General features: G+C 41.3%; 1 protein-coding gene and 1 pseudogene across 1 annotated transcript; both read left to right on the top strand.

Moving 5' to 3' along the window:
- Positions 1–23,921: 23,921 nt before the first annotated feature.
- On the top strand, positions 23,922–25,133 carry LOC147904514 (peroxidase A2-like). The gene is made up of 2 exons (XM_087394545.1): positions 23,922–24,408; positions 24,525–25,133. Exons 1-2 carry the CDS (start codon positions 23,950–23,952, stop codon positions 25,095–25,097), a joined length of 1,032 nt encoding a protein of 343 aa, XP_087250671.1. The 5' UTR covers positions 23,922–23,949; the 3' UTR covers positions 25,098–25,133.
- Positions 25,134–27,168: 2,035 nt separating this feature from the next.
- LOC147904513 (transmembrane emp24 domain-containing protein p24beta2-like) lies at positions 27,169–33,874 on the top strand (annotated as a pseudogene).
- The last annotated feature ends 38,215 nt before the right edge of the window (positions 33,875–72,089 follow it).

Below are 72,089 nucleotides of genomic sequence, written 5' to 3'. Positions count from 1 at the left end.
TTGAGGAGGTTTGACTAGATTGAACTTGGAGACAACAAGCTCTACTATTCAAATGAAGGGCTCAAACATCGAACTTGAAGATCGCAAGCCCTGATTATGCATCATCACTATGTTAAACAAGTTGAGATTTCCAAGAAGATTTTCTATTTTTCACACATACTTTTCACTGTATCATGCACCAAACATAGTGCCTATACTTTGCACTGTACTATGGACAAGTGCTTGTCTTATGCCCTTGTACTATCCACATGCAATTTGCATTGTGTCATCTAGCATTACACTGTATCATTCAAAATAGCATATGGCCATCCTTTGTATATATATTTTCACATAGATATATATAGTGGCTTGGGTCTTTTTCCTTGTACTCCCCAAGGGTTTTTCCATCCGTAGCTAGAGGGCCTAGTTTGAGTGGGGGTGTTAGAGGTATATATAGCTTGCCCTAACTCAACCTAGTCCTCAACTATATATATGCCTATGATCTATGAATAGAATCACTTTCTTGGGAGCAACTCTTGTGTCGGTCTCTCTCCTCTTTCTCTTCCTCTCAACACTCCCTCCCTCAAAGCACATCCACTTATTATGTAAATGATGAATTCTGCCAAATATGCTCATGTGGTCTTGTAGACTAGCCTAATTTCAAGAAGTTTAGGACCCAACATGATGGTATTCTATTGTGACGTGTACAAGTTATGGCTCGCTCTCTAATTTTTTCTTTAGCAAAAGGAGGCTACGTCCTCCTTCAAAGCATTTCCACTTCTATATGTATCATGATGTTTGCCAAATAAGGTCAGGTTGGCTTGCAAAATAGGTCTATTTTCACATATGTAGGTTGTGACATGTGAGTCTCTCTTGATGAGATACATAACAAACTTCACAATCTCATTCAAAACACTCTCGACAGACATATCATGACTTATAGGTTTGCAGCTCCTTATGAAGTTCTCAAGAACTATTAGCGAAAGCACGAACTTGAGCTCAACTTGAGCGTTACCATCTTTCACAGTGATGTGGTTGAAGCAAAGAAGCTATCAAACAATTCATACAATTCAAGAAAGCAATACAAACAATTTCACAAGTCTTATATGCCTATAAGCATTGAAACAAGAAAAATATCAAGTAAGTTTTCAAACAATATGATAAAGGATATAATAAAGAAAACATTGAAGGAAGCTATCGAGTCAGTCATAAAAAAATGTTCTACTAATAAGGAAGCGTTGAAGTAAGAAGCTCATATATTCGTAGATATTACCATCAATTCATACAATTCAAGGAAGTTATAAAAAATTTCAATAAATCTCATATGGCCATAAGTGTTTTAACTGCAACCCTTCAAAATGATTTGCTTCAAATAATCCATGAAATGATTTGCAAGAATGCTCAAGTCTCAAGGGTCCAAGCAATTCAAAAAATCTATCAATTACTTCACAAATGTAACCAAGAATTGAGAAACACATGAAATATCCATGAAACAATCAAACATTGATATCAAGAAGTGATGTTACAAGGAGTTTGTAAAGCATTGAAGCTACAAATCCAAGATAGTGATGAAAAGCATGGAAGCCAAAATTATTGAAGCATATAAATTTGATGTATTACTTGTTTATGCAATTGCTCACTAACTTAACCGATCTACTGAGGTTCATACAATAAAAAACAATGGTACGACAATAATGGAAAAAACAATGAAAAATAAACTATAAGATAAAAAGTAGGTGACGTGCCACAAAGCTGAGGATGGAAAAATCACGATCCTTGCAACCAAATAGCATTTGTCATGAACAAAGACCATTCTTAAACATAGTCCATACTGCTGCAACTGTTAGATATCAATGCTCCACTATCATGTAACTACGCATGTAACTACGCAGGAACCAGCTAACTCTACTTGTAAGCGCCCCATATGAGGAGAAGGCATTTGAGTAGCTCGGTTATCCAGTAGGTCCTGGTTTGGACACCAGATGGGGGCCATGTGTGGCCTGATGGCTGGACGGAGTTGGCACACTGCCAACTAGGCTACATGCAAGTGTGGGAAGGCATCCCATGATTGACCGCACTGAGGGTAGATGGAGCATTTCCCGAGGTAGCCCACTCTCGGGTTGTGGGGCCCGTTTGGAGCCCCAGATGATCCCGAATGGCTCTGGGCCGAACGAAGTCCATAGGTCAGTTGCTCTATTTTGCACACTAATTCTATCGTGTGGTCAGTGCCCTATTTCCGACCCCCAGTCGGTCGTTTTGGGCAGACTGGGTCGGTCACCCAAATGGGTCCAACCGACTACGAGTGGTGGCTATATAAGAGCAAGCTCGTGAAGCCCATATCATCACTGGCTACAGTAACCCTGATTCCTTAGCATCTAGCCTCCGTCCTCTACTATTTCCAGCACTCCATCGAAGCGTCTTTCACAGGAGCGCATCTATTGTATCAACTCTACAGTAATAAATTTTTTTGATTCTCCATACTATCTGCTTTTCTCTCTTGCGTATGAGATCCTGTTATTTGTTGAGCACAGACGTTGTATTATTTTCTTACATGCTATCAGAGCCTGGACTCTAGCAAGAAGATTTGGTTGTGTGTGTCTGTTTGCGAGTAGATTGTGAGAGATGGCCCAACCCGCAAGACTGCGAATCCCACCGTTTGGCGAAAGCGAAAAGTTGGATGGCACTAACTATCCACTCTGGAAGTTCAAGATGAAGACCATCCTAAGTGCATACGAGCTTTGGGATACTGCTACTGTGGTGGACATGAAGCCGGTCTCGAGATCCGGCCAATGCAGCACAACAGATAGTACCAACTGTGGATGAGATTCTCGCATGGACAAGAAGAAATGCAGATGTGCTGTGTTCTATTGTCTGCAGTGTAAGTGATTTTGTCATGGTGTTAATTCAACATGTCACCACAGCGGAGGAGGCATGGAAGGTCTTGAAAAATCAGTATGAGACCATGAATCAGACGCGGATTCAAAATCTAGAGACTCAACTCGTGAACGAGAAACTGTCTGAGTCTGAAGCGACAGAGAAGTTCATCACCAGGGTGAGGAATCTGCTCGATCAGATGACTGCGATTGGCATCACCATCACCAGTGAGAATCTAGCACGGAGGTGCATACGGATTCTCCCACCAAAGTACGACGGTCTTGTTACGGCACTGAATATGCAGAACAAAAATTCGCCCCTCAACTTTGAGGATTTCTGCGCAATGCTTCTGGAGGAGGAGATGCATGGAAAGAAAAGGACTGGAGAAGATTCATCTTTCTACACTGGATCAAAGAAAGGTAAGGGTAAGGACTCTGGTAACCCATCTTCTTCTGATGATAAAAAGAGAAAGAAGAAGATCAAGTGCTTCTATTGCAACAAGGCAAGGCACAAGCAGAATGAGTGTCGGAAGAAGATTGCAGATGAGAAGAACGGAGTAAAGAAAGAGTCCAACAACAGCGCACAGGCAGCACCAGTACAGCTGTTTGTAGCAATTGAGGAGATTTGCACGGAAGCAGTTCATGTACCTGCGGATGAACCTTGGATTATTGACAGTGGTGCATCACGCCACATGACCAGTTGGAAGGATTGGTATACCTCTCTATAGCCGGTAGGGAATGACATCCTAGTAGCAGTCGGCAATGAGGCAAAATGTCTAGCAAAAGGAAAAGGTACGATTGCTCTCAAGTCAAATGGAGTTGTAAAACAGTTGTCCGATGTTCTTTATGTATCAGATATCAAGAGGAACTTGTTGTCCATTTCTCCGATCTTGGATCGCTCGAGACGTCAAAGTTCAATTCGATAAGAATGGTGCACAGATTCAGGATCTCCAAGGGAAGGTCATTGGTAGAGGTACACGGTGCAACAACATCTACGAACTCTCAGCTTTCAGTGCTCGAGCCGATGTGAAGAACACTAAGTTGTGGCATGAGAGGTTTGGTCATCTAAACCTTAGTTCTTTAAAGGAGATGCATAAAAGTCGAATGATTACAGACCTACCAGAAATTACAGACCTACTCGATGTATGTGAAGCTTGCATGATGGGCAAGTAGCATCGGCATCCCTTTCCTAAAGAGGCCAGCAAGGCAAAGGCTCCTCTAGAGCTTGTTCCCACAGACCTCTGTAGAAAGATGGAGATGGAAACTTTGGGTGGTCCCTACTATTCGATATCAATGCTCCACTCTCATGTAACTATGAGGGAACTAGCTAACTCTACTTGTAAGACCCCCATATGAGGAGAAGGCATTTGAGTAGCTCGGTTATCCGGTAGGTCGTGGTTATCCGGTTATCCGGTTGAGGACAAATGTTGTATTGTTTTCTAACGTGGTATCAGAGCCTGGACTCTAGCAAGAAGATTTGGTAGTGTGTTTCTGTTTGCGAGTAGATTGTGAGAGATGGCCCAGCCCGCAAGACTGCGAATCCCACCGTTCGGCAAAAGCGGAAAGTTGGATGGCTCTAACTATCCACTCTGGAGGTTCAAAATGAAGACCACCATCCTAAGCGCATATGAGCTTTGGGATACTACTATTGGGGTGGACGTGAGGCCGGGGTTGCGAGACCGAATCCAGCCAATGCAGGACAACAGATAGTACCAACTGCGGATGAGATTCTCGCATGGACAAGAAGAAATGCAGATGCACTGTGTTCTATTGTCAGCACTGTAAGTGATTCCGTCATGGCATTAATTCAACATGTCACCATAGCGGAGGAGGCATGGACGGTCTTGAAAAATCAATACGAGACCACGAATCAGACGTGGATTCAAAATTTGGAGACTCAACTCGCGAACGAAAAATTGTCTGAGTCTGAAGCGGCAGAGAAGTTCATCACCAGGGTGAAGAATCTGTGCGATCAGATGACTGCGATTGGCATCACCATCACCAGCGAGAATCTAGCATGAAGATGCATACATATTCTCCCACCAAAGTACGACGGTCTTGTTATGGCGCTAAATACATAGAAGAGAAATCCACCCCTCAACTTTGAGGATTTTAGCGCGATGCTTCTGGAGGAGGAGATGCGTCAAAAGACGAGGACTAGAGAAGATTCGGCTTTCTGGACTGGATCAAAGAAAGGTAAGGGTAAGGACTCTGGTTATCCGTTTCTGCGATCACGAATCGGGACCTCAAAGTTAAATTCGATAAGAATGGTGCACAGATTTTGGATCTTCAAGGGAAGGTCATTGGTAAAGGTACACAGCACAATAACATCTACGAACTCTCAGCTTTTAGTGCTTGAGCCCATGTGAAGAACACTAAGCTATGGCATGAGAGGTTTGGTCATCTAAACCTTAGTTCTTTGAAGGAGATGCAAAAAGTAAAATGATTACAGACCTACCAGAAATTTCAGATCTGCTCGATGTATGTGAAGCTTGCATGATGGGCAAGGAGCATCGGTAGCCCTTTCCTAAATAGGCCAGCAGGGCAAAGGCTCCTCTAGAGCTCGTTCACACAGACCTCTGCGGAAAGATGGAGACAGATCAACAACTACAGTAGAAGGATATGGATATACTTCATGAAGACTAAAGACGAGGCTTTTAGTAAGTTCAAGGAATGGCATGTAATGGTCGAGAAAGAATCGGGGAGGAAGGTGAAGAAATTGAGAGCAGACAGAGGTGGAGAGTTCACATCAACTGAATCTGAAAGTTACTGCAAAAGTCACGGGATCAAGAGGTAGAAACCCCCGCCGCATACATCATAGCAAAATGGAGTAGCAGAGTGCAAGATGCGCGTCATCTGCGAAATGGGCAGGAGTATGATGAAAGGGAAAGATTGGCCAAAGACTTTCTGGGCTGAAGCATGTAACACGGCAGTTTACATTCTGAATCGTAGCTACACGAAGGTTGTGAACGGGATGACTCCACTGCAGACCTTTTCTGGTAAGAAACCTTCAGCTGCACATTTCAGAGTTTTTGGATGTGACTGTTTTGTGCATGTCCCTAATGCTAACAGAGCCAAATGGGAACCGAAGAGCCGAAAGTGTATTTTCTTGGGCTACAGTGAAGAGGCGAAGGGTTACCGTCTCTATAACCCTGTAACCAAGAAGGTAATAGTAAGTCGCGATGTGGTCTTCTCAGAATAGCCGCATCAATTGGAGGAGGATGCTTCCTTCCCAGACAACCAGGACTAGGATATCCATCCAGTACAACCACCAACAGTAGACCGAACTCCCCCAACGGTGCTTGGGAGGATTCAAGATAAAGAAGAGGAAGAAGAGCCTACAGAACCACAATGGCAACAACCATTCCCGAAGTGGATAAAGCAGCTTTTGGATGATAGAGAACCTCCAGCCATTGAGGAGGAACCATCTGAACACCGCCGGTCTAAGAGATTAGAGGAGCAAAGAAGGGTGCAGGAACACTTGGTCAACTATGCTTTGATGACAGAGGTGATCCGTGCTGATGAACCCAAGTGTCTTGAAGAGGCACAGGGTGATGATAGGTGGATGGAGGCTATGCAGTCGGAGTATGGCTCCATAATGAAGAACAACACTTGGGACCTTGTGGATGACCACCAAAACGCAAGGTAATCCGCACCAAGTGGGTGTACATGACCAAGTACAAGTCCGACGGCACGTTGGATAACTACAAGGCTCGGCTCATGGCAAAAGGATTCGCACAGGTACATGGTTTTGATTATCAGGATACTTTTGTTCCCACAGCTCGACTAACCACAATTCGCAATGTTTTGGCTTTAGTTGCTCAGGGAAGCTGGCCCATGTTTCAGATGGATGTAAAATCCGCCTTTCTGAATGGAGATCTCAAGGAGGAGGTATACATGGAACAACCACCAGGTTTTGTGATCCCCGGTTTAGAAGGTAAAGTCTGTAAACTGAAGAAGGCACTTTACGGGCTGAAACAGGCCCCACGAGCATGGTACCAATAAATTGATGCCTACTTTCTGCAAAACGGGTTCAGGAGGAGCCCATCTGATGCGAATTTGTATATCTCTAGAGAAGGAGACACGTGTATGATCGTGGTCCTTTATGTGGATGACCTTGTCATAACAGGGAACCATGAAGAGAACATCTCGCAGACAAAGTATTTGCTAGGAAGAGAGTTTGAAATGACAGACCTCGGACTGATGCATTTCTGTTTGGGGATTGAAGTTTGGCAAGAGCCGAAACAGATCTTCATTTCACAGCTGAAGTATGCTGGAGAGATACTGAAGGCATTTGGCATGGCTGAGTACAAGACAGTTGGTACCCCTATGGAGGTTGACGTGAAGCTCTCAAACGAGGATTCATCACCACTGGTGGACGAAGCGAAGTATAGAAGACTTGTCGGTAGCTTGATTTACTTATGCAACACGCGGCCGGACATCAGCTTTGTGACTGGTGTACTAAGCAGGTTTTTCAATAAGCCCCGGGAGAACCATTGGAGGACAGGGATGCGGGTGCTAGAATACATCAAAGGCACACTTGATGTTGGCATCACCTATACCAAGGGCAACATCTTGACCGGATTCTGTGACATTGGTGGGCAGGAGATGTGGATAGCAGGAGATCAGTGACAGGTTACTGTTTTTCACTTGGATCTAGAGTTGTGTCATGGGTCAGCAAGAAGCAACCCACAGTTGCTCTTTCTTCTACCGAGGCTAAGTACAAATCTGCATGCTTTGCTTCTTGCGAGGCAGTGTGGTTGAGGAGGATTTTAGGGGATATGGGTGCAGTGCAGAAAAAGCCTATGCAATTATCATGTGACAATCAGAGTTGCATGGCGATTGCAAAGAACCCTGTGTTCCATGCTCGCACAAAACACATTGAGATTCAATATCACTTTGTACGTGAGCTCATCATGGATGGAGAGGTCGACTTGGTGTACTGTCCGACTACAGAGAATGCTGCGGACATCTTCACGAAGGCTCTTGGAAGAGACTTGCTGGAGAGGCATCTTCATCGACTTGGCATTGGACCGAAAAAGTAAGTTCACTTGCAGGTGGACATTGAGGGGGGGTGTTAGATATCAATGCTCCACTCTCGTCTAACTATGCGGGAGCTAGCTAACTCTACTTGTAAGCCCCCCATATGAGGAGAAGGCATTTGAGTAGCTCGATTATCCGGTAGGTCCTGGTTTGGACACAAATGGGGGCCATGTGTGGCCTGATGGTTGGACGAAGTTGGCACACTGCCAACTAGGCTACATGCAAGTGCAGGAAGGCATCCCATGACTGATCGCACTGAGCGTGGATGGAGCATTTCTCGGGGTAGCCCACTCTCGGGTTCCGGGGCCTGTTTGGAGCCCCAGATGATCCCGGATGGCTCTGGGCTGAACGGAGTCCGTAGGTCATTTGCTCTATTTTGCGCACCAATTCTATCGTGTGGTCGGTGGCCTATTTCGAGACTGACTCCCAGTCGGCCGTTTTGGGCGGACTCGATCAGTCACCCAATTGGGTCTAACCGACTACGAGTGGTGGCTATATAAGAGCAAGCCCGTGAAGCCCATTTCATCACTGGCTACAGCAACCCTGATTCCTTAGCCTCCAGCATCCGTCCTCTACTGTTTCGAGCACGCCATCGAAGTGTCTTTCACAGGAGCGCACGGCTAGGAGGCAGCGCCATCTATTGTATCAGTTCTACAGTAATCAAATTTTTTGATTCTCCATACTATCTGCTTTTCTCTCTTGCGTACGAGATCCTGTTATCTGTTGAGCACAGACATTGTATTATTTTCTTACAGCAACCTCTAGGAAAACAAGCTAATTTTGAAAGAGACGAGACGGTAACGAGCCAAATCAACTTGCTATCTCCCTCAAAACACATCGACTCCTATATATGATGCTTTTTGCTAAATCAACCCCCATAGACTTGCAGAAAAGGGGGAGAAAAGGTCTTTTACAAGAATTTAAAGATCCAACATAATGGTACTTTGTTGCAATATGCAAAAGTTATGGCCAGCTCACTCTATGAATTTCGCTCCTCTTTTGCTATCCCAAGAGGAGATTGTCTCTGTCGTAGCACCTTGACTTTTGTATATGATGGATTTTGCCAAATCGACCCATTCGGTTTTCTAGAATAGGACTATTTTAAGAATTTTGAGATCCAACATGATGATACTTTGGTACTCTGTTGTGAGATGCAATAGTGATGGATCGCTCTCTAATTTTTCCTATACTAGAAGGAGACTAACTCCCCTCAATGCACAACAACTTTTATATATGATGCTTTTTCCCAAATCAGTATGAGTTGTTATACAAACTAGTTCTATTCTAACATATTCAAGCTATGGTGTAGCAACTTGATTCAACAAAAGGTCCATCTCTTTGGGGTTATTTTGGGGTTCTCTTCGTGGTGGCTACCCAATCTGTTGTGTTCCAAAATGGTCTTTGTTCGCAATGGATCCTATTTCGTTGCATAGATCATGTATCTCCATTGGCATCTACACACACACACACACACACACAATTACACACCACGTTTCTAACAATTATGCCTACAGGCACTGTGACTCAAGAGATTCCTCCTCAATCTTGATGTATTCAATGATGTACTTTGCAAGTGAGCTTGTGATCACATAATCAACTAAGTCGATCCGTGAGTTTTCTTGCATGTGGATTCTCCCATGTTTTGAAAATACATTGTGCCATTGCATAATTGTTGAAACCAACATGGTGATTGAAATAATCACCAGAAAGCTAGTTTTAGTCACCCCTGTGGTTGTGTCTATTCCTATCTTATTTATGATGCTTAATAACTATCAATTGTACATAGTGTGCAATTCAAGGGGGAGCGAGAGATATCGGATGGGTAAAATATTAATGGGCTAGGTTTATAAAGAGGTAGAAGTCCCAAACACGTGGCTATATTCATGGACTCCATGCATAGAGCACCGAAGAGAAGAGAGGAGTCCTTATTTTGCATCATTTATGGATGGTTTCCTTTCGCTATGCCTAAGTTTAGTTGGCTATGATCTCACTAGGATTGATGGTGCTTGACTCAGGGGGTCACTCATCATATGTAACCCTATCACGTGAGTTCAATAGAAGGATATTTTTTATTTCTAAAATTTACATAAATAAATATTCATAAGGGACTATTTAAAATAGTTTTGGAAATAAATTACATATTTGTATAGAAAAGGGGCACATTTTATTAATGAAAAATTTACAGATAAGGGATTTTTATAATAGGCCTTGAACACACGTGATATAGAGGGTTTAAACGTAGTGACCCCCCCGAGGTGCATGATAACTAGCTATTGCTTCATTCTCTTTGAATGATACCATGTCTTGTTGCCAAGGTAGGTGTGGAGTCTATAAGTAGTATCTCACTCATGATATCTCATCTTACATAGCTCATCATCGGCTACATTATAAGATTATCCTTGACTGTGCACACTGCGAAGATTTTGATCATGGTGCAGGGGCGCCAATTAGCTAGATTTAGTCCAACTAAATGAACTTGGAGAATGGCTTGATAACATTGAACAATTGGATCTCTTTCACATGCGAAAGGTGGTGTAAATCTCAATGTTTTTTTTGAAAACACCCTCACTCAACCAGAAGATATTAAAAAACAATGGCATTAAAAAATATGCTTGTTTAAGCATGTGAACGGTATATCCTCTAGGAATCATATCCATGGATGCTAGCCTAGCTTATGTGACAACAATGACAGTGTGCTACGAAGAAGTTCAACTTATGTGTGACTAAAATGAGTGTAATTACTAAGGCTAGTTATTGGTCTTGGTGTAGTCTTTGGCATAATTTCCAACATATAGTTAAAATAGGAAAAGGTAGCTTGGAAAGAGGCCATAAGCTTGGATCTTTCTCTTTGCTTGGTGTAGCTCAAAACCTTCTTGTAGAAGTAGGAGCCTCTATTTCTCATGGAGCGCAAGGAATGCCTTGCTCTCCAAGATTTTATGAAGCTCCTCAACCTCCTTTTTCTAGACTCATATTCCTATCGAAGTGGAAGAGGTCCTCTTCTTAAAGTGCAATTGTGGTACGGTGTCCCTCCTTTCCTCCATAAGAGGAAACCGATGCATGCTTGTAGTGATCAATGACAAAAACATGTGGCTCCAGCAATTGATGGGTTTTATTAGAGCTGGAATGCTCGTTTGGGTTCTCGTGCCACTAGGCAAAATGCTCAAGGGAAGTGCTTGAAATGTTACAACAGTGAGCTGCACAGAAATACCTCAAGAGGCCGCCCTTTGACAGTCGACTTGGAGCACCAAGAACCTGGCAAAGGGGGCTCGATTTTAATATGTTTTGAGAGAGACGGGACCGAGTCACAACGATGCATGCATGGATTTGTGAAGTCAAATGTCCAGGCTGGCAACCCGCGATGTTTGACGTTTGATTACTATAAAGCATTGGCTTGCCTTTCTCGCGCTTCATCTTCAGTTCTGCACAGTGCCATCTATTGTATCAGTTCTACAATAATTAAATTTTTTGATTCTCCATACTATCTGCTTTTCTCTCTTGCGTACGAGATCCTGTTAGCTGTTGAGCACAGACGTTGTATTATTTTCTTACAGCAACCTCTAGGAAAACAAGCTAATTTTGAAAGAGACGAGACGGTAACGAGCCAAATCAACTTGCTATCTCCCTCAAAACACATTGACTCCTATATATGATGCTTTTTGCTAAATCAACCCGCATAGACTTGCAGAAAAGGGGGAGAAAAGGTCTTTTACAAGAATTTAAAGACCCAACATAATGGTACTTTGTTGCAATATGCAAAAGTTATGGCCAACTCACTCTATGACTTTCGCTCCCACAACAACACAAAGCAACTATAGACGCACTTGGTAGACGCGCAAAATAGCGGGCGCATCTATAGGCGTTGCTTTAGTAGAGAAATTACGGGTGGGTCTACATGCACATCTAAAAGCTCGTCTATTTGCGCGTGAATCACTGCATCTATTTGCGCGTCTGACCTGAGAAAATACGGGCCCATCTAACATCCCGTTTATTAGCGCGTCTATTTGCACGTGTATTTGCGCGTTTACACTGAGAATCAGATGCGCATTTAGACGCGTCAATAGACGCGCTCCAGAGAATACAGAAAGTGAGATTTTGGTGTACATCATTGCTTTCCAAACATTGCCCATGATTACCAAAGCACATAATTTTTTGCAAGCCCACATATACAAGAATTAAGTGAGATGAGGAGAATGAGACAATATGTAAAATAGTTTTGCCAATATCAATTGTGGGGCTACGGTTCAATCTCATCCTCAATGAGATCAACCCTTGCCAAACTATCTACTTCAAAATCCAAACAAGTGTTTAGATCTACAAATACATTCAACCCACTACTACTTGTGCCACTCATGTGCTCATCGAAATCAGCATCTCCAATGGTAGGCTCGTCCTCACGGGTAATGGCCTCAATATCTATATCTCCTATCTCATGATCATCCTCCTCTCTTGTATCACGGTCATCATCACGTCCATGGCCATGATCATCCTCCATACGCTCCATATTAGTAAATGTACTATACATCACTTTGGAACGTGGCATAATAGGTATGACATGCCACCATATATTATTATCCACCATTGGTTGATAGACAACCTAATTCAAACACAAATACAATCATGTTACTTTTCTTGCATCAAATATTTAAAAGCGAGTATTTTTATGTGTGTGCACAGTACCTGTTCACATTGTTGCGGTAGTACTAGTGTGTCCTTCCTACTTTGCCAAAACTTTGTGGAGTCAATAGTTACAAAGCCACTTGCATGGCATTTGATTGTTGCATTAGGGCCTCTTTCCACCACGTCCTTAAACCACTTTACATCCAAAACATACACAAAGAAGCGTCGAAAGTCAAGCATAATGATATCTTGTTATGCCACAATAATCATCCATGGCTCCATTGGCTCCCTCAAAGCTAGCAATGACGCCGCAATCTTGTGTGTTTCTCTTATCATCAATCCGTTGTGTTCGAAAATGCTTGCCCTCACACTCGGGGGGGTCACTCATCATATGTAACCCTACCACGTGAGTTCAACAGAAGGATACTTTTTATTTCTAAAATTTACAGAAATAAATATACATAAGGGACTATTTAAAATAGTTTTGGAAAAAATTTACAGATTTGTATAGAAAAGGGGTACATTTTATTAGTGAAAAATTTACAGATAAGGGATTTTAGAAATAGGCCTTGAACGCACGTGGTATAGAGGGTTTCTATATAGTGACCCCCCCGAGCCCTCACACCATATAGCATTGAACATAGTGCACTACACCAAGAAAAAATCAATTAAATAAGCAATCTAAATTATAAAAAGCTCCTAACTTATGCATAACATTCTATATACCGACCTTGCTCATGCATCCCCTAGCATACTCCCATTCTTCCATTGTGATATGCATCCCCTCGTCTTTCTCTGCTTTCTCCATTTCATCAAGTAGCCAATCCACATGAATATCCTTTGGAAGTGCTCTTAGATGCTGAGGGTATTGCACACAAGATCCGTGGTGTGTACGAAAGAGGGCCCTTTCTTCTTGTCTTCTTGCCTTTGCATCCTCGTATCTTGTCACCCATCTTTTCATCACATCACTATTAAGCACACAAAAGAGGTTGATACTATTATGCAACTCCGTGTCTATTACTTTGTTGCGTCCTTTTCCTTGAGGCACAATAGAGGTCATCCTTAGTTCTTCATCATCTCTCCATAGTTGTGGGAGAGAGCTATCCACATCAACAAGAAACTCAGAAATATATACAAGTGACTCTTGTACCAACCAACCCTCGGCCATGCTACCTTCGGGTCTTGCATTTTGTCTCACGAAGCCCTTCAAGGTCTTCATGAAGCGCTCGAGGAAGAACAACCATCGTGCATGTATAGTACCGCATATAGCAATCTCATCCACCAAATGTAGTATGAGATGTAGTTGGCTTGTGAGAATAGAACGTGGAAATGTCTCCTCCACTAAACAAACCGCCTCCACTGACATAACTCGAGCATTCTCAAGCGTGGTGGGATCTATTTCCTTTGAGCTCACATCAAGACTGCTTTGTAGTTGAAGTCTCGTGACGAGGGAGGCTTGCTCACATCATGCACCTCGATAGCTCTCCAAAGTATCTCTAGCTCATCAATCAAAGGCTCCAAATAAACATCAGGGTTTTTGACTTTATGTTTCCCTGGAATTAGAAGGGACAGCATGACATGTCCTTTCTTAATAGCCATAGAGGGTGGAAGATTGTAATTCACCAATACCACTGGCCATACACTGTAAGACGTGCTTTTGAGACCAAATGGGTTCACACCGTCCATACCCAATCCAAGTCTCAAGCTCCTAGGTTCTTCCTTGAAGCTTGGCCATGTGTCTTCAATATGCTTCCACGCAGGAGAGTCCGCGGGAGTTCTCCACTTGCCATCGGTTGATCGATGGGAGGAATGCCATGACATGAGCTCTCCATGAGCTTTGTAATAGATTTGCACTTGAACATATGTTGGATGCGAGGGATTATGGGAAAATGTCGCAATACCTTACGAGGCACGTCCAAGGTTTTGAGATCTGCTCTATATCTTGCCTCTCCACAAGTAGGACACTCTCTTGCATCCTTATGTAGTCCACGAAACAAAACGCAATCGTTGACACATGCATGGATGCGCTTGTAATCTAATCCTCCAAGAGAGGTCGCATGTTGCCTTGCCATATCTCTTGAGGTGGTAACTTATTCTCCCTTGGAAGCATTTTACACAATAGCCTGCACGTGAAGACCATAAATGAGGAAAAGCATTCGAGTAATTGACCCACTAGCATAATTCACCATGTTTGCAAAATCGACTTTAAAGCTTACTTGAGTAATGCATTCAAACTTGCATTGCTCCATCCATAGATGGTTTGCAAGTTTAGTAACTCAAGGGAGGCACGTAGAACAGAGAATGTGCACCCCTCAAACAGTGGAGTCGATGCTGCGGTAAAAAGATCATCCTGCTCCATGCTATTATCCCTCCCTTGATGGACATATAAATCCCGCACCATATCATCAAACACCTCCTCCTCCACGGCTTCATGAGGTAATGGCGGAGGGCTACTATCACCATCACTCCATGCATCCGTAACGGTCCCTCCTGAAGATCCCACCTCATATCACCGACGCTTCGCCTCCTCACGATGGGCATAGGGTAACATGTGCGGGTGTGGCACTGCATCCTGTATTAAATTAAAACGGGATCATAATTCAAACATATGAACACCCATAGGTATCTCAATCAACCTTAACTTACAAACCCTTACCCTGTTTACGGTCACATCCCATTCTCCATACTTTGAGATATGATTGAGTGTAATCCTGCATGCACGCTCGGGGGGGTCACTCATCATATGTAACCCTATCACGTGAGTTCAACAGAAGGACATTTTTAATATCTAATTTTTACAAAAGTTAATCTACATAAGGGAGTATTTAAAACAATTTTGGGAAAAATTTACAGATTTGTATAGAAAAAGGTTACATTTTATTAATGAAAATTTTACAAATAAGGGATTTTAGAAATAGTCCTTGAACGCACGTGATATAGAGGGTTTATACGTTGTGACCCCCCCGAGCATGCACGATACATGTTCCCTCGACATCGATCACATAGACATTTGATTTTTTGCTCCAACCACATTTCACGATGGTGGATACGGAGGGATTCATCCTCACTTGAGCTACTTGTTGAAGATGGAGACATCCTACAAACAAACATCCCACCAAATTTGCTCTTCTTCAAATGTTTAATTTAAACTCTGTGTTGCGTCTATTGCCGCGTCTATAGTCGTGTCTAACATCGCGTCTAACAGCGCGTCTAAACGCGCGTCTACTCTGTGTATTTAGACGCACCTATAGACGCGCTAATAGACGTGAATATAGACGCGGCTTTTAAACCTGCTTTTCAGCGCGCCGCTCGCTTTGCTTTTCTTTACACATTACTTAAACTTCGCACGCGGCTTCCTTCCTTCTTTATTAGCAGATCCATAGATTCGAAGCTTAAGAGAGAGCCTCCCATACTTACTTCCAAGCTTTCACTCAAGAGAAAGAGACCGTACCTACACTTACTTCTAAGCTTAAAGGAGAGGAGGACGAACAAGGAGAAGAAGCAAGTTTGGAAAAGAAAGAAGAACCTTCCATACCTTTATCCAAGTAAGTCTTTTTGCAGTTGATCTTGTTTGGAAGTTTGCTCTCTCCAGTTTTGTACTTTCTCGTATCCAGGAAGCGCAGGATCTAGGTATGAGTGTCACGTTTTTGTGTTGGGCGCAACGTCCTTTTTGACTTTTTAGAAATCTCGTCTGTCGAAGCGCGTTTATAGGCGCGTCTTAGGGCACATCTTAAAGTGCGTCTACAGGCACGTCTAACCGCGCGTCTGGCTTGTTGCAGACACACACAAACGCGTCTATAGACGCTCTATTAGACGCTCTGTTAGATGCCCTGTTAAACGCTTTGTTAGACGCTCTGTTAAACGCTCTATTAGACGCTCTGTTAGACGCTCTATTAGACGTGTCTATAGACGCGCAAATCAGACGGGTCTATAGACGTGCTCTGATAGTAAGCCTCGCTTTTCTTCCCCTTTCTTCTCAGCTCATCAGTAATAGATTTTTTTCCTTTTTTCCAGTTCAACATGTGGCCAGGAAGCGCTTCTAGCTCACCTGATCCCCGAGAATCTATTTGGAAGGACTTATATAACCTTTTAGGGCACCCTCCTAGTCCTGCGGAGTTATACGGGTATATGACGGGTACTCTTAACACTCCCCAGGAGTCGGCACTACAGACTCCAAGCCACCCCACACCGCCTGAGATCACCCCAGTGGAGTCAGCACAGCCGTCTTATGCCCCTTCTTATGCCCCTTCCCCCGTACCGTCTTATGCCCCTTCCCCCATGCCGTCTTATGTCCCTTTTGCCATCCCGTCTTATGCCCCTTCCCCCATGCCGTCAGGAGGTCCTTCTGTCTCGGTGATCCGTCGATGTACTCCCCAGTCATCGAGACTCGGTTCTCCAGCTACGAGTGGTCAGCGTAGTCCCGTGCAGTCCCCAGCTACGAGTGGCCACCATACGAGCTCGACACGATAGGGTAGCAGGCGTAGTAGCAGGGAGAGCGGTGGGGGATGCATGGCACAGTGCTTTGGGCCATGTGGCAGTGAGGAGGATGATGATTCAGATGATTTAGACGTGCCTCTGGGTGATGGTACGATTTATTATGACATCACTCAGACAGGAGGCATCTTGATGGATGCGCGGGGGAAGAACATCATGGCCTTCATGCGCTCTATAATTGCTAACAATTACAGAGATTGCTTTATCCACTATAAAGACCACCGAAAGAGGTTGGCTGATGAGACCCTCGCTACTGTTCGCTCTAGGTATCCTAACCCCCCCAATCGCCAGTTCACAGATAAATGGGGGAAGTCAAAGATTGTTACAATACTTAGCAATAAAAGATCTTCGCTTAAGAGGAAGGCACTAGCAGAGCTTGCCAGGCTTGAGGCAGGTCAACCACCAAGGGGCCCGCCCCACACCGCTCACAAGCGTGAGTGGAAGAAGGCAATGAAGTCAGCGAGGGAGGACCCCAGTCTGCAGCACATGGAGGCACGGAGGATCCAGATGGAGGAATATGGAAGCGCGCATTTTGGAGCAAGGGGTGTTGAATCATGGGAGGCCCAATTTGTAAGTATCGATCTCAAATTATATTGCTTATGTAGTTTATTAGGAGGTCGGTTGTTTCTTTGTACTAATCCCTCCACAAAGTGTGTCGCGGTCATGCAGCTTGAGATCGTGGGTAGATACCCTACTCCAGTGGAGACAGCCTACCACCCCACCATCGCAGAGGAGATACATGGAGGCACTTCTATGATGACGGGTTGATTACTGAGGAGCAGTATAGCCGAGCTACTGGAGCGGCCCCCCAGGTATTTGAAAGTAATTAAATAATGCCAAAATTATAAGTAAAGATTTGATCTTTCATGCATTGATATATGTTGCCCCTTGTTTACAGGCCCATGCACAAGACGACGAGGAAGACGAGGAAGGAGGCGCAGAAGGGAGTGCAGAAGGGAGCGTGGAAGGCAGCGAGGATTAGTCGTAGAAGTAGTGCTAGCTACTCTTTTTTGTACTTAAAGCCACTGGCTTGGCTTCGTGCCTCTTGTATATAGACTCCTCTTATTTTTTGTACTTGAAGCCACATGACGTGGCTTAGCTTCCTTATTTTTTGTACTTGAAGCCACATGACGTGGCTTAGCTTCGTGCTATATGTATATACAAGCACTTTTTGAGCTTTTAATTTTATTGCGTTTTGGAGTTGTAATATTTTATTTGGAATTGTAATTAAAATGCGGTTGGCTGTAAGAATTGAATTACAGAATGTGGATATGGGATTCTTGTAACTATATAGCATACACAACATACACAATATTCTGTAAATTTAAAAAAAAAAAAAAAAAAGCGCGTCTATCCGTGCGTTTAAAAACGCGTTTATATTCGCGTTTGTCTGTTCGACTTGCGTCTATATGTGCGTCTATAAACGCATTTATAAGCGCATCTATTTATGCGTCTAACTGCGCGTCTATACGCGCGTGAGTTTGATATATAGATGCGCAATTAGACGTGGGTCTCCAGATGCACAAATAGACGTGCCCGTAAGTTTTTTATTTAGTTCATGAAACGCATCTCTGCGCGTCTATGGGTGCTTTGTCTTGTTGTGTCCTCTTTTGCTATCCCAAGAGGAGATTGTCTCTGTCGTAGCACCTTGACTTTTGTATATGATGTGTTTTGCTAAATCGACCCATTCGGTTTTTTAGAATAGGACTATTTTAAGAATTTTGAGATCCAACATGATGATACTCTGGTACTCTGTTGTGAGATGCAATTTAGTGATGGATCGCTCTCTAATTTTTCCTATACTAGAAGGAGACTAACTCCCCTCAATGCACAACAACTTTTATATATGATGCTTTTTTCCAAGTCAGTATGAGTTGTTATGCAAACCAGTTCTATTCTAACATATTCAAGCTATGGTGTAGCAACTTGATTCAACAAAAGGTCCATCCCTTTCGGGTTATTTTGGGGTTCTCTTCGTGGTGGCTACCCAATCTGTCGTGTTCGGAAATGGTCTTTGTTCGCGATGGATCCTATAAATAGTTGCATAGATCATGAATCTCCATTGGCATCTACACACACACACACACACGATTACACACCACGTTTCTAACAATTATGTCTACAGGCACTGGTCTACGGTCTGACTCAAGAGATTCCTCCTCAATCTTGATGTATTCAATGATGTACTTTGCAAGTGAGCTTGTGATCACATAATCAACTAAGTCGATCCGTGAGTTTCCTTGCATGTGGATTCTCCCATGTTTTGAAAATCCATTGTGCCATTGCATAATTGTTGAATCCGACATGGTGATTGAAATAACCACTAGAAAGCTAGTTTTAGTCACCCCTATGGTTGTGTCTATTCCTATCTTATTAATGATGCTTAATAACTATCAATTGTACATAGTGTGCAATTGAAGGGGGAGCGAGAGATCTCGGATGGGTAAAATATTAATGGGCTAGGTTTATAAAGAGGTAGAAGTCCCAAACACGTGGTTATATTCATGGACTTCATGCATAGAGCACCGAAGAGAAGAGAGGAGTCCTTACGGGCTGAAACAGGCCCCATGAGCATGGTACCAACAAATCGATGCCTACTTTCTGCAAAACGGGTTCAGGAGGAGCCCATCTGATGCAAATTTATATATCTTCAGAGAAGGAGGTAGGTGTATGATCGTGGTCCTTTATGTGGACAACCTTGTCATAACAGGGAACCATGAAGAGAACATCTCGCAGACAAAGCATTTGCTAGGAAGAGAGTTTGAAATGACAGACCTCGGACTGATGCATTTCTGTTTGGGGATTGAAGTTTGGCAAGAGTCGAAACAGATCTTCATTTTACATCTGAAGTATGCTGGAGAGATACTGAAGGCATGTGGCATGGCTGAGTGCAAGACAGTTGGTACCCCTATGGAGGTTGACGTGAAGCTCTCAAACAAGGATTCATCACCACTGCTGGACAAAGCGAAGTACAGAAGACTTGTCGGCAGCTTGATTTACTTGTGCAACACGCGGCCGGACATCAGCTTTGCGACTGCTGTACTAAGCAGGTTTTCCAATAAGCCCCGGGAGAACCATTGGAGGGCAGGAATGCAGGTGCTGAAATACATCAAAGGCACACTTGATTATGGCATCACCTATACCAAGGGCAACATCTTGACCGGATTCTGTGACTCGGATTGGGCAGGAGACGTGGACAGCAGGAGATCAGTGACAGGTTATTGCTTCTCACTTGGATTTGGAGCTATGTCATGGGTCAGCAAGAAGCAACCCACAGTTGCTCTTTCTTCTACCGAGGCTGAGTACAAATCAACATGCTTTGCTTCTTGCGAGGCAGTGTGGTTGAGGAGGATTTTAGGGGACATGGGTGCAGTGCAGAACAAGCCTACACAATTATCATGTGACAATCAAGGTTGCATGGCGATTGCAAAGAACCCTGTGTTCCATGCTTGCACAAAACACATTGAGATTCAAAATCACTTTGTACACGAGCTCATCATGGATGGAGAGGTCGACTTGGTGTACTATCCAACTACAAAGAATGGTACGGACATCTTCACGAAGGCTCTTGGAAGAGACTTGCTGGAGAGGCATCTTCATCAACTTGGCATTGGACCGAAAAAGTAAGCTCACTTGCGGATGGACATTGAGCTAGGGTGTTAGATATCAATGCTCCACTCTCATGTAACTACGTGGGAACCAGCTAACTCTACTTGTAAGCCCCCCATATGAGGAGAAGGTATTTGAGTAGCTCAATTATCCGGTAGGTCCTGGTTTGGACACTAGATGGGGGCCATCTGTGGCCTAATGGCTAGACGGAGTTGGCACACTGCCAACTAGGCTACATGCAAGTGCAGGAAGGCATCCCATGACTGAGATCGCACTGAGGGTAGACGGAGCATTTCTCGAGGTAGCCCACTCTCGGGTTGCGGGGCCTGCTTGGAGCCCCAGATGATCCCAGATGGCTCTGGGCCAAATGAAGTCCGTACTTCATTTTCTCTATTTTGCGTATTGGTTCTATCGTATGGTTGGTGGCCTCTTTCAGGACCGACTCCCAGTTGGCTGTTTTGGGCGGACTGGGTCGGTCACCCAATTGGGTCTAACCGACTACGAGTGGTGGCTATATAAGAGCAAGCTCGTGAAGCCCATTTAATCATTGGCTAAAGCAACCCTGATTCCTTAGCATCCAACCTCCGTCCTCTATTGTTTCCAACACGCCATTGAAGCTTCTTTCACAGGAGCGCACGGCTGGGAGGCATCGCCATCTATTGTATCAGTTTTATAGTAATCAAATTTTTTGATTCTCCATACTACCTGCTTTTCTCTCTTGCGTACGAGATCCTGTTATCTGTTGGGCACAGACGTTGTATTATTTTCTTATAGCAACCTCTAGGAAAACAAGCTAATTTTGAAAGAGACGAGATGGTAACGAGCCAAATCAACTTGCTATCTCCCTCAAAACACATCAACTCCTATATATGATGCTTTTTGCTAAATCAACCCGCATAGACTTGCAGAAAAGGGGGAGAAAAGGTGTTTTACAAGAATTTAAAGACCCAACATAATGGTACTTTTTTGCAATATGCAAAAGTTATGGCCAGCTCACTCTATGACTTTTGCTCCTCTTTTGCTATCCCAAGAGGAGATTGTCTCTGTCGTAGCACCTTGACTTTTGTATATGATGGGTTTTGCTAAATCGACCCATTCGGTTTTCTAGAATAGGACTATTTTGAGAATTTTAATATCCAACATGATGATACTCTGGTACTCTATTGTGAGATGCAATAGTGATGGATCGCTCTCTAATTTTTCCTATACTAGAAGGAGACTAACTCCCCTCAATGCACAACAACTTTTATATATGATGCTTTTTTCTAAATCAGTATGAGTTGTTATACAAACTAGTTCTATTCTAACATATTCAAGCTATGGTGTAGCAACTTGATTCAACAAAAGGTCCATCTCTTTCAGGTCATTTTGGGGCTCTCTTCGTGGTGGCTACCCAATCTGTTGTGTTCCGAAATGGTCTTTGTTCGCGATGGATCCTATTTAGTTGCATAGATCATGAATCTCCATTGGCATCTACACACACACACACACACACACAATTACACACCACGTTTCTAACAATTATGCCTATAGGCACTGGTCTACGGTCTGACTTAAGAGATTCCTCCTCAATCTTGATGTATTCAATGATGTACTTTGCAAGTGAGCTTGTGATCACATAATCAGCTAAGTCGATCCGTGAGCTTTCTTGCATGTGGATTCTCCCATGTTTTGAAAATCCATTGTGCCATTGCATAATTGTTGAAACCAACATGGTGATTGAAATAACCACCAGAAAGCTAGTTTTAGTCACCCCCGTGGTTGTGTCTATTCCTATCTTATTAATGATGCTTAATAACTATCAATTGTACATAGTGTGCAATTGAAGGGGGAGCGAGAGATGTCGGATGGGTAAAATATTAATGGGCTAGGTTTATAAAGAGGTAGAAGTCCCAAACACGTGGCTATATTCATGGACTCCATGCATAGAGCACCGAAGAGAAGAGAGGAGTCCTTATTTTGCATTATTTATGGATGGTTTCCTTTCGCTATGCCTAAGTTTAGTTGGCTATGATCTCACTAGGATTGATGGTGCATGATAACTAGCTATTGCTTCATTCTATTTGATTGATACTATGTCTTGTTGCCAAGGTAGGTGTGGAGTCTATAAGTAGTATCTCACTCATGATATCTCATCTTACATAGCTCATCATCGGCTACATTGTAAGATTATCCTTGACTATGCACACCGTGAAGATTTTGATCATGGTGCAGGGGCACCAATTAGCTAGATTTAGTCCAACTAACTGAACTTGGAGAATGGCTTGATAACATTGAACAATTGGATCTCTTTCACATGCGAAAGGTGGTGTAAATCTCAATGTTTTTTTTGAAAACACCCTCACTCAACCAGAAGATATAAAAAAACAATGACATTAAAAAATATGCTTGTTTAAGCATGTGAACGGTATATCCTCTACAAATCATATCCATGGATGCTAGCCTAGCTTATGTGACAACAATGACAGTGTGCTACGGAGGAGTTCAACTTATGTGTGACTAAAATGAGTGTAATTACTAAGGCTAGTTATTGGTCTTGGCGTAGTCTTTGGCATAATTTCCAACATATAGTTAAAATAGGAAAAGGTAGCTTGGAAGGAGGCCATAAGCTTACATCTTTCTCTTTGCTTGGTGTAGCTCAGAACCTTCTTGTAGAAGTAGGAGCCTCTATTTCTCTTGTGGAGCGCAACGGATGCCTTGCTCTCCAAGATTTTATGAAGCTCCTCAACCTCGTTTTTCTAGACTCATTCCTATCGAAGTGGAAGAGGTCCTCTTCTTAAAGTGCAATTGTGGTACGGTGTCCCTCCTTTGCTCCATAAGAGGAAATCGATGCATGCTTGTAGTGATCAATGTCAAAAACATGTGGCTCCAGCAATTGATGGGCTTTATTAGAGTTGGAATGCTCGTTTGGGTTCTCGTGCCACTAGGCAAGATGCTCAAGGGAAGTGCTTGAAATGTTACAACAGTGAGCTGCACAGAAATACCTCAAGAGGCCGGGTGACAGTGGACTTGGAGCGCCAAGAACCCGTCAAAGGGGACCGAGTCACAGCGATGCATGCATGGATTTGTGAAGTCAAATGTCCAGGCTGGCAACCCGCGATGTTTATAAAGCATTGGCTTGCCTTCCTCGCGCTTCATCTTCAGTTCTGCACAGTGCACACCACCACCACTTCTCCAGCTCCTCATCAGTAATTGAAAGCAGCCTGCCCTGCTCTCTCCCACTTCATCTTCATTTCTGCACACCACTCCAGCTCCTCAGTCATTCAAAGCAATCTGCTCTCCACTCCATCAAGCGCACTGTCGCTTTGGACTGCTCGAGAGTCGACAGCACCTCATGGCCACTCTCCATCCACTGCCACTACATTTGTGCTCGCCAGCTCCCAAGTTCTCTCGATGCTTCTTCATGCATCTACTTTTCATCGTCACCTTTTGCTCGCCTCTCCACCTGGTGGCTGCGCAGGGCCTGCGCCCGGATTTCTACAAGCTCAACTGCCCCCATGCCGAATCCATCGTCAGAACCGTGGTGCAGCAGGCAGTGGCCACGGAGGCGCGCATGGCTGCCTCGCTGCTCCGCTTACATTTCCACGACTGCTTTGTCCAAGGGTGCGATGCTTCCCTGCTGCTCAAGAGCATCAACGGAGTCCAGGGAGAGCAGGAAGCACGCCCTAACCTTAACTCCGTCCGTGGCTTCGACGTAGTGGACGACATCAAGGCGGCCCTAGAACAGCAATGCCCAGGAATCGTGTCTTGTGCAGACGTTCTGGCCATGGCCGCCCGCGATTCCGTGGTTCTGGTGAGCAATCTATCCCCCATCGCCCTAGTGGTTTTTCATTCCAAATCCTGCACCAGCTGTGCCGTCTTCTTGCAAAATCCACTGTTCTCACGACTCATCACTCACTCCTGTAACAGAGTGGCGGCCCTTCTTACGGAGTATTGCTGGGACGAAGAGATGGACTCTCCCCCAACCGAGCGCTCGCCAATCAGGCCCTCCCGGGCTTCAACTTCAACGTCAGCGGCCTTGTTGCCGACTTCGCGGCAGTTGGCCTCACCACCCGTGACATGGTCGCTCTGTCGGGCGCACACACCATCGGCAAGGCCAACTGCGCCACATTCAGCTCGCGCTTGACTTCGAGTCCGCCGGATCCTACCACGGACAGCTCCTACCGCGCCTCCCTGCTCCAGCTCTGCCCCGCTAACAGCACCAACTTTGCCAATCTGGATGTGGGCACGCCCACAGTGTTCGACAATCGATACTACGCGAATCTCGTCAAGGGCAAAGGGCTTCTGCATTCGGACGAGGTGCTCTACTCCACTGCGGGAAGCACCCGGGAACAGGTCCTAGGTTACGCCAGCGATCAAACGTCCTTCTTCCGGGACTTTGTGGCAGCCATGGTCAAGATGGGAAACATCAGCCCCCTCACCGGAACGCAAGGGCAGATCCGGAAGCAATGCGGGGTGGCGAACAGCGCGGGCGCTGCCTAGACGTGTAGAACAGAGTCGAGGCATGATCCGGGAATGTACACAACCTGTAAACTGGAAATTCTTTCACGCTCGCTCTAGTCATAACATTATATTAATTTGAAACTAGGGTGCGGCCTATAGTCATAACATTATATTAATTTGAAACGGCTGCCCAAGGGGTACGATGGAATGAATTACTAAATTTATAATAAGTTGATTTAAACTAACAATGTTTTAAATTGAAATGAAAAAAGTAAGCACAATATCAAAATTGTATGCCTTTCGTTTTTTTGCACTTAAAAAGAAAAGATATGCTTTTACCCACGAGTTTTACGCTATTTGAATAAAACCTTCATGATTGACATTAATTAAAATCAATCTAAAGGCTCATATTCGAAAGGGCTAAAATCAATCTAGGGACTCATATTCATGATAGGTGACTCAAGGAGATGGTAGAAAACCGAAGAATATGATTTCTGTAAGTTTTGAAAGTCAAGAAAGGGAAATACCTTACTATAAACTAGGTCCGAGCAAATGTCGTGTCTAAGTAAGCATTCTTTTCTTACGACTATCTCATCACAGAAACCGATAAAAATTTAGAATATACAAAAGCAAAAGTCAACAAATAAGGTGAAATGGAAAACATATATATACATATATATAATATGCTTTATATAACCACATAGTGTGGGTGGGGAGGCAGGATGCTTCCTTCCCCAAAGAGTCATAATCCGACGGAAAAGGCCCTTCCCCATGCGTCGAGATTGGAATCACCGAGAATATTAGCGCCGAGATTGAATATCGTAAATATGTAAGAAACTGACACATTACCTAAATCTCAATGGGTGTGTTTGTATTCCAAGTTGAACATCCAAATTCGTGTATGCACCAAGTATGTACGTAAAACACGACTGAAATGGAAACAATATTAAAATACGGTGTTATTGAACAACAAAGGACTAGTCTAGCTTTTATCAAAATTATATATATATATTGCTACATGTAGTGTTGGAATGTAAACAACATTTTCGAGCCAAGGCCATAAACATATGTGTCTCTCAGTCAAAATCACCAATTCTGATATGAACTAATCTGTCTCGAGTCTCCACTCTATTCCATGGTTTGATGTACATGTGGAAACCCTCCAAACTATATTGTAAGTGTTCCATGCCCCTTGAAATTTACAAGAGGAGGAAAGGGCCTTGTTTTTCTCTACATATCTACTTTCTGTTTAATCTTTTCTACAAGATCATGGCTCATGCCAAAAGCCAAAGTTTCCATTACAAATTATGGGCATGTCAAACAAGATAGCGGAGGTCAGCTGAAAAGCAGGCTCTTCATAAACAACAATCGATGAGGCTTTAACTACCTAGCGACCCTCTTTTGCAAGCTATAGCATAGCATAGAGAACAAAGACTTTCCAATCCCAGTAGTACCAAGGATAATGAACCTTGTATAGCCATTCTTCATCTCATCCGTAATAAGTCCCAAAAAGTCATCATATACAATCTGATTCCAAATCAATCCTCGTGTCGAAAAACTGTTCAATGTCCACCGCTGCATGATCACAAAAAAGATATATCAAGCTTCTCTTATTGAAGTTCTCTGATTAGAGGAAGCTTGATTGATTGATCAAAGATTCAAGGAACAACAATCGAGAGAGAACTTCAACCTCGGGGGGGTCACTCATCATATGTAACCCTATCACGTGAGTTCAACAGAAGGATATTTTTTATTTCTAAAATTTACAGAAATAAATATACATAAGGGACTATTTAAAATAGTTTTGGAAAAAATTTACAGATTTGTATAGAAAAGGGGTACATTTTATTAATGAAAAAATTTACAGATAAGGGATTTTAAATATAGGCCTTCAATGCACGTGATATCGAGGGTTTATACATAGTGACCCCCCTGAGACTTCAACCGATAAGCTTGATTGATTGATCAAAGAAGGTTTGAATGACTGAGTGAAATGCCAGACATACCACGACATAATTTCTTTAATATAAAAAACTAATTGTAGCAGTGTGGATTTTGATTGCGCGGTTTCGTGTTTATGCATTGAGATTAGACAAGGTGACGGCATACCATGCCCTATGTGATCTATAAGACACTGAGTTAGAGGAGCACTTTGCTTTCAAATACCTGTGTACTAAGAGATCCAAGGTCACCACCATTATCTTTTCAAGATAGATTTGGACCCCTCTCTAGCCTCTTGGTTCACCGGCCCCCTACCTTGAGCAGGGAGGATCATCGTGAGCAGGAAGGATCAGCGTGACAGAGAGGAATGCCTTTCTCACAATGTGGAATTCGATGTTGATCCCATCCACTTCTCTTTCATTGTCATCAAAGGGGAATATGCATCTTGGCATTACGAGGAAACAACCTTGGATGTTCTGGTAACCCACATTCCCTCACGAACCTCCTGTAGCATAATAACGCTTAGATCGCAAGAAATGTTGTAAGATCCACTAGTTAAATCTTCAAATCTATGAGCTCACTGGGTGTGACCTCTATTCTTTAGGTGGATGGCCCTAGTGATCATCTCGAGTTGCTGAATATGCCTATAGACAAGCATGAATTCGTAGTGTACACATGAGGCTTGTATAGATTCTGCTTCAAAAATAGGTTACCATATCATGTGTGGGGTTAAAGGTCACTGTGCCTTAACCCCAGTTATGTACAATACTCAAACACATATATAAATGAATGAAAAAGAAGATTAGGGTGGTTCTGCATCCACCAAAACTTGTGTGGCTCTCTGTCTCTCTCTCTCCTTCTTCCGTTCTTACTTCCGTTGAGAGCACTCTCAACTGGTATCAGAGCCCGGGTGATCTAGCTGAGCGTGCGTGAATGCTTGAAGCTCAGCAGCTCTGTGGGAGGAAGGAGAAGCTTTGTGGGAAGCTTTGTGGGTGACTTTACTTGCATCCGAGTGTGCAGAGACCTTGGAGGAACCTTTGGAAAAGTCACTTTGGCTTTGCGAAGTGGTTTTGAGAGCCTGTTAAGAGCTTTCAAAGAAAAAGTCGTTTTTTGAGCTTTTCCCTGTTCCGTTCGATGACAGAGACTCCGTATTGACTTGTGGAGGCAACTATTGCTTGCTTTTGGTGTCCACATTACTTCAGGAGCTTGGAAACACCTTCATTCTTGAATCTGAGATCATTTCAGTGGATTTCTGACTCACTGTGTCAATTCCTGCGTTTTTTGCCCGGGTGTTGGAACTCAAGTTTGGAGCAACCATTTGCAGATCTGTCAGTTCCGGTGGACTCAGGAGGTCCTAAAACTTCTATGTTGCTCATCATTCGCACTCCGGTGGAGTTTACAGATAGCTCTGTTTCCAAAAACGTTTTTCAGTCCGTGTGTTGGACCCAGTGATTGAGGCCACGGTTTCCAAAACCGTCTGTCCCATTGCGTTCCGGACGCCCAAAAACCCCTACCTATCAGTTCTTGCGTGATTCGGTGGAGGATTTTCAGAGTTATAAATCTCTGTGTATTCGATTTCGTCTCTCTGTTATGCATTTTTCATACTAAGGTTTTGAAACCTTAGATTTATGCCACATGGCAGTGGATAAGTATTGACTCCCATTTCTCACTCATCGGTTGGGATTTTGGAGTTCTGGCAGAAGAGAGATATTTGCAGATTTTCTTGCTGAGTCCGATTATGCAATGGCGCCCATGTTTTGAAGCATCTCAAGTTCTATTTTCAGTAGCGCTCATTACCGTGGGACTATGATTTCTTGAGCATACCTTATGCAGATCACTCTGGTTGTAGTTTGAGCAGTGTGCGCTCATTCGTGGTATGCATTGGGTTGCAGTGGATGATTTATAGGCCATTTGGATGCATTGCGGTCCTTGTTGGATGCACTGATAGGCCCAAATTGCCTTGTGGGATGCTATTTTTTATGGACGCTTTGCACATGGATGCTATTTTAAGCTGAGGGACAGCTTTGACACATTGCAGGTGATGCACTGATAGTGCTATGCTCTCTTGGATGAGACATTATTGATGCATATGCCAGTGGACAGTGTTTATGCTTGAGTCCTTTGGCACTTATTGGCATTTTCGTTTGGGCCATATTTGCTCATATGGATGCATAGTATATGCACATGAGTCAGATGCTTTGAGCTTTGAATTTTGGTGATATTTCACTCTATTGTGGCATACACATTTGGGTGCACCTGGTATTTGGTGTGATTCTCTCTTGCAGGCACTAGCATTTGGGATTTTGCTTTATTTGCATCATGGCATCCTCTTCCATGCCTGAAAAGGAGTTTTTCAGCATTAAAAAGTTTGATGGGACAAACTTTTCTTTGTGGAAAGAACAGATAAGGGATGTGCTTATTCAAAAGAAGCAGATTAAACCCTTGGCAGGGATTGAAGCTAAGCCTGCAAATATGTCTGAGGATGATTGGAATGAGTTGGATGCATTAGCAAAGTCTACTATTAGACTTCATCTTGCAGAGTCAGTTTATTTCACAGTAGTAAATGAGCAGACTACGGAAGATTTGTGGAAGAAACTGTGTGCCACTTATGAAAAGGAAACTGCCTCTAATAAAGTTTACCTCATGAAGAGGTTGTTTGAGCTGCAGATGAAGGAAGGGGCCTCCATTGCTTCTCACTTGAATGAATTCAATATTATTTTCAGGCAGCTTCAGGCTCAGAAAATGAATTTTGATGCAGAGACTAAGGCAATATTTCTCTTATGTTCATTGCCATCCTCATGGGATACCTTCCGTACAGCTGTCAGTAACTCTGCACCTGGTGGAGTACTGAAATTTGATGATGTTGTGGGTAGCTTGTTGGCCGAGGAGATTAGACGGAAGTCTATGGATGGCAACAAGTAGGATGCAGCCTTAAATGTGCAAAGGGGTAGATCACAGTTCAGGGGGAAGTCCCAAGAAAGAGGGAAGTCTCGTAGCAAATCCAGGGCACGGAACATTGAGTGTTACCATTGTGGCAAGAAGGGCCATATGAAAAAGGATTGCTACAAGCTGAAAAGAGAGCAAAAGGATAAGAAAAAGAATGCAAATTGGGGTGCAAATCAAAAGGAAGAGAGTCCAAGGGAGGACAAAGGAAAAGTGAAGATCGAGGAGATCAATGCAGTCACACGTGATAGTGACAATGATGTTCTCTTCATGTCTAGTTTATCTGCAGAGTTGCTTACCACTTCAGATGATGCATATTCCCAGGATTGGATTTTGGATTCTGGTGCTTCATTCCATGTTACTCCCCATAGGGAATGGTTCTCCACTTATGATAGTGGAAAGACAGGTTGTGTGCATCTTGGAAATGACTATGCATGTGACATAGTGGGAGAAGGTGACATAAAGTTTTCTTTTGCAAATGGGTCTGCATTTGTTTTGAAACATGTGAGACATGTGCCTAAGCTGACCAAGAGTCTTATTTCAGTGGGTCAGCTAGATGATGCTGGTTTTCACACCACTTTTGGCTTTCAGAGTTGGAAAATTCAGAAGGGCTCTATGCTTTTGGCCAGGGGTGCCAAGTGTGGGACTTTGTATCCCTTACATGTATCAGGGGTATTTGATCATGTTGTTGCAATAACCGAGCAGCCAAGCACTTCTTTGTGGCATTGCAGGTTGGGACACATGAGCCATAATGGAATGAAACTCTTATGCCGTTTGGGTTATGTACCGCATTTGAGTTTCTCTGATTTTGAATTTTGTGAGCATTGTCTCTATGGGAAGCAGACTAAATCAGCCCATAAAAGAAGGAGAAAGAAAGAGTTTGAAATGCTTGATTTGGTGCATTCAAACGTATGTGGTCCCATGCCTACACGGTCATTAGGCGGGGCCGAATACTATGTGACATTCATTGATGATGCAACTAGGAAAGTGTGGGCTTATGCTATAGCTCGGAAGAGTGATGTATTCCAGGTATTTCAGAAATGGCTGGCCTTGGTTGAGAATCAGTCAGGTAGAATGCTTAAATGCCTACGGACTGACAATGGTGGAGAGTATCTCTCTCATGACTTTCAGCATTTCTGTGATACACGTGGGATTAAGAGGGAGCTCACATCCCCTCGTACTCCAGAGCAAAATCCAGTTGCAGAAAAGATGAAGCGTACCATTCAAGAAAGGTTGCAATGCATGCTTTCCAATGCAAGTCTTTCTGGTGGTTTTTGGGCTGAGGCAATGAAGACTGCAGTGCATGTGATCAATAGATCACCTAGTAAGAGTTTGGATGGTGGTATTCCTGAAGAGGCATGGAGTGGAAAGAAGCCCTCTTACTCTCATTTGCGTATATTTGGGTGTGAGGCATATGCACATGTGCCAAAAGAGCTTCGAAAGAAGCTAGATCCTAAGTCTAGGAAATGCATCTTTCTAGGTTATGGTGAAAGTGGAGAGATGGGCTATCGTCTCTGGGATCCAGAAGCAAAGAAGATCATACGCAGCCATGATGTGGTCTTCAATGAGAAGAAGATGCATAAGGCACCCATGAGGGATGTGGAAATGAGGAGAATCACTTTCCAGGATGTGAATCCACCTGCATATGTTGATAGACAGCAAGCTGTCCATGCACCAAATGTGCAAGAAATGGTACAACCAAGTACTCCCACAGGTATACAATCAAGGGTAGATGATGGATCATCTATTGGTGGAAATGATGAGCCAAATGTGGCTGATATGCAAGTGGGACAGCAAGCTGAAATGCCATTGAGAAGATCATCTAGAGTGTCTAGACCGCCTGATAGGTTTGTTCCAGGGGTAGACTATGTGATGCTTACTGATTGCGGGGAGCCTTCTTGCTACAAAGAGGCTATGATGCGTGAGGATCAACGCAAGTGGGAGTATGCTATGCAATCAGAGATGAGTTCACTTATGAAGAATAAGACTTGGGACATGGTTTCTTTGCCACATGGAAAGAAAGCATTGCCATGTAAATGGGTCTACAAAATGAAGGTCACAGGTGATGATGTGCCTAGGTACAAGGCCCGATTGGTTGCTAAAGGGTTCAAGCAAGAGAAGGGTGTGGACTTTGATGAGATATTCTCTCCGGTTGTGAAGATGACCACACTTAGATGCATGCTTGGACTAGTGGCAGTAGAGGATATGGAGCTTATGCAAATGGATGTCAAGACAGCTTTCTTGCATGGGGATTTGCATGAGGAAATTTACATGGTGCAGCCGGAAGGCTTTGAAGAAAAGGGCAAAGAGCATTTAGTTTGCAAGCTGAAGAAGAGTCTCTATGGTCTTAAGCAAGCGCCTAGAGAATGGTATCAGAAGTTTGATGCTTTCATTCGGTCCCAGGGTTTCAGAAGGAGTGAAATTGATCACTGCCTCTACACTAAAAGGGCTAAGGATAATAGCCTGATAATCTTGGCACTATATGTGGATGATATGCTATTGGCTAGCAAGAATACTTATGAGCTAGATGCATTAAAGGCCAAGTTGCATGAGGCCTTTGATATGAAGGATTTGGGACTTGCAGGTCATATTCTTGGTATGCGCATCACGCGTGATCAGAGTAGGAAACTCCTTTGGCTTTCACAAAAAGAGTATGTTACAAAAGTATTGCAACGTTTCAATATGGAGGGGGGGAAGGCAGTGAGTACTCCATTGCCTCCATATGTGAAACTGAGTCATACAGATAGTCCCAAATCAGATGAGGAGAGGGCCATGATGGCCAAGGTTCCTTATGCATCAGCAGTTGGGAGTCTTATGTATGCTATGATAGCTACTAGACCAGACATTGCATTTGCAGTGGGAGTTGTTAGCCGACATATGGCTAATCCAGGAAAGAGGCATTGGGAGGCAGTTAAGTGCATCATGAGGTACATGAAGGGTACTAAGGAGATGTGCATTTGCTTTGGTAAAGGAGACATGCGTGTACTTGGGTACACAGATTCAGACTATGCAGGGCATGTGGATAGCAAGAGATCCACTTCTGGTTATGTGTTCACCTTTGCAGGTGGTGCAGTGTCGTGGATGTCTCGTGCACAGAAGTGCATTGCTTTGTCTACCACAGAGGCTGAGTATGTTGCAGCCACAGAGGGTTGCAAGGAGGCTATATGGCTTGATCGGCTAGTGGGAGATTTGGGGATTCATACAGGTGTACCGACATTGCATAGTGATTCCATGAGTGCTATTCAGCTAGCACGGAATCCGGTCTTTCATGCAAAGACCAAACACATTGAGGTCAGGTATCATTTCATCAGGGAGGTACTTGAGGACAAGCGCATAGAGCTTGTCAAGGTTCATACAGATGATAACCCTGCAGATATGCTGACGAAGAGTCTACCTAGTCAGCGGTTTGAGTATTGTCGTGTATTGATGGGCATTGGATAGTATGCTCACTGGTTGTTCTCCCTTAAAGGCACATTGTCCTTTAAGTGGGAGGTTGTGGGGTTAAAGGTCACTGTGCCTTAACCCCAGTTATGTACAATACTCAAACACATATATAAATGAATGAAAAAGAAGATTAGGGTGGTTCTGCACCCACCAAAACTTGTGTGGCTCTCTGTCTCTCTCTCTCCTTCTTCCATTCTTACTTCCGTTGAGAGCACTCTCATCATGAAACTGTCGATTTTGACATCCACGTTGGCCATATCCCTTATCAGAAAGAACACGCGACAGATGGTATGACACAATTTCCTCCAATTCAAAATATTGTTTCTACCTTGCTTGAGAGGCATTTATAGAAAAATTTGTGCTGTCTTTCGATTGCGGAGCAATTCGACCCTCTAATGACACAGATCACTAGGCTAGAAGGTGCCATTTATACCATGCAATTTGAGCAACACGGCTGTCCCATGGACTTCCAAGTTTTTGCAGTCTAAATGCCCAGTATATGTTAATTTCCCTAGGCTTGAGGGGCACCTGGAAGCAATGGCAGGACTGCTCAGACCTGTGCTTCATATCCATGATCCTCAACAAAGCAGAGAAATGAGGTATGCTTAGACTATGTGGAACCGGTTGGAGGATCAACCTGACAACTTTGACATCAAAATTGGGAGGGAGACTACATGGAATCAGAAGGTGGTTTTTAGACCTGCTTCATGTAGGATTAGATATTGAGAGTTTCATCACCAAAAAAGGGGAACTCCAAATTGACCTAACGTAGGAGATGATTTAATGGGCACAGCAAGAATTTTTCTCCATGCACCATCTTTTGCTTATTATATGGAGTTGATCCAACGGCTTTGATGGTAGTGGTAGACTCACCTTCTCAGCCTTCATTCACAGATCCCTTCGAAATCCTTTGTGACCAGGACAATGGGAAAAGGGAAGGGCTTAGGGGAGTCTGGTTGTCTCCTAAACCCAGCAAGAAAAAATACCCCTTTTTGAGAACAATGTCAATGTACTTAAAGAAAAAATCAATCTACATCAACGAACCATATTCGTTACACGTGGCTCAAGGAGGTGGACGAAAACGAAAACACCTCTTTAGGCTACCTACCGTAAAAATTACTATTCTTTTACCCATGCTATCTTCATCATGTGCTCCATTGCGTCAACTCTTTGATATATTGTCATAATTTCCATAGGGAAGCAATTACACATAATGCAACCATACATGCTTTGCCAAGAGAAAGTATTGATTATCTTACTGAAAAACCGAGGTTTCGCCCTAAACCCCTTGCCTCCATAATTCCAAAAGAGTCGCGCAAGCGTAAGCAAGGGAAAGAAGAATATGAAGCTTGAAAAAAGCTATCAACTGACAATTCCACTTGTAAAGGAGGCTAATTTATCCATTGATATTCATACAATTCAAGAATTAAAGGAAAACCTCTCAAGCATTTCAGCCTCAAGAATTCCAAAATGATCTATATGAAATCTTGTAGTAATATAATCTAAAAGCTCTAGAAAAACAAGCTCCAAATTTAATCGTAGAACCAAGAAATCATATATGCCAATGGAGATTCATGATCTGTGCAACTAAATAGGATCCATGTCGAATAAAGACCATTCTGGAACATAGCAAATTGGGAAGCCACCATGAAGATTACCCCAAAATGACCCGGAAGAGATGGACCATTAGCCAAATTAAGTTGCTACACCATAGCTTTAGTATATTAGATAAACCTTATTTATCACTCTCGTTCAAGGCCCACTTGTAAAACCCCTTATCAATAAACTTATCATGAATAGAATTCATCCTTTCTCTATTGTATATGCCAATACCCCCTTTATATGGTACCCCTTTGTATGTGAAAAATGGGTGAAAAAGGGATTTAAAAATCATCTTTGTTGAACCCACGTGCTATAATGCTTAGATATGAATTAGTGGGGAACCCATGGTAAAGCCATAGAATAATTCTATCCTTGATGTTGGAAGGGACTACAGGGATCTGTTTCAAGCAAGATACATCTTTTTGTGAGTAGATGAAGTGCGACAGTTACTGTGCTACTGAGGAAAGATACCCAAGGTGTGATGCTTCTCCCTACAACCCAACAATGATTTCTTTCTCCTTAATGTGTGGGGAACTGGAATCCGATATGTGTTCACTCCAACTATATCACTCAATGCAACATGGGTGGTTTGATTGACGGTCGATGATTCTTGATATCTTATAAAGGAAACCCATATTATTTCAAGTTTCTTGCAATCCAAGTTGTGGCACATGTGATGATAGACTTGAACATTTCACACACTTGCGTGAATGAAATGGTCATATTTCCTAATTAAGGCTAATCCATATGGTGGCATTACGAAGAGCATTGGATGCCCCTCAATACAACAATTGTATGAAACTAAGTGACTGGGATCGTAACAAATACCGGAGACTTGCTAGACTCCTCCATGAGCATTGAGCATGATTTTCTTGTTTTGATTCTATAGAAAGGTTTAATTTAGTTGAAGTTAAACACCTCAAGGACAATCCTGCTCAAGGAACAAAAGAATAGCCTGACTTGAACGTGAATGTAATCTTGTTTTGGTTGTTGTTAAGACCTCATTTGGTCTTTTGTTGTTGTCCCATTCATGTTTTCATGTCAGAGCTCGTGCTTGTGTCCTGTTCTTCTTCATCTTTTTTTATGACACTATGTTCCATTATATTTGGGCAAGTCATGCCCTTCTATGTTTTTTATGAAGATTCTAGCCATTGTTGGGTAGTTAGGGATGCTTATGTAACATGTCACATTAGTTACCTAGTGCACCTTGTACTAAATGAAAATGGATGTTGGCATCGATTCCATACAGGATCAGAATGTTGATTCAGCATCTCAAGGCCTAGCATGGGAACCGCTTGACCATGTTTTCCCATTAGCAAGGAGATGCAAACCATGGGGTGGACACAACTCATGAGAGAACCTAGTGGATCATCACGTCCAACTAGTCACTCAATTGGAAATGGTACTAGGATACATATAGGGAAGAAGGGGTGGATCATGACTTGGGTTCCATTGATGTGGCTGGATATATCATTCACAGAGGAGAAAAACTTGAAATTGGATGCAAGGAAGGTGATTTGTTGTCATATAGGCACAAAACACCTATTTCATTAATTTTGGACTTTTTGTGTTGTTTTTGGATGAAGCCCAAAAATCCTTCCCAAATGAAAACTTTACTTTATGAAAATATCCTTTCCAAATCAAAATTTTACTTTCTAAAAAGTTTCTTCCCAAATCAAAAGTTCACTTTGTGGCATTGTCATATTCACATAAAAATATTGTTTTTTCAATCTATATTTTTGCACCAACATGCAAGAATTTGAAATAATCCTATATTAGAAATTCTAGCTATATCTAAGTTATTTGTTAATTTAATTATTTTTAATATTTTTCCTTGACGTTTTTCCTTCCCAAATCAAAAGTTCACTTTGTGGCTCTATCATATTCACATACAAATATTGTTTTTTCAATCTATACTTTTGCACCAACATGTAAGAATTTGAAATAATCCTATATTAGAAATTCTAGCTATATCTAAGTTATTTGTTAATTTAATTATTTTAAATATTTTTCCTTGACGTTTTTCGTTGACGTGATAAATTTATAAATCCATGAAAGGAGACTTAAATATTTCATGAAAATAACATTGTCACTCGGCAATATGCACAAAATTTAACAAAACTTTTAATAAATAGAAAGAAGACATGATGCCATAATACCAAAGAGGGATAATAGCAATTGTAGCTTTATGTATATGATTACATTGAGAGACGTTGCTCTTAGCTAGAGTCTTTATATCCAAAATGATATAGATTGAACATATGTTTACAATTTAAATTGTTGCTCTTAAAGAGCCTCAATTCGTGCCATCTGCATAATTTGACACCCCATTGTCTTATTGCTCAATGTCACGACAGTCCCTTGCCAGTTGCCATCTACATAATTTGACCTAGGCTTGTCTTGCCAAGCCTTGCCCCTTGGGTGCATTGACTCCCCATTGTCTTATTGCTCAATGCGATAGTCCCTTGCCAGGTGCCATCTGCATTAACTCCCTGTTGTCTTGCCAAGCCTTGACCCTTGGGTGACATCTAGTGCAAAATACAGGTGCCATCTGCATTAACTCCCACAAGTTATCTTGCCAAGCCTTGCCCCTTGGGTGCATTGACTCCCCATTATCTTATTGCTCAATGTGATAGTCCCTTGCCAGGTGCCATCTGCATTAACTCCCTATTGTCTTGGCAAGCCTTGACCTTGGGTGACATCCAGTGCATATTTTGACTCTCATTTGACATACGAGGTGATGACTCTGATTATAATTGTCTTGGATTGGCTCCTTGCCTAGTACCCAAATAAAATCCTTCTGAATCAATGGACTTCAATACAAAGCTTTAATCATGGACATTCTTCATTTGCGCTGTCTCCTTCTACTTCCTCCATGGCGAGCATCCTTAAAAATTCGTGTATATGTAAAATAGTTTGCTGTGGTATTTTTATTTTTCCTTCTACCTCATATCCCATGTGCTTCTTTGATTTCTTTGCCCTTGAATGCCAAGACACTATGATTGTCTCCGTCGAAACTTGAGAGACTGCTTCATCATTTGGGACCCACTCCTTCATTATACAATTAGTATATAATGTGTTGTTATCCATATTCTCCTTCCTGCCCTTTGGCTCATACCATACCGCTGTAAATGTTGTAGCTCTCCCTTGGTCATCTCTTTGCACATCAACTACTTTTGCAACCCAAAACTTCACATTCTCATATTCATCATCCGATGGCCGTACCACAACAAAACAATCAACCTCTATATCTACTTGTGGCATAAACTCTCTCTTCTTCGGTCCACAATATGGACGTGGGAGTAATGATACAAAATCATTTTCAAAGACTGGAGCTGGGCGCAAATCATTATGAACATTTGGCCACAACATATTGCATTCTTCCTTGACATCCTTTGAGCCTCGCATTCTCTCAAGGTCCTTTATTAAATTTCGTGTCTTGTTAATTACAGTGGTAGTGTGTTCTCTCCAAGTAGGCTTCGAATCAGGATATCTCTGGAGCATTTCCTCTTTGTATGTAATAAATGCTTTTAATCCATCTATTTCACAATTAGACCTCTCATTAAATTCTTGTATAGGAGCCCATGTTGGATACCTTTCCTTGCTGGGAATTGAAGTTAGGAGACTGTAAGGTTCTTCAGGTTCCCATTTTGTATCATGAGAATACTGTTGCCATTGCATTACGGGTTTTTCATCTTTAAAAAAAAAACGAAAGTAGTGTGGATTGGTATGACCTGTCAATGCATCACCACCCGTTTGTATGAAAGGTAGAATGAAGCTCTTCCAATCATACATTCTTTCGAGCCTCTCACATACTGTACTTTCCTTACGACCACCAACTTGCCTGCCACATCTTCTTACCAAGTCATCTATTGTCTCCACATCCTTGCATTTAAGCTCCCTTGAGACTGTGCTAGAAACCTGATCGATATCCTCATGTGTATGCCCAACATACAAAAATCCACATTCGACCTCATTGAAGATTCGATGAGCAACTAGCATGGAGCAGAATGCAAACATGAGTACATTCTTATTTTCTCGCCAGCAATTATCAGCTTGTATTCTCAAAGTCGGTGGCAGGCGACCTTTTTCTGCATGTACATTGCGAATTGCCTTCATAATAGATGTTACAACTTGATTGCTATCATGTAGATGCAAGGAATCAATCCATATATCTGCAAAGAACTTAATTCCATGCACTAACACTCCACATAGATGTGTCTTTAGAAAGTGCTTTCCTTGTAATTTAGGTGGAGTGGCAACAAAACGAGGCAATGTTGTTGTATTCTGATCCATGCCATCTACAATAACAAAGTACTAAATCCTTTTTGGTTTCAAAAACAATGGAGGGTTAATGTCAAGTAAGATGCATCCCACTACACAATCCACTATCATAATGCAAAGTATTTGTTTAAATATATTAGAAGACTTTGTAAAGTCGCTATCTCGTATCAATCTATCAGAGTGGTAAATGCTAGAATAGCAATAATGCAGTAGCATTAGATAATCGAGATGATCTAGATACTCTTTTCAATAGTTAACACATTTGGTCAGGAAAGGTTATTATCGGGACAAACCGACAGGCAAAAGAGGGCTATCATCTAAAATAAAACCTGCCTCTACTTACACCTATATATAAATAATAAATAAATAAATATGATATATCACTAGATCGAAGTAGGGGGGACTAACTGGCAAACACATTCCATCACCCAAGTTCACTCTTTATTATCACAAGTGAACATGTTAGTCAAAGCAAGGCATGGATGATTTTTTCCTATTAATTTTGTTAAGAAGTGAAACTTTTATATTGGTGTCAAAAGTGTGTATGCCTTGATAGAAATAAAGGTTTGAAAGATTTGCCAAGATTTGAAATTTTTATGAGAAAAACTTTAAAGTTTTGCGAGGATTTATAACTTTTTCCTTAGAATTCAAGAGAAAATATATAAAATTGTAGTATGTTCTACAAATATTGTGAAACTAAAAAAACTAGCTCAATCAACTTTCACCAAGATTTTATATTAATATATAAGTATAGCTTCGATAAAAACATCCATGAAGTAAGGTGATTCCCACCGACTGAAGAGGGCCATCTCATGGCTTGAATGACACACAAATATGCATCTCTCTCTTTCTCTATTTGACACGTGAACACAACAGCTAAGGCAAGGTGACTCTGACCAGACAAAGCAAGTCATCATCTCATGGCCCAACTAATACATTGTCATGCAACTCTCTCTCTCTCTCTCTCTCTCCCCCATCCTATAGGCAGTCAGGGTGAGGTGGAGATGAGGTGATTCAACCTACCAAAGTGAGTTATCTCTCTCTCTCTCTCTCTCTGTCTCTCTCCCCCCCCCCTCTCTCTCTCTCTCTGCCCCCCTCTCTCTCTCTCTCTCTCTCTCTCTCTCTCTTTAGCATCCTAGAGTTGGTTTGGGTGATGTGGAGGAGAGGTGGTTCAAACCATCCAAGGTGGGCCATCACTTAGCCTAACTCACAACACAAAAAGAGTAAGAGAAAACTCACAAAAAGAGCAAGAAAAGCAAAAAACCTAAACAACAAAAATGACAGTGCACTAAGATTTTTGCAATGAGTAAGGGAAAATTGGCTTTTTATAACCTTCACACAACAATACCACATGGTACCCCTAGTTACCATGCAATATCTTAATGGCCCTAGTTGAGACATGTGGTGCCCAAAAATCTACTGCACCGGCATATACTAATTTACCATGTGGTGTTTAAAATGTCGCACTATATTTTTATTTATCTTGCGGTATGTTTAGAAATATACATGTGATATTTGCATATACTGCATGGTATTTGGCCAGTTAACAAGTTACATTAGACCGGTTTAAAGAAGCACATTTTTTTTGTTTAGAACTTGAAGATGCATTTTTTAATAAAAAAGTATGTATTATTATTTTTAAAAACGCACTTTTAAAATCCCTGTATATACCTATGAGCTATCAATATAGTACTTTGGGAGAAAAATTTCCTCGTGGAACTTGGGATACCATGTGGATTGGCACTTCAGTTATTGCACTTGAGAGAGTTACTCCAATATTGAATAGGATCGACCATTTTGGATTCTAGATTGTTGTGAATTTGTTCGAGCCTAAAACCTCTTCAATTCCCCTTCAACCTTTGTTTAATCTTAGAAGTGGAAGGAAGCATCTTGAGAGACACTTTAACAAACATTACAAGCATACAAGCAATCAAATAGGGATTCCAAGATGTGATGCTACAAAGAGTTTGGAAAGTGTTGAATCTATAAATCCGATGAAAAGCATGGAGAGAAAGAATATTGAAGCATAATTTAACCAAGTTTTTGCTTATACTAACTTAATACACCTATTGAGGTTCATGCAATTAAAAAAAATGATGTAACAATCATTCCAAAGAAATGAAAAAATAAACCCTAAGATGAAGTGTAGGACCTAAAAGACATAGGTGGTGGGTGCCACAAAGTTGAGAATGAAACATTACGATCTCTACAACCAAATAGCGACCATCTTGAACAAAGGAAATTATTGAACAAAACATAATGGTACAACCTCTAGGACAAGATCCAAATTTTTGATGGGAATAGATGAGTGTGAGCTAAATCAAGCTGATGCATCTGCTATGTATCTCTCTCTCTTCTAGTGTTCAACATGTTGGAGCCATATATCGCACACCATGACTCAAACTAGCTCTCAAATATATAAACAAATGAGCTATCAATATACTACTCACTACTTTAGGAGAAACTCGTGTGCTCTCTCTCTCTCTCTCTCTTCCTCCATTCAACATGGTATTAGAGCTAGAGCTAGCCTAAAAGCTACCCAAATTTTTTATATCTCATTTTTTGTCCAATCCACTCACATTACCTTGTAGAATTGCTCTATTTTAAGAATTTCAAGACACTACAGGATGGTATTCTGCTGAAATATGTAAATATTACTGCTCTCTCAGATTTTTATTGTACCAGGAGGAGAGTATCGCCCTAGAAACACATCCACTCCTATATATGATGCCTTTTGCCAAATCAGTCCGCATAGTCTTGTAGAAAAAGCTCGGGGGGATCACACATCCTTAGACGATTATATTAGAGGATGGTTGGAGAGTTTGAGGCTGTTGGATTATTAACATTACATACAAGCCATTGCACTACTACATACGGATCCTATTGCGACGCTTAAGTACCGATGTTTAGCATGCACGGGGCGCTAATCATCGGTATTGGAAGCGGGGTTCATTAAGGGTTGTTATATAGCAACTTTAGTAAAGTGGGGTTCGTTAAGGGTCACTATATAGCCTAAAGTCGCTATATAGCGACTTTTATTAGATTGGCAATGGTTGTTATATAGTGACGTCACTGAGATAGTTTTCTATAGCGACGTTTTCGAGAGAGTTTTTTTCCCATATCGACCTCAAAAGATAGTCTTTTCTAATGACAAAAATTTTAAAATTTTTATACATGTTTGATCTTTTGAGAGAATAAAAGTACGAGACCGTGTACATCAAGCCTTTGAAGCTCATATATTCATGTCCAAGTTTGAGATGAAAAAAATCAATGAAGAGCATTTACATTAATGGTTTCATCCTAAGCCAAGTCTAATGTGCCAAACAAGTCTATCTCTGACTCTATACCAAGTTGATCTCCTATATCATCATCGTACTCTAGCATCGTACGTTCACCTAAGAGTACATCATCTTCTTCAATAAAGTGTGGTGATTCTTGTTGATCATTGTCTTTTTCCTCAATATCGTGATCTCCATCTTCCTCCTATATGATGTCATTATGTGCATCTTCCTCTTGGCTCATATTGTGATCTTCATCTTCTTTGCTAGATTCATCTGGATCAATTAGATCCGGCATTGGTAGTGGTATCTCCATATCCACATCTCTATCTTAAAAATTTTTCTTACTTCATGGTGCAACTGGGATCACGTACCACCATCTTGAATTAGAACGATCCGGATGAAAAACCACCTATATTGAAGATGGGTGCCAAATGCCATCAATTATATATATGAAATTATGCTTATGTACATGTATCAATGGATCTTTAAAAACGAAAGCTTTGATTAATTAAATCATTAGTATGCACCTGCTCACATTGCTTGGGAAGAACAAAAGTATCACTTTCATTGGTCTAAAGTTTGGTGGAGTCTATTGCAAAGAAACTGCTACTGTCTTTTCTCACTGTCGCATGGGGACCATTGTAAATAGTTCTAAACCATTTTACATCAAGAATGAAAATACTAAATTGTTTAAAATCAACTTCATAGATTTTGCATACGGTTCCACAATAATGCAACTGTGAGGAGAGAAGATTGGTATCCAAAGCACTTGCTCGGCTATCTTGTGTGAAGTTAGCCATGACTCCACAATCATACGTGACTCTCTTTGAATCGATGCCTTCCACGCAAAAATGTCATCCATATGACCATAATGCACTGTACTTTCTGTATTGTAAAAGAGCATTGTTAAAACAATGAAGATGCATCTATTTTATGGCATATATTGCCACAAATAATTACTTTAATTATGTCAAGAGGTACAAAACTTACATGCATCATACATCCAGATGATAACTCTCACTTGCACTCGTTTATTGTCTCTGCATCATGTTCGGCTTTATGTAGAGCCAGTTATAGCCAATCAAGTGACATATGAGTGGGGAGAAGAGCCAGATCCCATGGATATGGTTGGAATCGCTTGTACATTACTTTGAATCTCGTCCTTGCATTTATTCTTTCTGCTTTGGCTGCTTCATATCTCTCAATCCACTTCTGCACCTCCTTGCTATTGAGAATACAAAACTTATTGAATTTCTCCATTTTCTCTTCGCTCATCTTTCTTTCAATCCCTTTTCCTAGGGGAACCTCGCCAACGATGCGATCATCATCCTTGTTATGCCAAGCTTGCAGCATATCGGGATCCGTGGATGCAAGAAACTCTTGCACAAGCCATCCCTCTGCCATGCTTGCTTCTAGTCTTGCTCTTTGTCTTACAAATCCCTTCAAAGTTTTCATAAACCGCTTGAGAAAAAACATCCACTGATTATGAACGGTACCTGCAATGGCCACCTCATCAACTATGTGCACAAGCAAGTGCACTTTAGTTGTCATAATGCTCGAGGGAAAGTGTTTCTCAAGCAAGCATACAGCTTCGATGGATTCCACCCTAGCCTTCTCGATGGTTGATATGGAGATCTCTTTTTGAGATATCCACCTATTTCACATGCTCATGTAAGATATATTCATAATCAGTCTACAGATTATTCTACTTAAATTGAAAAAAGTGCAATCAATGCGATTTGATATTAAGCATACCTCACAGTACTGCTGATCTTGAATATAGCATTTCTAAAATCTTATTATAAGCAACCTTTTATTGTAATTGGGAGGATGAACTATCAAAGCAACAAAGAAGTCATGTCAACAATATAACATAAGCATAATTACGCTAATGCATCATGATTATCAGTACACTAACCCTACATTTTAGAATACCTGTAAGACCTTGTGCCTACGATTATCTCTTCCTCCTCTTTCTCTTTGTTTGTAGGCTTATGCTTTCTCCTTGTTTGTAGGCTTACGCTTGTCTCCTCAATCCAATCCCTTTGAGAAGTTGCTTCTCTAAACTCCTCCTTTCTCTAACTAGTTATTTGAAAAATGGTATGTTTCCTCTTTTTTGTAGGGCTAGTCCACAAAACACCGAGCGGGACTATTCTAGGTAAGAAAGTCCTTCCTCTTTTTTCCATTTGTTATTTCCAAGAGAGTTGTGACTCAAGTGTCATGGGGTATGTTTCCTTCCTCTTCCAAGAGAGTCTTTTGGGTGTTCTCTTATTTCCATTGTAGTGCCCTTGTGTCTGCCACTCCATCCCCGTTTACTTTCCTATTCCCTTCTCCTTCTCCATCTCCTTCCCTTCTCCCCTCTCCTCTCCCCTCTCTCCCTTCCCTCTTTCTCTCATGGAGACACATTATTGCAACAATTCGGAGGCCGCTTGAGTGACACATGCGGACGACTCATGCCTTGCATTACTCCCGCAAAGAGTATCTTACAATGGAGGCTCCATCGGCATATCTTCAACATCCCCATGACACTTGAGTCACTGCCAAGACCCACAACATTTTTGGCACTACTACCGGGGAGAAAAGGTATGTTTTTGCATTTGCACTTATTTGCCTTGAATATCTACCCATTGCACAAGTCTTCAAGGCTAACTTGGAGCTTGTTAGTGGAGTTGTAGGAGAAAAGAGAGGGAGGATGAAAAAGTAGGATAACTATTTTTATTGTTGGAAAGCCATTTGGGAGCATTTGAAGCTTGCTTTTGGTGCTTTTTAGTGTTTTAAGTTGATAGGAATGTAGTGTGTGTGATTGATAAGGAGTGGGTGAGGTCCAATCCCGTAAACAAATGACCAAAATGTTGATTCTTGCCAAATCTTGAAGTTGTTTTGGGTTCTAGAACTTGACAAAATATGAAGAGGGGAGAGGAGAAGAGTGGAGATGAGGAGAGAGGGCACAGCTAGAGAGCACACCACAAATGACTAACTGTACACTAGATTTAGTTGAAAAAATGGAATATATACAAACCCATTTAGGGTTAGGGTTAGGGGATCTAACCCTTTCCTTTAAAGAACTCTATAAGGTTCGTGCTATGCACATATGATCATATGATGGTGCTATGCACATGTGATCACATGATGTTGAGCGTGAACTCTCAACACCTCCCTCAAGATCAACATCATGAAGTAGGCCTTCCCTCAAGATGATGATTCTGGGAATGTCCTTCCTTTGCGTCAAACCAAGAGCTAATCGGTGTTTTTTAAAAAGCTCTTTACCGAGTGGTTTGGTAAGGATGTCTGCAACATTCTCTTTGCTATCACAATGCTGTAGTGTGATGTCACCAAGTAACACTCTTTCTCTGATGAAGTGCTCTCTAACATCAATGTGCTTTGTCCTAGGGTGATATACTAGATTCTTGGCTAATGCTTGAGCCAATTGATTATCACAGTATATTGTTGTTGGCTTTCACACAGGGTAGTGTGTTTCTGACAATAGTCTTTTGAGCCATATAGCCTCACATGCACTTGTAGTGAGTGCCCTATATTCTGCTTCAGTTGAAGACAAAGAAATAGTTGGCTATTTGTTTGACAACCATGATATAGCACCTTGACCAAGAAAAAATGCATATCCCTGTGTCGATCTCCTTGTCTCATGATCTCTGACATAATCATTGTCACAATATCCATGCAACCGTGGATGACTTCCTTTGTATTCCAGCACTTAGTCATCTTCCTTACAAAGAAACTAGATGGTTCATCAGGCCAATGCAACCCATCCTCTCCCTCTCCTCCTCCCTCCTCCTCCTCCCTCTTCCTCCTCCTCCTCCCTCCTCCTCCTCCTCCTCCTCCCTCCTCTCTCTTCTTTCCCCCATGCTCTTACAACTTCTTCCTCTCCCACTCCTATGCTCCCCCTAAACCCTTAGTTCCTCAACCCATAATCTACATGATCTATAAGGGAGACGAGTTCTCCACCATGTACCCTACTCTATACCATGGAACCTCTTCTAAACTCTAGAACCTCCTTGTAAACTTTGGAACCTCTCTTTAAACCTTGGAACCTCCTTCTAAACCTTGGACCTCCTTCTAAACCTTGGAACTCGTTCTAACCTTGGAACCTCCTTGTAAACCCTGGAACCTTCTTCTAACTCTTAAACTCCTCCTAAACCCTGCAATCCCCAATGAACACGAAAGCCTTCATTACCTCAATTATGATGATACATGTTCCTTTTACACATGCATGCACTATGTTTGCTTACCACACTTAAGCATATGTCTCTCACCGGAACATGACTCGCGGTCCTAAGCTACATGTATACTACAAACGACAACCCCGATATATCTGTAGGTGACAAAAAGCCTTGAAACCCTGCATACTGAGATTACCCTGCTCTTCCCACGGAAGCTGTGGGAAAGAGCCAATAGTAACATCTCATCATTATAAAAACTCTCTTCAGTTTGAATTGACGTGTGTGAGGTTTAGCTATTTTTATCCTTGCCAAAATCAGTTAGCTCTGACTTTTGTTCGAAGTTGTGTTCAAGCCAGCATTTTTTGGAGGATGTCCTTTGCAAATCGAGATATTCATAATGAAAAGAACTCCCAAGGTTGTGTCTAGAGCTTGATCTACTATCAGCGGTGGCAAGTGAACAGATGGCCCCAAAATCTAAAGTAGCACCTGTGCGAGATAGCAAGAGTGTGAAAATGGAGGAGAAGCTACTAGAGGAGGATTTGCTAGATGTCTCAAAAGATTCAGAAATGTAGTCGGATGAACTACCAAAGAAGCAAACATTAAAGAAGCAGCAGATACTTGAGAGTCCATCGGTTTTCAGCAATCCAAGATATTTCTCAATTTGACGATGAATAAAGCGCTGATGAAGAAGAGACTATACTTCGAGAAAGTTTGCATCAACAGGCCATGTAGGGTATTTGGCACCTTGTGTTGGCAGTGAGAAAGCCCTTTGAATGATTGTACTATCAAGGATAATGTTTAGTGGGCTCTGATGTATAGTGATTGTATCATACGTGGCCAACCTTTGCATTGTTGGAGTGGTAAGAATGGAGAAAGTCTTTGATATATGTGGTCATTATAGGACTCCAAGGATTTTAGGCTCTCATGCAAACTGCCTAGACCCCTTTGCTCTAAGTAAGATGTTTCTTCTTGGGAAAGAGCATAAGTCGATGTGGGTGGCCAAACAAGTTCTAGTGACTAGGCCCCGTCAATGGTTGTGTAGGCCGGTGGTGACTGGGGTAGCATTTGTTCTTCTTGGTCATGCACTGAATACTCTTTGAAGCTATCACTCTGGACCAAAAATGCGTGTGGTCATCGTGGTTGAGAGGATGTAGATAGCTACGAACTCTAGAGGGGGTTTCGTGGGTTGAGGCAATGGGCTCTTTTTCCACATCCTCTTTAGTGGTGGCATCTTTTTTGAACCTGCATCCATGTGCATGTGGTGTACCATTGATCATTATATTGGTTGGCATGTAGGTATGACCTTTTTGTGTATGTGTGGGAGATCTTATTTTTTACATGCTTTTAGAGTGTGGAATGAAAGTGTGTGGCACAATTATTCATGCAATCATCTATGTGTCTAAGCGAAAGCGTGTGAGTGTACCTGACCTAGTAGCTAGGTAGGGACTAACTATATGCTTTTTTTGTTATTGGGATTTTCATAGGGCAACTAGTACTCAGGCATCACTTCTGAGCCCTAGGTTAAAATCAATTGATGCTACCTATATGTGCGAAGACGTACATATGCAAGTGAGTGCTCGTGATACAATCTAATCCTAACTAAGAAAGACTTGGTTTCCCAAATCTTCATTTTTGTCGGGGATGGCTTGCATGTTGATGTAGTAGCGCTTCAATCGGTGGGCTCCCGTTTATTGTTGTGTTGAATTGGACTCCATCCAATGTTTCTAGCAGTACAACTCTGGTGGGATTCATCTTTTGTATGTGGTATGGTTCTTGACCTAGATACTTCAGTTTCCCCTTGTGTAGTTTGGCATTGTATAACAGGACCAAGTCACTTTCTTGATGTCTTAAGCTTTAAGATTTCTATCAAACCATGCCTTTCTTCTGCATTTTTCTGTTGTCATGGCATGGTAGGTGACTAGTCTTGTCTTTGTATGCTTCTCCAACTGATAGAGTCTTTCTTTCAAGGATTCATGGTCTCCCATGCATTCCTGTACTACTATGCATAGGTTTGGTATTACAAATTCTAGTGGGACCATAGCTTCAAGGCCGTACACCAATTGAAAAGGTGTGTTCCCTGTACTAACCTTGAGTGTGGTTTTGTATGCCCATAAGGCTGCATTCAGTTTCTCTGCCCAACCAGAACGCTGTGGTTCTACTACCTTGGTGAGTATAATACATATTATTTTGTTGGTGGATTCGGCCTGTCCATTCCCTTGGAGGTAGTAGGGTGTGCTTCTTCTATGGATTACCATGAAGCCAGACAAGAGTTCTTGGATTACCTCATTGACAAAATGTGTGCCTCTATCTGATACAATTTCGATGGGACATCTGAATCGGGTGATCATTTTTTTGTATAAGAATCTTGTTGTGCTTCTGGCATCTGCCTTTCTGACTGCTTTAGCTTTAGCCCATTTTGTAAAGTAATCAGTGGCCACAATGATGTAGCGTGCCTGTGTTTCTTTTGCTATTGGATGGATGGGACCCACATAGTCAATCCCCCATTTTTCAAATGGTTTTTGTGCAACAACTATTGTTAGGGGATTGAAGTCTCTGTGGTTTAGTAGTTTGTTGGCATACATCACAGCCTTTTACATATTCATAGGCATTTGCCCACAGTGTTGGCCACCAGTAGCCTGCGAGGAGAACTTTTCTTGATGTGGCTTCCCCTTGGAAGTGTCTGCCTGCAATGCCTTCATGGACTTCACTTAGGATTGGCATGATCTCATGAGGCATTACACATCTTCTTAATATCTGGTTCTTTGCTATCTCATATAGTTGTCCTACAATGAGTTAATAGGGTGCAGCCTTTAGAATCAATTTTTTGGCATCTACTGCTTTCATTTCAGGGGGTGGTCTTGTTGCCATTAAGTAACCAATGATATCTCCACACCACTTTGGAACAACATCGATTTGAAATAGTGTGGCATCTAGTTCTAAGTCATCTTCTACTCCAGTGGCTTCTTCTCCTAACTTGACACGAGACATGTGATCGACAATGTAGTGTTGGGCACCTTTGCGGAGCACTATTTTGAAGTTGAATTCTTGAAGCAAGAGGAGCCATTTGGTTTATTCTTCCTGTTGTACATGGACGGTTCACAAGATAAAGCAATGCTTGATGGTCGGTGTAGAAGACAAAATCATTTGCCAGTAGATAGTGCCGAGATAGTGCCAAAATTTCTTTACACTATACACCATTGCTAGGGCTTCTCTTTCTGTGGTGGTATAGTTAATCTCTGCATCATTGAGTTGTCGAGTGGTGAAGTAGAATGGGTAGTCTTTCTTATGTTCACCAGGTTGACAAAGCACACTCCACATTGGATACTTGGATCCATCAGTATGAACATGAAATCAATATCCCAATTGGGAGATATAAGGATGGGTGTTGTGATTGGCGCCACTTTAAAAGCTCAAAGGCTTGGTCACACTCTTCGATCCATAAGAATTCCACTAATAATTTGTAAAGTGGTCTAGAGCTATCATGGCAAACCGCAATATAAATCTTCTTAATAGCCGGCACTCAGGGGGGTCACTATGTATAACTCTCTATATCACGTGCGTTCAAGGCTTATTTGTAAAATCCCTTACCCGTAGATTTTTCATTAATAAAATCTACCCTTTTTATATAGAAATCTGTTATTTTTTTCTAAAATCATTTAAAATAATCCCTTATGTAAGTTAAATTCTCTAAATTTTAGAAATTAAAAATATCCTTTCGTTGAACTCACGTGATAGGGTTACATAAGATGAGTGATCCCCCCGAGAGCCGGGATGTCCCATAAAGACCTATACACCTTTGGAATTTGTAGGATGAGGCAATTCCATGATGATTTTGATTTTGTCCATGTCAGTTGCAATCCCATGTTGAGATACGATGTGTCCCAAAACAACTCCATGGTTGACCATGAATTGGCACCAACCCCTTTTTTGCTCTTTCTTATCAACATCCCCTTCTTGATTCATCATCATCACCCCTTCTTGATTTCTCATCACCCCTTCTTTATCCAGTGGAACATTAATACCTTCTGGGTTTAGAATTGCTCTCTTTCTCAGTCGTTCTGCTTTCGCTATGGAATTTCTTCAAAGCCATCATCTTATTTGTAACACCTATTTCATTAATTTTGGACTCTTGCACTGTCCAAATTCATTTTGTGAGATAATTCTGGATAAAACATTTCAAAAAAAGAGGCTCTTATAAAACAAAACATTGAGTCAAAAAGGAAGATTTAAAAAAATCAAATTAGAAAAAATGACGTGAGATGTTAAAAATAGAGTACATCACATTGTTAAAAGAGACAAAAAAGTAAGATTTTAAAAAATCAAATTAGAAAAAATGGCGTGACATGTTATGAAAACTAGAGTACATTTCAAAAAGAGCACATCACATTTGTAAAGAAGTAGATCATATTACTCAAAGCCATATGGTGTCAAAAAACACCTTAATACAGTCTCTCTTAACATCATCTTAACATCACATTTGTACAAGAAGTAGATCATATTACTCAAAGCCATATGGTGTCAAAAAACACCTTAATACAAAGCCATATGGTGTCAAAAAACACCTTAATACAAAGCCATATGGTGTCAAAAAACACCTTAATACAGTCTCTCTTATCTAAGTCTAGAAGATCTCATCATTGGTCTCTCTTATCTTCTCAACAACCCAATCCTTCACTGCCTCCACAGCTGTATCCTCAACATAATTACATGTGAAGAAGAAGTTTAAGCAATCACAAATTGTTTCTTTATAATTTCTCTGAGAGGCTCTTATTGTTCTCTCAGCATCCGCATCAAATCGCCCATGATGAGAGCTGCGATAACGCAGGTTACTTAAGAAGTCTAATAGATCTTGTCGTGCTTTTATCATACGTCTTAGAAGTCTTTCACTGTCTGCTATCTTGAGAGTCTCCTCCCTCTCTGCATGCCTTTGTGCAGCAAATTCCTCTCTCTCCATGTGTGTCAAAGGAGAACCTTGTCGAATTCTGGCCTCTCTCTGTGCTCCTTGGTCAGCAATCCATTCTTTGAGATTGTTAATTCCGAACTCCACGTCTTCGACAATGCCAAGGACATCCATGGGTGGGGAGATGATAAAGAAAGGGAGATGGACTACGATGCAAGAAAGAAGAGAGGGTCTGCGGAAGAACTAGGATAGAAGAATACTTGGTTATCAAGATGGATGAAAGAAGACTCTGAGAGTGTTTGCGGAAGGACTAGGATAGAAGGATACAAGAAGAATACAAGTTAATGAGAAGCACTAGGATGCAAGAAAGAAGAGAGTGTCTACGGAAGAACTAGGATAGAAGAATACTTGGTTATTAGGATGGATGAAAGAAGACTCTGAGAGTGTTTGCGGAAGGACTAGGATAGAAGAATACCAGAAGAATACAAGTTAATGAGAAGCACTAGGATGGATGAAAGAAGAGAGTGTTTGTGGAAGAACTAGGATAGAAGAATACTTGGTTATCAGGATGGATGAAAGAAGACTCTGCGAGTGTTTGCGGAAGGACTAGGATAGAAGAATACAAGTTACTCAGAAGGACTAGGATGTAAGAAATAAGAGAGTGTTTGTGGAAGGACTAGGATGAAAGAATACAAGTGCACTAAGGCACGATGTGCTCACTACGATAAGGATAAGGGTTGGAATAAAGTGAATGGCACGATGTGTTCACTATGATAAGGGTTGGAATAAAGAAAGTGGAGATTGAATGCTCTACTTTAAGTGAGTGGAGATGATAAGGATAAGGGTTGGAATAAAGTGAGAGAAGCATTGCGAATGCTCTACTTTAAGTGAGTGGAGACTGTCCAACTGAATAAAATTCTCATCACACAAGGATTTATTTCCAAATAATCACATCATCACACATTCATATCATAAAATTGTGTGCATGAAGAAATATATTGCAAATATTACATCATCACATATTCATATCAAAATTCTCATCACACAAGGATTTATTTTCAAATAATCACATCATCACACATTCATATCATAAAATTGTGTGCATGAAATAAATATATTACAAATATTACATCATCACATATTCATATCAAAATTCTCATCACACAAGGATTTATTTCCAAATAATCACATCATCACACATTCATATCATAAAATTGTGTGCATAAAGAAATTATATAAATATCATGATTATGCCACTTAAGTAATAAGTCACAAATTGGTGTATAATCAACAAAAACTACAAACACAACATCATACATGCATCACAACTCTTGTGATGCTTCTAGTGGAGACTCTGGCAACTCTTCGGATGCTTCCAATGGAGGCTGTGGTGCTGTAGATGTACACTCGGTCTCTCTTTCTTTTGTAGTATGTAGTGCTTTCGGAGTAGACTCAGTATCCTCTTCCTTAAATGCAAGCGGAGGCAGTGGCAACTCTTCTAATGCTTCCAGTGGAGGCTGTGGTGCTGTAGGTGTACATTGGGTCTCTACTTCTTCCGTAGTATGCAGTGCTTTCATAGTAGACTCAGTCTCCTCTTCCTTAAAGGGAAGCTCTGGTATTGCTTCAGTTGCACGTTGTATTCTAATGGCAGCAATTAGGTCTCGAATGATTTCAGCCCTAAACAATTGTATATCCTCCTCTGAATATTTGAGCTCCAAAGAGTCTTCCGATGAGATCTGTGGCTTAAGTGAGAAAATTTCTTTGAAAATCAACATGCAGTTGTAGGCAACTCTCCACCCACAACTATGCCCATCTTCCTGCTCTACTACTAAATGCTTTTGGAAGTCTATCGAGTCTTTGTACTGTCCTGTTTCTCTGATAGCAGATACCAACTTCTCAATCGACCTGCTCATCGTGACATATTAAAAAAACTTAGTGTATCTATCACATAAGGTACATAATATAGAAGTAACAATAGATTAATAGAATACTTACGTTTGCACTGAGCCATGAAAGCCTGCAATCGAGTTAACAAACCAACAATAGTTGTCTTCAAGGTTCCAAACCAGCAAACTCCAATGTTCCCTACATGAATAATTAAGAACCATTATTATTTAACACAATGTTGCCAGTATAAGATGAAAATAAAGGTTGCCATGATACTTACATCTCATGATATGCCATAAATAGGACTCGCACGCCATGTAAATGTAAAGGCTGTAATAATTTACAAACATCGACTATTGTCTTTCTGCTATCACTAAGTATAGGAGAAAGGAGGGAATCCAACATATACGCATGATTTTGTACGACTCTACCAAATCATGAGATAACTATACTGCACCAACAAATAAATGAATATTAGCTTATTAGATTTAATCAAAATAAATGAATATTAGCTTATTAGCTTATTAGATTAAATCAAAATATTGAATTATCAAGTAGAGGAAAAGTTTGTATCAAACCTGAGAATGGCCATCATAACATTGTTATTGACCTCATTTGAAGCTCTAGAGAGAATTGAAATCTCTTCTCCCCCAAATTCAAGATACTGAGGTCTATGTTGAATCATAACCCTAACATTAAAAGAGCTTCCCAATTCTTTTAATGAAGCCATGTTTGTAGAGTTGAGTTCATCTATCCTCTTTGACTCTTTGATGGCATTCATTTCGCAATCAATGATTGCTCGAATGGTACATGTTATAAATGCATAGAGATGCAAATCCGTATATGTTGATAGTGTGGTGTCATTTTGCATCTCAAAAGTTTGACCAAGTACCAAAAAGCAATTGTAGCCCACCCTCCATCCACAATTATAGATGTGGCTATTATCTTGATGTGATACCTGACATGTTATATACTCTATTTGTTGTGCCAAGTCACATTGCCGCATTACTATGTCGATAGCATCTACTAATTTTCGAGCTGATCTGCATATCAAAACATATAACAACAGTGAATATGTGCATTGCATATCAATCTACATGTCAAGAAGTGACAACAAGTGTAGTCTATACTTACTCTAAGACATTGCCATGGACGGATGTCATTGAGTTTGCAAAGAAGCACTTCTTCGCAAGGATGTCCACAACTACCAGACTCCAATGTGAGCTGCATTATCAATAAAGAATAATTACTGTGTTTGAGACAATTCTAGCAATGCAATAGAAAAAACAAGTAGGGTTTGATGCTTACTTCTCATAATATGCTGTAAAAATAACTCGTGCGTCATTCATAGGAATGTGCTTCAACCACTTGCAAACATTCTCTATGGTTTCTTCTTTGTTGCTAAGCACTTCCGAAATACGAGGATCGAGCATATATGAAACGCTTTGTATATTTTGCGGAAAATTTGCTATAACATTACTATATTTAAAAAAAAAGTATTAGCTTCTTGGGTTTAATCAAAATAAGCAAAGTATAAAAGCAAGGAAAAGGCTGCATCAAACCTGAGGATGGTTGTAATGACTTTGACATTAACCTCATTCTTAGGATTCAAGAGGATTGAAATCTCTTCTTCACCAAATTCAAAAAAATGAGGTTGTTGTCGAATTAACAACATAGCAGTGAATGAGCTTCCAATCTGCTCCAATAGATTCATATTTTTATGACTCATCTTATTGAGGGAGTAGTCTACATCGTATTCTTCTTCACTTGCTATGTCCTCCACATCCTCCTTCTGCCATAAAAATATAAAAAAGTTATGCGATGTACACATCCCAAATAAAGGCTTAAACAAGCAGATAAGGTTTCATACATGCTTTCATTAGTGTAAGTCTCTCCTCTGCTTGGAGCAAAAATTTAAAAAGGTTTCATACACGCTTTCATTAGAGTGAGTCTCTCCTTCTCTTGGATGAAAAATTTAAAAAGTTATAAGATTTACACATCCCAAATAAAAATAATGGTTTAAATAATCATAGAAGTATAAAGATAGCATGCTTTCATTAGACAAGTTATGAGATTTACACATCCCAAATAAAATTAATGGTTTAAATAATTATAAAAGTATAAAGATAGCATGCTTTCATTAAACTCATTCTCTTCTCCTTTTGGAAGAAAATATAAAAAAGTTATGAGATTTATACATCCCAATTAAAGGCTGGAACAAGTATACAAGTATAAAGATAAGGTTTTATACATGCTGCAATGTAGTCATATTTTCATGTTGTTTCCCAATGGTAGTAATTAGATGCTGAATACTCTCAGCCCGAAATGCTAGCAGATCAGCTTCTATATATGATTCCATTTTGACTGGTAACTCCAAATCAAAAATCTCTCTAAGAAACAACATGCAGTTGTAGGCAACTCTCCACCCACAGCTGTGTCCATCTTTTTGCTCCACTGGCAGACGTCTTTTGAATTCTACCTCATCTTGTTGCTCCGTGGTTGTTCTGATAGCAGATACTAGCCAATATGCAGCACTGTCCAGCATGACATATGAAATATATTAATATGTCATGATCATAAGATACAAAATAAGAAAGTATCAAAAATATTAAGAGAATAATTACGTTGGGGAGTTGGCATGATAGCCTTCTATTGAATTCACAAACCATAAATGGTTGAGTTCAAGGTCCTAGAAGATCAGACTCCAATGTGAGCTACACGACCAGAATAAAAATGATTATTGTTTTACACAAACTTGCCAAAGAAATAGTAAAAATAAGGTTAGAGTTGATACTTACGCCTCATGATAAGGCATTAAGATGACTCGCACCCCATCTAAATTCAAAGGGCTTAACCAGGTACAAACATCTTCTATAGTCTTTTGAGGAGAGCTAAGAATAGAAGAAAGGAGAGCATCGAGCATGTAGACACGATGCTGCACTGTACTAGGAAGCCCCTATCTGATAAGTGGAGCCCCCATCTGATAAGTACTTATTTGAATAACACACCTATGGCCGTGTTTTTATATGGTTGTGCATGACACTAAGGCAAAAACGGTGTGTTATGCTTGATCAACCATGCAAATCATATCCGAAGGTGACAATACTTTGCACACACCTCAACCTAGTTGAAACGGACTTACGTGCAAACTAGAGCCCCCATCCGATAATTACTAGTTTGAATAACACATCTAGGACTGCGTTTTTTTACGAATGTGCATGACACTACGACAAAAACGGTGTTTTATGCTTGATTGACAATGCAAAGCATATCCGATGGGCACAATACTTTGCACACACCTTCAACTAGGTAGAATCGACTTACATGCAAAGTGGCACGCCCATCCCATAAGTGCTTGATCGGATAACATACCTAGCAGCATGTTTTGACGGATGTGCATGACACTAGAGTAAAAATAGAATTTAATGCTCGATCGACCATGCAAAGGATATCTGATGGGCACAAAACTTTTCGTACGCCTCAATCTAGGTGGTATTGAAATGTTCTCAATGAGGCACACCCATCCGATAAGTACTTGGTCAGATAACACCTAATGGCATGTTTTTTTGCGAATGTGCATATCATTAGGGAAAAAATGATGTAAAGTGCGTGATCGACCATGCAAATCATATCCGATGGTGACAATACTTTGCACACACCTCAATGTAGTTAAAACGGACTTGCAAGCATGCAAAGTGGAGGCCCCATCTGATAAGTATTTATTTGAATAACACACCTATGGCCATGTTTTTATATGGTTGTGCATGACACTAAGGCAAAAACAGTGTGTTATGCTTGATCGACAATGCAAAGCATATCCGATGGGCACGATACTTTGCACACACCTTCAACTAGGTGGAATTGACTTACATGCAAAGTGGCATGCCCATCGCATAAGTGCTTGATCAGATAACACACCTAGCAGCGTGTTTTTTTACGGATGTGCATGGCACTAAGGCAAAAATGGAATTTAATGCTCGATCGACCATGCAAAGCATATCCGATGGGCACGATACTTTGCACACACCTTCAACTAGGTGGAATTGACTTACATGCAAAGTGGAATTCCCATCGCATAAGTGCTTGATCGGATAACACACCTAGCAGCGTGTTTTTTTACGGATGTGCATGGCACTAAGGCAAAAATGGTATTTAATGCTCGATCGACCATGCAAAGCATATCCGCCGATGGGCATAATACTTTACCTATACCTCAACTTAGGTCGTATTAAAATGTTGTCAAAGAGGCACACCCATCCGATAAGTACTTGGTCAGATAACATACCTAAGGGCGTGTTTTTTTGCGGATGTGCATACCACTCGGGAAAAAACGGTGTATAATGCGTGATCGACCATGCAAATCATATCCGATGGTGACAATACTTTGCACACACCTCAACCTAGTTGAAATAGACTTGAGTTCAAACTGGAGCCCCCATCTGATAAGTACTACTTTGAATAACATACCTAGGACCGTGTTTTTTCATGGTTGTGCATGACACCAAGGCAAAAACGGTGTTTTATGCTTGATCGACAATGCAAAGCATATTCGATGGGCACAATACTTTTCACACACCTTCAACTAGGTGGAATTAACTTACATGCAAAGTGGCACACCCATCGCATAAGTGCTTGATCAGATAACACACCTAGCAGCGTGTTTTTTTACGGATGTGCATGGCACTAAGGCAAAAATGGTATTTAATGCTCGATCAACCATGCAAAGCATATCCGATGGGCACAATACTTTGCACACACCTTTAACTAGGTGGAATTGACTTACATGCAAAGTGGCACGCCCATCCCATAAGTGCTTGATTGGATAACATACCTATCAGCGTGTTTTTTTACGGATGTGCATGACACTAGAGCAAAAATAGTATTTAATGGTCGATCGACCATGCAAAGCATATCCGATGGGCACAATACTTTGCACACACCTTCAACTAGGTGGAATTGACTTACATGAAAAGTGGCACGCCCATCGCATAAGTGATTGATCAGATAACACACGTAGAAGTGTGTTTTTTTACGGATGTGCATGGCACTAAGGCAAAAATGGTATTTAATGCTTGATCGACCATGCAAAGCATATCCGATTGGCACGATACTTTGCACACACCTTCAACTAGGTGGAATTGACTTACATGCAAAGTGGCATTCCCATCGCATAAGTGCTTGATCGGATAACACACCTAGCAGCGTGTTTTTTTAAGGATGTGTATGGCACTAAGGCAAAAATGGTATTTAATGCTGGATCGACCATGCAAAGCATATCCAATGGGTATAATACTTTTCCTATACCTCAACTTAGGTCGTATTAAAATGTTGTCAAAGAGGCACACCCATCCGATAAGTACTTGGTCAGATAACATACCTAAGGGCGTGTTTTTTTGCGGATGTGCATACCACTAGGGAAAAAACGGTGTATAATGCGTGATCGACCATGAAAATCATATCCGATGGTGACAATACTTTGCACACACCTCAACCTAGTGGAAACGGACTTGCGTGCAAACTGGAGCCCCCATCCAATAAGTACTAGTTTGAATAATACCCCTAGGACCGTGTTTTTTCATGGTTGTGCATAGCATATCCGATGGGCATAATACTTTTCTCATACCTCAACCTAGGTGGTATTAAATTGTTGTCAAAGAGGCACACCCATCCGATAAGTACTTGGTCTGATAACATACCTAAGGGCGTGTTTTTTTGCGGATGTGCATACCACTAGGAAAAAAACGGTGTATAATGTGTGATCAACCATGCAAATCATATCCGATGGTGACAATACTTTGCACACACCTCAACCTAGTGGAAACGGATTTGCGTGCAAATTGGAGCCCCCATCCGATAAGTACTAGTTTGAATAATACACCTAGGACCGTGTTTTTTCATGGTTGTGCATGACACCAAGGCAAAAACGGTGTTTTATGCTTGATCGACAATGCAAAGCATATCCGATGGGCACAATACTTTGCACACACTTCAACTAGGTGGAATTGACTTACATGCAAAGTGGCACGCCCATCCCATAAGTTCTTGATCGGATAACATACCTAGCAGCGTGTTTTTTGACGGATGTGCATGACACTAGAGCAAAAATAGTATTTAATGATCGATCGACCATGCAAAGCATATCCGATGGGCACAAAACTTTTCGTATGCCTCAACCTAGGTGGTATTGAAATTTTTGCAATGAGGCACACCCATCCGATAAGTAATTGGTCAGATAACACACCTAGCAGCGTGTTTTTTTACGGATGTGCATGGCACTAAGGCAAAAATGGTATTTAATGCTCGATCCACCATGCAAAGCATATCCGATGGGCACGATACTTTGCACACACCTTCAACCATGTGGAATAGACTTATATGCAAAGTGGCACGCGCATCCCATAAGTGCTTGATTGGATTACATACCTAGCAACGTGTTTTTTGACGGAGCAAAAATAGTATTTAATGCTCGATCGACCATGCAAAGCATATCCGATGGGCACAAAACTTTTCGTACGCCTTAACCTAGGTGGTATTGAAATGTTCTGAATGAGGCACACCCATTCAATAAGTACTTGGTCAGATAACACACCTAATGGCGTGTTTTTTTGTGGATGTGCATATCATTAGGCAAAAAATGGTGTATAATGTGTGATCGACCATGCAAATCATATCCGATGGTGACAATACTTTGCACGCACCTCAATGTAGTTAAAACGGACTTGCGTGCAAAGTGGAGCCCCCATCTGATAAGTACTTATTTGAATAACACACCTATGGCCGTGTTTTTATATGGTTGTGCATGACACTAAGGCAAAAACGGTGTGTTATGCTTGATCGACAATGCAAAGCATATCCAATGAACACAATACTTTGCACACACCTTCAACTAGGTGTAATTGACTTACATGCAAAGTGGCACGCCCATTGCATAAGTGCTTGATCAGATAACACACCTAGCAGCGTGTTTTTTTACGGATGTGCATGGCACTAAGGCAAAAATGGTATTTAATGATCGATCGACCATGCAAAGCATATCCGATGGGCACGATACTTTGCACACACCTTCAAATTTGTGGAATAGACTTACATGCAAAGTGGCACGCCCATCCCATAACTGCTTGATCGGATAACATACCTAGCAGCGTGTTTTTTGACGGATGTGCATGACACTAGAGTAAAAAAAGTATTTAATGCTCGATCGACCATGCAAATGATATTCGATGGGCACAAAACTTTTTGTATGCCTCAACCTAGGTGGTATTGAAATGTTCTCAATGAGGCACACCCATCCGATAAGTACTTGGTCAAATAACACACCTAATGGCGTGTTTTTTTGTGGATGTGCATATCATTAGGAAAAAAATGGTGTATAATGCGTGATCGACCATGCAAATCATATCCGATGGTGACAATACGTTGCATGCACCTCAACGTAGTTGAAATGAACTTGCGTGTAAAGTGGATCCCCCATCTGATAAGTACTTATTTGAATATCACACCTATGGCCGTGTTTTTATATGGTTGTGCATGACACTAAGGCAGAAACGGTGTGTTATGCTTGATCGACAATACAAAGCATATCCGATGAACACAATACTTTGCACACACCTTTAACTAGGTGTAATTGACTTACATGCAAAGTGGCACGCCCATCGCATAAGTGCTTGATCAGATAACACACCTAGCAGCGTGTTTTTTTACGGATGTGCATGGCACTAAGGCAAAAATGGTATTTAATGCTCAATCAACCATGCAAAGCACATCGGATGGGCATGATACTTTGCACACATCTTCAACTAGGTGTAATTGACTCACATGCAAAGTGGCATTCCCATCGCATAAGTTCTTGATCGGATAACACACCTAGCAGCGTGTTTTTTTACGGATGTGCATGGCACTAAGGCAAAAATGGTATTTAATGCTCGATCGACCATGCAAAGCATATCCGATGGGCATAATGCTTTTCTTATACCTCAACCTAGGTGGTATTAAAATGTTGTCAAATAGGTACACCCATCCGATAAGTACTTGGTCAGATAACATACCTAAGGGCATGTTTTTTTGCGGATGTGCATACCACTAGGGAAAAAACGGTGTATAATGCGTGATCGACCATGCAAATCATATCCGATGGTGACAATACTTTGCACACACCTCAACCTAGTGGAAACGGACTTACGTGCAAACTGGAGCCCCCATCCAATAAGTACTAGTTTGAATAATACCCCTAGGACCGTGTTTTTTCATGGTTGTGCATGACACCAAGGCAAAAACGGTGTTTTATGCTTGATTGACAATGCAAAGCATATCCGATGGGCACAATACTTTGCACACACCTTCAACTAGGTAGAATCAACTTACATGCAAAGTGGCACGCCCATCCCATAAGTGCTTGATCATATAACATACCTAGCAGCGTGTTTTTTGACGGATGTGCATGACACTAGAGTAAAAATAGTTTTTAATGCTCGATTGACCATGCAAAGGATATCCAATGGGCACAAAACTTTTTTTACGCCTAAACCTAGGTGATATTGAAATGTTCTCAATGAGGCACACCCATCCGATAAGTACTTGGTCAGATAACACACCTAATGGCGTGTTTTTGTGCGAATGTGCATATCATTAGGGAAAAAATGGTGTATAATGCGTGATCGACCATGCAAGTCATATCCGATGGTGACAATACTTTACACGCAGCTCAACATAGTTAAAACAGACTTGCGTGCAAAGTGGAGCCCCCATCTAATAAGTACTTATTTGAATAAAACACCTATGGCCGTGTTTTTATATGGTTGTGCATGACAGTAAGGCAGAAATAGTGTGTTATGCTTGATCGACAATGCAAAGCATATTGGATGGGCACAATACTTTGCACACACCTTCAACTAGGTGGAATTGACTTACATGCAAAGTGGCATTCCCATCGCATAAGTACTTGATCGGATAACACACCTAGCAGCGTGTTTTTTTTATGGATGTGCATGACAGGAGCAAAAATAGTATTTAATGCTCGATGGACCATGCAAAGCATATCCGATGGGCACAACACTTTTTGTACACCTCAACTAGGTGGAATTGACTTACATGCAAAGTGGCACCCGCATCCCATTAGTGCTTGATTGGATAACGTACCTAGTAGGCTCATGTTTTTTTACGAATGTGCATGACACTAGAGCAAAAATAGTATTTAATGCTTGATTGACCATGCAAAGGATAACTTGGCATGTCCATCTGATGAGTACTTGATCGGATAACTTCTCCCACTAATAAATTAAGTACTAATTAAAAATTATAATAAATAAGTAGATTATTAAAAAGAGACTAATATTTATGTAATTGTTGCCACTGCAGCTTGCTTGCGAAGGACTCTCACAAAGGAGATGGCTATAGATTTTGTTCCAAGGATGGATGTGATTTTATGTACCAAAAGAGAAGTAGTTGCATTTGCTTCAATCCATGATAGTGATCCCAATTCACTTTGCCACTTTCGAAGACTTGGCGAAGATAAGGTAGCAGTTACTGTATCAAAGATTCTTAGCGCACATGTTGAGCTAAAGTATAAATGTGGAGATATGGAAACACTTGGAGATGTTATGCCCTATAATACATCCAACAAATCATTTATAGCATGGGACAAATATGAGACTTATGCAACAGACATTATCAAGAATACAAAGTGCACCACCTTGGATTTTACTATAGGGGACATTTTACAAATGAGATCATTTGCAAATAAGATTGTAGCAGAAGGTGAAGTATTGGGATTTGAACAAGTGGAGCAATGGTCATTTGCGCAGATGAGGATTTTAAAAGTCACTGATGATGGTATGGTCGATAACATAACATCCTTATGTGATCCCTACTATGAGGTAGGCAAGAATATGAGATGGAGCATGCAATTTTTAAACATGAGAAAGAGGCACGTGGTTTTCAATGATAAAGACAACGCATACTACAATATCAAAGGACCTAAAAAGCGTGCCCATGTGCCAGGCTCTATCACTTCAAATGTGGATGATTTCAATATACTCAATTATAGAAGTGACATCTTATCTGGAGTGGATGAGTTCATTGGTTCCAAGAAACAAAATGATTTTAGAAGCGAAGCCTTATCTGGGGTGGATGAATTCTTGCACACTGAGAAGGGCAAAGGTTTCAATAGCGATGTCTTGTCAAGTGTGGATGAGTTCATGCATATTAACAAACCTGGTGTCAATCAAGGTTGTGGATTTGTGAAAGCAATGCAAGATGTCCCAATGAGTGATGTTCTCTTAGGAGTGGAAGAGTTTCAAGGTTCTCAATACTCTCGTAGAATATTGAATTCATTGAATGGTCCTAAGAGTATGTTAAAAATGAGGATGAGATCAACAGAGGATTATTCAGTATTTAACTTTGATTGTGATATGAACAAGGATGCAACGACCAATCATGGATGCTTGGTTACAAACAAATGTGAGGAGAAGAAGTGCATAAATACAGATAACAATGTGCACGAGGAACGAAAACGGTCATACATATGCATGAAGAGAAAGAGAATCCAGGCAGATCCACAAAAGCAACCAAAGAGGAAGAGAGTAATGAAGGAGGAGAACATGTTAAATGCATTGGGATATCTATGTTGCAAGCGAAGATGTATGCGCTTCATTGATCTTGCAGACATCAGGGAATGTAGAGGACACGTGTGGCAAAGAAGGGGAAGCGAAAGAAATGAATACCTTCTCACAAGTCTCTCTTGCTTTCTTCAGAATGGCAATAAAAGGCTAAGTTCAAGACAAAAGGTAAAACCTCTCGTAAATGGAAAAAGGATTTGCAATAAGGCATATCGCAATATTACTGGATTATCCCATGGTACATATTGGGATTTAGTCACCAAGGCAAAGGGCGGCAACAAATTTAGCATTCACGGTAATAGAGGAAGGTCCAAATCAAGAATCTCAACTGTCAGGGCAGCAGCAATTTTGCAAGACTTCATACATGAAAATGCTTTGCCTCAACTCCATATATCTACCAAACTCCCTAACGGTGACGCGATCACTGAAATGCACCTTCCAATGGGCTTGACAAAGCTCGAAGTATTTGACTCTATTGCAGAAAAGCAAAGGCAAAGAGGGGATGCCGTAGCTTCTTCTCATACTTTGTATACTCTTTGGAAGAAGAACTTTGAATATGTTAAAATCCAAAGGAGGCAAAAAATGTCAAAGTGCAATGGCACGGAGCTTCTATGAAAGTTATTTTGCATCATGACACTCAATCGTGTTGCATATTATTTGTAAGTGGCTTAATTTACATTAGCATTGCATAAGTTTTTATGTTCCTTTAGTTGAAAGTAGTTTTAATCCTTACAAAATGATTTTGTGTGTCTTAGATTGCTATGCACCCATCCTTCATGGCAGCACTAGAGATCGAGATAGCCAAGTAAAAGGATGAGGTTCAAATGCTTGTTCGTTAATTAGCAATTCAACACTTACGGTAGGATTGAGCGATGCAGATAATTGGGCCATTACCACATCAAAATATTTGCAAGATCAAATGAAATCCGAGTACTTGACCATCTTTACATGACCTAGCAAAGACGTGGCTGAGTGTTAAGGTCAGATGTAAAATCAATACAACAATTTGTTCCTTGAGTATTAGGAAATACAATAGGTCAATGGGAAACATTTGTTAAGGCAAACAATGACACCTTTCCTATCAATGGAGAGGGGAAGCTTGGACTCTAGATGACTGACTGGATGACATTGTAAGTTCCTACTCAAAGGAAAAACATAAAGGAGAAAGAAACTGTAGTCTGTAGGAAAGGCAACCACTAGTGCCTTAATCCATTTTCACCAAGATGGCTAGTGTGCTAGATGCAAATGCCAATTCAGTCCAAGTTGAACAGAGCGAACAGATGCAAGTATGTACAACATCTACCAACATGGTATCTCACACATTGCACTTTCCATTGGAAGTGCTACCCATGACATGCATGAACTAGTGTGAACAGGAGGGGGAGGAAAGGTTTTTTGGGTACAATATCACTACTACACACGCATCCTATTGCGACGTTTACGTACCGACGATTAGCGCCCGCTTAGCGTTAATCGTCGGTATAAAAATCGGGTGTCGTAAATCGTCGCTATATAGCGACTTTTACTAAGCGTCGCTATATAGCGACGTTAGTAAAAGTCACTATATAGCGACTTTTAAAGGTCGCTATATAGCGACACTGAGACAATATATTATAGCGACGTTTTACAGAGAGTTTTTTTTTTTTTTTTTAGCCTTAAAAATTATTTTCTTCCAATGACAAAATTTTTTAAATTTTCATACATGTTTGAGCTCATAGAGAATTAAAAAATGAGAGCATGTACATCAAGCCTTTGAAGCTCATATATTCATGTCCAAGTTTGAGATGAGAAAAATCAAATTAAATAAGAGCATTTACATCAACTGTTTCATCTTGAGCCAAGTCTAAGGCGCCAAGCAAGTCTATCTCCAACTCTATACCGAGTTGATCTCCTATATCATCATCGTACTCTAGCATCATACGTTCACCTAAAAGTATTTGATCATCTTCTTCAATTAAGCTTAAGTGTGGTGATTGATCTTGACGATTGTTGTCTTCCTCGTCAATATCGTGATCTCCATCCTCCTCCCGTGCGATGTCATTATGCGCATCTTCCTCTTGCCTCATATGGTGATCTACATCTTCTTCGCTAGATTCATCAATTGGATCCGGCATTGGTAGTGGCATCTCCATATCCACATCTCGATCTTCAAAAATCTGCTTACTTCATGGTGCAACTTGGATCACGTACCACCATCTTGGATCAGAACGATCCGGATGAAAAACCACCTATATTGAAGATGAAAAATCACGTGCCAAATGTCGTCAATTATATATATATCAATGGACTTAAAAAACGAAAGCTTCGACTAATTAAATCATTAGTATGCACCTGCTCACAATGCTCGGGAAGAACAAAAGTATCACTTTTATTGGTCCAATGTTTGGTGGAGTCTATTGCAAAGAGACCGCTACCATCTTTTCTCACAGTCGCATGGGGACCGTTGTAAGTAGTTCTAAACCATTTTACATCAAGAATGAAAATAGTAAATCGTCTAAAATCAATTTCATAGATGTCGCGTATGGTTCCACAATAATCCAACTGTGAGGAGAGAAGATTGGTATCCGAAGCACTTGCTCGGCTATCTTGTGTGAAGTTAGCCATGACTCCACAATCATACGTGACTCTCTTTGAATCGATGCGTTCTACGCAAAAATGTCGTCCATATGACCATAATGCACTGACCATAATGCACTGTACTTTTTGTACTGTAAAAGAGCATCATTAAAACAATGAAGATGCACCTATTTTATAGCATATATTGCCACAAATAATTACTTAATTACATAAAGAGATAAGAAACTTACATGCACCATACATCCAGATGATAACTCCCGCTCGCGCTCGTTTATTGTCTCTCCATCACGTTCGGCTTTACGTATAGGTAGTTGTAGCCAATCAAGTGACATGTGAGTAGGGAGAAGAGCTAGATCTCGTGGATATGGTTGTGATCGCCTGTACATTACTCTGAATCTCGTCCTTGCATTTATTCTTTCTGCTTTGGCCACTTCATATCTCTCAATCCACTTCTGCATCTCAGGGCTATTGAGGATACAAAACTTATTGAATTTCTCCATTTTCTCTTCGCTCATCTTTCTTTCAATCCCTTTTCCTTGGGCTACCTCGCCAATGATGCAATCATCATCCTTGTTGTGCCAAGCTTGCGGCATATCAGGATCCGTGGATGCAAGAAACTCTGTGATATATACTAATGACTCTTGCACAAGCCATCCCTCTGCCATGCTTGCTTTTGGTCTTGCTCTTTGTCTTACAAACCCCTTTAAAGTTTTCATAAACCGCTCGAGAAAAAACATCCATCGATTATGAACGGTACCTGCTATAGCCACCTCATCAACTATGTGCACAAGCAAGTGGAGTTGTCATAATGCTTGAGGGAAAGTGCTTCTCAAGCAAGCATACGGCTTCGATGGATTCCACCCTAGCCTTCTCGATGCTCGATATAGAGATCTCTTTTTGAGATATCCACCTATTTCACATGTCCATGCATATGTAAGATATTTGAGATATCCACCTATTTCACATGTCCATGAAGAAAATAGATAATGCGAATTGATAGTAAGCATACCTCACAATACCACAGATCTTGAATATAGCATTTCTAACATCTTCTTGTAAGCACCCTTTTATTGTAATTGGAAGGATGAACTATCAAAGCAACAATGAAATCATGTCAACAATATAACATAATAATAATTACGCTAATGCATCACTATTATCGGTACACTAATTCTACTTAGAATACCTGTAAGACCTTGTGCCAATCATGGGACTTGAGGCCACTAAGCTTATTGTCCTTTGAAAATGCTCCTTTCAAGCAACGCATGTACCCTGTCGGTGTTTGAAAAGAGGCAATGTCTGCCTTGATCGCTGCCTCCTCCCTCGTAGAGAGGATCCACGTTGCTTTCGGGAGGACAACTTTTCCTGAAGCATGCACTTGGGGCCACAAACGAGACATCCTATTCATAGCACGCAAGTCTTCTCGCACTCCTCTCGAGTCCTTGGAACCAACCAAGTGTGCCCAAATGGTAGCCCCCACATTCTTAAAGATATGCATGGGATCCAAGAGATGATTGATTTGTAACTGACCCCAATAAGGAAGCTCGTGAAAGATCGATAGCCTCTTCATACCAGGAGGAGGTTCCTCTCCATTCTCCCTCCAAGCTTGAATCCAATCACTTGCTTTCAAATATGATGGTGGTGGATCAAGCTGACCTCCACGTGCGAGATGGTCGAGCGGAAGGTATCGAGCATGACCTTCATAAACATTTTTCCTCATGTGTTTGGAGTAGCGTGCAAGCGATTTCAGAGCGGGTCCACAAACAGGACAAGCATGGTACCCACTTGTAACAAGTCCTGCACGCGTGCATGAATATGTTAGTACAAGACATGCGTGCAAAAGAGAGTAAAAAAAGCATAATCCCTCATTGTACATGTAAAGACATAACCACGTACCTGCGCACTCTCCATATCCTGGGTAGTCATGCATGGTCCACATCAAGATACCCCTGACTAAAATATCATTGGTATGCCTAGGAGCTCTGGAAATATCAAAGACTTGCACTCCTCTCCATAATATCTGTAACTCCTCTATCAAAGGTGCCATGTACACGTCCATGTTTTTTGCCTTGTACTTTCCTGGCACAAGTAGTGCAAGCATGAGGTGTCCCTTTTTTATTGTTAGCCATGGTGGGATATTGTAATTCACCATGACTATGGGCCATGTCGACCAAGATGTCGAGCGTAACTCAAAAGGATTCACGCCGTCCATGGCTAGCCCAAGATGTAAGTTACGTGGCTCTCTCGCAAAGTCTGGCCACTGATTATCTATGTGCTTCCAAGCCGCACAATCTGCGGGAATCCTCAATGGGTGATCAGTGGACCGATGAGATGCATGCCATGTCATCAACTCCGCTATGGATTTGCATCGAAACATGTGTTGTATTCTTGCAATGATGGGAAAGTGTCTTAAGACCTTTACCGGTATCCTCTCACCCTGCAAGTCATCTCTATATCGTTGTTCCCCACACTTTGGACAACTAGCCAAATCTCCATGCTCACGACGAAAGAGAATACAATCATTACGGCAAGCATGGATGGTATCATAATCCATACCCACCATTGTTAGCATCTTTTTCGCTTCATCTCTTGATGCGGGCATGGTATTTGGTGCAGGCAACATCTTTTGGAGCAACCTATGACAAAGACACTATCCAAATGATGATTCTCAAAACAAACAATATCCAAATAATGAGTCAATCAAATTAATGCAAGGGCTAACCTCATTAAGGCCGAGACACTTGTATCCGACCACCCATACTGTACTTGTAGATTCAAGATTGAGAGACAAGCACGTAGTTTAGACATCCTGGCACCCTCGTACAATTGTGTTGATTGCAACTCTCGCATTTTCACCTCAGACTCTGACATCATGTGTACGTGGGATGTAGTGCCCCTAAAAATGGAATCCATCATGTCGACCATACCCTCGTCGTCATCCGGGAGACTATAGTCTTGTTGAAAGTGAGAAGGTATATGTGTACCCTCGTCACCCTCGTCATCCTGTCATAAGCTCATTCGTGTAAATAGAAGATCTTCTAATTCCGGGTATACAATAAGATTGCGAACTTAAATAGCTTTGACTTACCGATGATCCATCAACATGTGCAACACCAACGGGGGGTACTGGTTCCGGCTCCTCCCCATACATCCGCAAGTGGCGCATGATAATATGACATTGATGTCGTACTTCTTGCTTGCAATGAGTGCAATGACAATATAACCTCTCCGTAAGCCACTTCGTGCTCCCGGGCATTGGCGCATCATCGGATGAGCTTCCACTCGTCCCTTCCATCTACACTTATAAAACCAAAACATAAGCATGAAGAGGAGATGTACACAATTATGAGCATAGCATGTTTAATTTGAGCTTCTCTTAAGGCTATATAAAAAGAATGACGTCGCTATATAGTAAGGATTAAAACAAAAAATCCTATATAGTAAGGCTATGTAGTAAGAGGAGATATTGACAATTATAGGCATAGCATGTTTGAGCTTCACAAGAGGCCACACCAAAAAATAAACAGTAAGCGTCGCTATATAGTGACGCTCTGTTCCGTCGCTATATAGCGACGTTTTTAATTTAAAACGTCGCTATATAGCGACGCTTTAAATTAAAAACGTCGCTATATAGCGACGAATAAGCGTCGCTATATAGTGACGCTGTGGGTTAAAACCCGAAACGTCGAAACGCGCGGCGTTTTGCTCAAAGCTTTCCTAATCTCTCAAGTAAGCAACCCAAAATCTCCTCCCACCTATTTTCACTAACCTCCCATCTATTCCAAGCAACCTCCTACTCTATTTCCCACTCCTCACCCTTCTCCTACCTCTTGTACACCCTCTCTCTCCTTTTTCCCTCTTTGGTTTCCAGAAAGAAAGTTCTTCAAGAGGTGAGTTTCTTTCAACAATGTAGGTTGTTTGTTTGTTAGCTTTGGTTTTGTGAGTGTTTCTACTTGTATTGCTAAAGTTTTAAACTAGTTTTCATGCTTGATTAGAAAGGATTGAAACAAAAAACGAAATTTCAAGAAAGAAAGAAAGAAACTCACCTCTTCTTCCTGTATTTCTCTTCCTTCTCTTCCTTCTCTTCTCCTCAATCTCCTCCTTTCCTTTACTCCTCAATCTTCTCTTTCCTTGTCTCCTTTCAAGAAGTTGCTTTTGTGATCTCCTCTTTCCACTAACATCTTATTTGAAAAAATGGGTTGTTTTCTCTCTTTTGTAGGGCCAGTCCACTACACCGAGCGGGACATACTCTCTCTTTTGTGGGCCCAATCCACTACACCGAGCAGGACATACTTTTACAGGTAAGTGCTTCCTCTTCTTTCCATTTAAGCTTTTTGTTATTTGCATTGGCCTGCAGCTAGCGCCTTAAGCGCTAGCTGCAGTGATGGGCGTAGGAACCCTCTCTTCTCCCTTCTCTTTTTCTCATTTTTCCCCCTTCTCTTTTTTCCCTCTTCTCTTATTCTCTCTTTCCCCCTTCTCTCTTTCCCCCTCTCTCTTTTCCCTTCTCTCTTTCCTTTCCCCCTTATTCTCTATTTCCTTTCCCACTTATTCTCTTATGCTTATGCTTCTCTCATTCCCCCTTCTCTATTTTCCCCTTCTCTCATTCGCATAAGCTCTTTTTCCGCATGAGCATAAGCTCCTTCTCTATTTCCGCATGAGCATAAGCATGAGCTTATGCTTATGCTTAAGCATAAGCATGAGCATAAACTCATGCTTATGCTCATGCATGAGCATGAGCTTATGCGTAAGTTTCCGCATAAGCTTATGCGGAAATAGAGAATGAGAGAAGCTTATGCTTCTCTCATTCTCTTTTTCCGCATAACCTCCTTCTCTTTTCCCGCATAAGCTCCTTCTCTATTTCCGCATGAGCATAAGCTCCTTCTCTTTTTCCGCATGAGCATAAGCATGAGCTTATGCTTATGCTTATGCATAAGCATAAGCATAAGCATAAGCTCATGCTTATGCTCATGCATGAGCATGAGCTTATGCGTAAGTTTCCGCATAAGCTTATGCGGAAATAGAAAATGAGAGAAGCTTATGCTTCTCTCATTCTCTTTTTCCGCATAAGCTCCTTCTCTCTTTCTGCATAAGCTCCTTCTCTATTTCCGCATGAGCATGAGCTTATGCGCAAGTTTCCGCATAAGCTTATGTGGAAATAGAGAATGAGAGAAGCTTATGCTTCTCTCATTCTCTTTTTCCGCATAAGCTCCTTCTCTCTTTCCGCATAAGCTCCTTCTCTATTTTCGCATGAGCATAAGCATGAGCTTATGCTTATGCTTATGCTTATGCTTAAGCATAAGCATGAGCATAAACTCATGCTTATGCTCATGCATGAGCATGAGCTTATGCGTAAGTTTCCGCATAAGCTTATGCGGAAATAG

This window comes from Dipteris shenzhenensis, chromosome 2 (assembly GCF_047967505.1).
Source record: "Dipteris shenzhenensis isolate YYH24624 ecotype China chromosome 2, Dip_SZ_1.0, whole genome shotgun sequence".
In the NCBI taxonomy this organism is placed as follows: domain Eukaryota; kingdom Viridiplantae; phylum Streptophyta; class Polypodiopsida; order Gleicheniales; family Dipteridaceae; genus Dipteris; species Dipteris shenzhenensis.
The sequence above is the reverse complement of the archived record's forward strand: the minus strand, read 5'-3'. Positions and strand labels throughout refer to the sequence as shown.

What these genes read in the sequence shown, in the direction of transcription:
- LOC147904514 (XM_087394545.1), top strand. Translation starts at nt 23,950, where the DNA reads ATGGCCACTCTCCATCCACTGCCACTACATTTGTGCTCGCCAGCTCCC. An exon ending in CCCGCGATTCCGTGGTTCTG is followed by an intron (nt 24,409 to 24,524) that starts GTGAGCAATCTA and finishes CTCCTGTAACAG; the next exon opens with AGTGGCGGCCCTTCTTACGG.